The sequence below is a fragment of the Ruditapes philippinarum genome, unplaced genomic scaffold (assembly GCF_026571515.1).
Source record: "Ruditapes philippinarum isolate M1 unplaced genomic scaffold, ASM2657151v2 ctg492_1_1_1_1, whole genome shotgun sequence".
Taxonomy (NCBI): domain Eukaryota; kingdom Metazoa; phylum Mollusca; class Bivalvia; order Venerida; family Veneridae; genus Ruditapes; species Ruditapes philippinarum.
Window position 1 is genome coordinate 43,821 of NW_026855693.1, and position 72,089 is coordinate 115,909.

The 72,089-nt window shown below is 33.2% G+C and overlaps 4 protein-coding genes and 2 non-coding genes across 6 annotated transcripts; 4 read left to right on the plus strand and 2 right to left on the minus strand.

Moving 5' to 3' along the window:
* Window positions 1–7,729: 7,729 nt before the first annotated feature.
* On the minus strand, window positions 7,730–21,194 carry LOC132744120 (ATP synthase subunit O, mitochondrial-like). Its single transcript, XM_060732736.1, has 9 exons — window positions 21,177–21,194; window positions 19,862–20,005; window positions 15,875–15,919; window positions 15,151–15,261; window positions 13,660–13,732; window positions 12,909–12,968; window positions 10,554–10,666; window positions 9,837–9,923; window positions 7,730–7,949 (listed from the first exon to the last, which is right to left on the minus strand). Exons 1-9 carry the CDS (start codon window positions 21,192–21,194, stop codon window positions 7,836–7,838), a joined length of 765 nt encoding a protein of 254 aa, XP_060588719.1. The 3' UTR covers window positions 7,730–7,835.
* LOC132744124 (U6 spliceosomal RNA) lies at window positions 20,626–20,734 on the plus strand. Its single transcript, XR_009627655.1, has one exon. It is a non-coding gene; the product is annotated as a U6 spliceosomal RNA (small nuclear RNA).
* Window positions 21,195–21,240: 46 nt separating the features above from the next.
* Window positions 21,241–31,933, minus strand: LOC132744121 (uncharacterized). The gene is made up of 5 exons (XM_060732737.1): window positions 31,849–31,933; window positions 28,834–29,036; window positions 27,835–28,276; window positions 21,842–22,044; window positions 21,241–21,714 (listed from the first exon to the last, which is right to left on the minus strand). Exons 2-5 carry the CDS (start codon window positions 29,028–29,030, stop codon window positions 21,270–21,272), a joined length of 1,287 nt encoding a protein of 428 aa, XP_060588720.1. The 5' UTR covers window positions 29,031–29,036; window positions 31,849–31,933; the 3' UTR covers window positions 21,241–21,269.
* On the plus strand, window positions 27,439–27,545 carry LOC132744123 (U6 spliceosomal RNA). Its single transcript, XR_009627654.1, has one exon. It is a non-coding gene; the product is annotated as a U6 spliceosomal RNA (small nuclear RNA).
* A 3,828-nt stretch (window positions 31,934–35,761) lies between the features above and the next one.
* LOC132744116 (orexin receptor type 2-like) lies at window positions 35,762–38,044 on the plus strand. Its single transcript, XM_060732733.1, has one exon. It carries the CDS (start codon window positions 36,151–36,153, stop codon window positions 37,243–37,245), a length of 1,095 nt encoding a protein of 364 aa, XP_060588716.1. The 5' UTR covers window positions 35,762–36,150; the 3' UTR covers window positions 37,246–38,044.
* A 4,340-nt stretch (window positions 38,045–42,384) lies between these two features.
* Window positions 42,385–44,396, plus strand: LOC132744117 (trace amine-associated receptor 4-like). The gene has a single exon (XM_060732734.1). It carries the CDS (start codon window positions 42,663–42,665, stop codon window positions 43,776–43,778), a length of 1,116 nt encoding a protein of 371 aa, XP_060588717.1. The 5' UTR covers window positions 42,385–42,662; the 3' UTR covers window positions 43,779–44,396.
* The last annotated feature ends 27,693 nt before the right edge of the window (window positions 44,397–72,089 follow it).

Consider the following 72,089-nt stretch of genomic DNA (forward strand, 5'->3'; position numbering starts at 1 on the left):
TTAGTTATTGTCCGGAAACCATTTTATATTTTTAGTAACGGTGACCTTGACCTTGGCCCCAGGGGGTAGAGTTGCAATACAAACCAGGGTCTTCATATAAGCTTGCTGTACACCAAGTTTGATAACAATATCTCATTCCTAACTTTAGTTATTGTCCGGAAACCATTTTTCTATTTTTAGTAACGGTGACCTTGACCTTGGCCCCAGATGCAATACCAACCGGGGTCTTCATATAAGCTTGCTATATACCAAGTTTGATTACAATATCTCATTCCTAACTTAAGTTATTGTCCGGAAACCATTTTTCTATTTTTAGTAACGGTGACCTTGACCTTGGCCCTAGGGGGTCCAGATGCAATACCAACCGGGGTCTTAATATAAGCTTGCTCTATACCAAGTTTGATTACAATATCTCATTCCTAACTTTAGTTATTGTCCGGAAACCATTTTTCTATTTTTAGTAACGGTGACCTTGACCTTGGCCCCAGGGGGTCCAGATGCAATACCATCCGGGGTCTTCATATATGCTTGCTATATACCAAGTTTGATTACAATATCTCACTCCTAACTTTAGTTATTGTCCGGAAACCATTTTTCTATTTTTAGTAACGGTGACCTTGACCTTGGCCCCAGGGGGTCCAGATGCAAAACCAACCAGGGTCTTCATATAAGCTTGCTGTACACCAAGTTTGATTACAATATCTCATTTCTAACTTTAGTTATTGTCCGGAAACCATTTTTCTATTTTTAGTAACGGTGACCTTGACCTTGGCCCCAGGGGGTCCAGATGCAATACCAAACGGGGTCTTAATATAAGCTTGCTCTATATACCAAGTTTGATAACAATATCTCATTCCTAACTTTAGTTATTGTCCGGAAACCATTTTTCTATTTTTAGTAACGGTGACCTTGACCTTGGCCCAAGGGGGTCCAGATGCAATACCAACCGGGGTCTTCATATATGCTTGCTGTACACCAAGTTTTGATTACAATATCTCATTCCTAACTTTAGTTATTGTCCGGAAACCAATTTTCTATTTTTAGTAACGGTGACCTTGACCTTGGCCCCAGGGGGTCCAGGGGGTCTTCATATAAGCTTGCTGTACACCAAGTTTGATTACAATATCTCATTCCTAACTTTAGTTATTGTCCGGAAACCATTTTTCTATTTTTAGTAAAGATGACCTTGACCTTGGCCCCAGGGGGTCCAGATGCAATACCAACCGGGGTCTTCATATAAGCTTGCTATATACCAAGTATGATAACAATACCTCATTCCTAACTTTAGTTATTGTCCGGAAACCATTTTTCTATTTTTAGTAACGATGACCTTCACCTTGGCCCCAGGGGGTCCAAATGCAATACCAACTAGGGTTTCCACATAAGGTTGCTATATACCAAGTTTGATTAAAATACCTCGCTCCAAACTCTAGTTATCGTCTGGAAACCATGATGTGGACCGACCGACGGATGACCGACAAGCTGGCTCCTATCTCCTATATACCCCCCCCCCCTAAACTTCGTTTGTGGGGGGTATAAAAATCTAAATGTTATTTCTTAAAGGTACATTATGCCTCGAAATCCCCCATTTTTTAATAATTTTTTTTAGAAATTTAAAAAATTTTTTTAGTGGGTTTTTAAAAAAAATTAAGGGCATTTTAAAATGTTTAACAAAAAAAATTTAAAATTTCACTGAAGCTTATTTTAAAGTGTCCCTAAAGGGGAGTAAAAGTAACAAAGTAATTATTTTTAAATTTTTCCCTAAACATACTACTAAAATTTTACTGAATTTCCCAAAAAGCTATATTTTCAAAAAAAAAGCCCCCGGAAATATTTTTACTTTTTAAAAAAGAAGGACAAAAAAAGGGGTTTTAATATAAAAATTGGGACCCAATTTTTTGAGAAAATAAAAGGGCCCCTTTTAAAATAAGGTTTTCCATGGATTTTAAATTTTTTTTTTATCAAAGTTTTTCTGTTTTCTTTTTCATTTTCTTTTGAATAGTCCCCTTTATTTTTTAAATCCCTTAAGTGTCATAAGTATATATTTTTACTTTTAAAATAAAGCACAATTATACATAAATGTTAAAATAAACAAAAGGGTTCGGTCAAATCTTTTTATAACATTATCGAGGGCGACCCAAAAGTAAAATTGTATTCCCTCTCCGCTTTTGCACAAATGAAACATTAAACTTTAGGGAATTGATATCCAGTAGATAAGGAAATATTTTATGATTCGGTGTTGTAAATTAAATTACAAGCATTTGCAGACTGTTTAAGAATTATGTTTTGAAGTGTAATCTTTCTTTATTATTTTACATTGTTGTAAAAATATAGGCATTTGTTTTTCCTAATGTGTTTTATATCTATTTTAATAAACGTAATACAGAATACGAGTTTATTGTTTACTTTAACAATACTACGTTTTGTATAGTCATGAAGTTAATTTACTGACGCAATGCATTTTCATTTTTCAAGACTTATCTTACCTATGCTGAAAATAAAAAAATCTTGTTTCATACAGACACTTTGAAAAGTAGGTCAGTAGGTCAAAATATAGGTCGGCCAATATCAATGCACATGGACTTCAAGTGACCTACTTTCTTGCCTTTTTAAATTTGGACCATGTGTCAATGCACATGGTCCAAATTTAAAAAGGCAAGAAAGTAGGTCACTTGATCAAAATATAATTCAGCTCATAAAAAAGTTCAGCTCTACTCGTACATCTGAAACTCTGCACATGGTCCAAATTTCATTGCTGTACATTAAAGGAAAAGAATGTAGGTCACTTAGTCAAAGTATAGGTTGGCTGATACTAAAGTAAAACTGTACACATGGTTCAAATCTCATAGTTTTACATCTCTTTTGTCTACAGCAAAGGACAAAATAGTTAGTCACTTGGTCAAAAGCTAGGCCAGCTCATATAACATTTCCATTCTATATCTTAAACCGTACACATGGTCCAAATTTCGTATATCAAACAACAAAAAGGTAGGTTACATTGTCCACGGGGACAGGGCTCATTTTGACCCCCAAGGCTTCACTTTAGTCAATATTAATACAGACAATGTTACATGAAGCTTTCTGCATTATAGAAAAGCTTTTTTTAGTTTTTCTTTAATGTATATAACGAATACTTATGACCCAGAGGATTGGGCTTCTTTATCCCAGGGCCATAATTTTAATCAACTTGGTAAAGGTCCACTGCACAATGATTCATGCCAAGTATGTAATCTCTAGCCTTTATCATACAAGATGAGAAGGATTTTTTTTAAAAAAAAAAACCTTTTTACTATATGTACATAATGACAAGAGGGCCATGATGGCCCTGAGGTCGCTCACCTGTATATAGCCCCCACCCCCCCCCGGCCAATTTTTACCCAAGGGCTTTTATATGAACAGACTTGGTAGACACCCATAAGAAGATGTTTCATGCTAAAAATGTAAGTTCTAGCTCATTGGGTTTTTTAAAAGAAGATTTTTTAAGTTTTCACTATACACATATAGTTAAAAACAATGACACTCCTGGGGCAGGGCCAGTTTTGACCCCCGGGCTTTTATTTGAACAAACTGTGTAGATATTTACTTAAAGATGTTTCATGCTTAATATCTAAACTCTAGCTATTTGGGTTTTTTCAAAGAAGATTTTTAACTTTTTGCTATACACATATAAGGAAAATCAATGACCCCCGGGCGGGGCCAGTTTTGACCCCAGGGCTTTTATTTGAACATACTTGGTAGACACCCATTAGAACATGTTTCATGCTAAATATCTTAGCTCTAGCTCTTTGAGTTCTTTAAAAGAAGATTTTTTAAGTTTTTACTATATGCATATAGGGAAAATCAATGACCCCCCGGGGCCGGGCCAATTTTAACCCCAGGGCTTTTATTTGAACAAACTTGGTAGACACTCATTAGAAGATGTTTCATGTTAAATATCTTAGCTCTAGCTCTTTGGGTTCTTTAAAAGAAGATTTTTTAAGTTTTTACTATATGCATATAGGGAAAATCAATGACCCCATGGGGCGGGGCCAATTTTGACCCCAGGGCTTTTATTTGAACAAACTTGGTAGACATTCACTAGAAGATGTTTCATGCCAAATATCTAAGCTCTAGCTCTTACAGTTCTTTAAAAGAAGATTTTTTAAGTTTTTACTATATGCATATAGGGAAAATCAATGACACCCCGGGGCGGGGCCAATTTTGACCCCAGGGCTTTTATTTGATAAACTTGGTAGACACTCACTAGAAGATGTTTCATGCGAAATATCTTAGCTCTAGCTCTTTGGGTTCTTTAAAAAAAAAATTAAGTTTTTACTATATGCATATATGGAAAATCTATGACCCCCTGGGGCAGGGTCAATTTTGATCCCAGGGCTTTTATTTGAACAAACTTGGTAGACACTCACTAGAAGATGTTTCATGCCAAATATCTTAGCTCTAGCTCTTTGGGTTCTTTAGAAGAAGATTTTTTAAGTTTTTACTATATGCATATAGGGAAAATCTATGACCCCCTGGGGCAGGGCCAATTTTGACATCAGGGCTTTTATTTGAACAAACTTGGTAGACACTCATTAGAAGATGTTTCATGCTAAATATCTTAGCTCTAGCTCTTTGGGTTCTTTAAAAGAAGATTTTTTAAGTTTTTACTATATGCATATAGGGAAAATCAATGACCCCCCGGGGCGGGGCCAATTTTGACCCCAGGGCTTTTATTTGAACAAACTTGGTAGACACTCACTAGAAGATGTTTCATGCCAAATATCTTAGCTCTAGCTCTTTGGGTTCTTTAAAAGAAGATTTTTTAAGTTTTTACTATATGCATATAGGGAAAATCAATGACCCCCTGGGGCGGGGCCAATTTTGACCCCAGGGCTTTTATTTGAACAAACTTGGTAGACACTCATAAGAAGATGTTTCATGCCAAATATCTAAGCTCTAGCTCTCAGGGTTGTTTAAAAGAAGATATTTAAAGATTTTTCTTTCGGTTGCCATGGCAACCAGAGTTCTGCATGGAATTAAATTCTTTGAACAATTTTTAAAGGTGACCACCAAAGGAACATTCCTGTGAAGTTTGGATGAAATTGGCTCAGTGGTTTATGAGGAGATGTCATTTAAAGCAAAAGTTTACGGACGGACGGACGGACGCCGGACGAAAAGCGATCACAAAAGCTCAGCCTGTCACTTTGTGACAGGTGAGCTAAAAAACAAATGAAGGTAGATGTATCTTTCAATCTTCTTTGATGTTTTATTGTTTTTCAACTAGTAGTATGCTCTTTGTTTGAAAAATTCTATTCTTAAAGATAAATTAGGTCTCAAAAATAAACGCAAAAACTCTGTATTTGATTCCATAGTTGTTTATTACAGTTTCCATGTGCTCAATTATTGGCCAGGAGTATGTAGATGATCTAAAAAACTGAATGATGACCAAACAGACTTGTGCAGATTTTATTATTCTCTTTGGTATTGAGTTTTATTGTTGCACCAACGCAACACAGCTTTACTAGTGGATGAAGACCTCAGGTGCCCCTCTGTACATTATTTAAGGCAACAAGAGCTGTCGATAGGTCAGCAATGCTCGACTATTCTTAGTGCTTGATAGTAAAAATAGCCCTGATAATGTAAAGCTTTCAAAGTTAACAAAAGGGCAAAATTTTTCTTTTAATCTATGTTACAGTTATAGGCCTTAAAGAGAGTCCTATTATGCTCTCAAAGAAGAGCATAAAATTTCAACTTGTTTCAAAGCCAGAGGTCAATAGAATATGTAAATATCTGAGGTGGTATGCAAACTTAAATGTAAATTCTAAGTATCGCCTAAGTATGGACATCAATCAGAATCTGTTCACACTTGTCCAGAGCTTCATTGAAGCATCAAAGCGTTTCGATTCATAATTCCCGACTCAGCGTTTTAAACATCGTATTTCCATGACAAACTGTATGACACAACTTTTTTTTTTTTATTGTTATTATTATTTTTATTTTCTTCTCTCTTTTTTTTATTAAAAGGGAAAATGAATGAACAAAAAATCAAGTAAAACCTTCCGAAAAATTATAAATTTAGATCAATTTTGAACTTAAAAACATGCACTGATCATATAAAGTGAAATAACAAAGACGAAACTCCATCATGGAAAGGAATTAATATAAGTGTTATGCTTGTTTTCCAATCCATATATATTGTGATGTAAAAATGTTACATGCTTGTAAAAATTGATGAATAAAATATGTTTAAACTAAATTCTAAGTGGAAAAAGGGGCATTATTCTGCTAAATGCTTGATAGTTACCTCCTCCTGTCTACAGATTGGGGTCATGATGGTGCACAAGTGTGCAAAGTTTCAAAGCCATATGTCAATGGACTTTGAAAATATTTTAGGTATTACAAAATCTTTAACTTAAATTCTACATCGAAAAAAGGGGATAGTTCTGTCAAAATGCTTGATACAGTTACCTCCTCCTGTCTACAGATTGGGGTCATGATGGTAAACAAGTGTGCAATATTTCAAAGCCATATGTCAATGGACTTTGAAAATATTTGAGGTATTACAAAAACTTTAACGTAAGTGGTTACGCCGACGCCGAAGCTCGGGTGACTACAATAGCTCTACTTATTCTTATCGAATAGTTAAGCTAAAAAGGGCATCCAAGTAGATTAAGAACCACCGAAATTCTGTTAGCTAGCTGGATAGCTTTCACATGTAGAATACATCACAGCTTGTGTAGTTCGAACCTAAAGCCTTGAGAAGGCAGATAGGCATGTGGTTTAAAATAAACAACCTTGTCCACTTGGCAACAGACAGCCAACTCATGTAGCTAATACTGTCCAAAAAACAAGAAATCAACAAATTCATCATTTTAATTATAAATTTTATTCACACATGTCTGGAAATTTTTTTCGCATTTCTTACACTTCAAATAAACAACATTTCCAATATTTTTATTGATTATATGTGTTATCAAATTTACTCAAAAATTTATATTCTGCTCAACCAAAACAAGTACATTATATAACAAGAGCTGTCCGTAAGACAGCGCGCTCGACTTTTTTATTGCTTGCCAATAAAAAAAGTTTTTGCAGTAAAAGGCAATACAAGAATCTCTGTATTTTTAAAGTGAACAATGGCCATGAGCATTAAGATATTTAGTGAAGAATTATTTTACTGAATTGTGTGATACCCTTGAACACTGCAGCAAAGTTTGAAATGTTTAAGTCAAAAGAGGGCTGGTAAGAAAGAAAAAAAATTTTACCCATATTCAATGTATTTTCTAAGTCAAAAAGGGGCATAATTCTGTCAAAAACCTTGACAGAGTTATGTCCTCTTGTCTGTTGATGAAGGTCGTGATGGTAAACAAGTATGGTCAGTTTCAAAGCAATACCTCCAATGGTTTTGAAATAAAGTGAGGTGGTACAAAAAACTTAACCAAGCTCAATACACTTTCTAAGTCAAAAAAGGGCCATAATTCTGTCAAAAACCTTGACAGAGTTATGTACTCTTGTCTGTAGATGGAGGTTATGATGGTGAACAAGTATGGTAAGTTTCAAAGCCATACTTGTAATACTTCTGAAATAAAGTGGGGTGGTACGAAAAACTTAACCAAGGTGTGACGCCAACGCCGACGCCGACGCCGGGGCGAGTAGGATAGCTCCCCTTTTCATAGAAAAGTCGAGCTAAAAATATACATGTACAACCAACAGGCAAAATGTTTTTATCTGTCAAATGTTAAATTTGGTGAATAGTTTTCAGTGTTTTAAGGAGCAATTTTTATTTTTCAACACTATCTCTCGAGCACACTTCAAAATATCAAAATTACAATACGTTAGCACTATGGTCCCTGATTTTATACAGCTTCTTTCAAGAGTGACGTGTACTTTTTCATCTTGCTGGCTATGGACATATCGACAAATTTATCTCCTATATTAACAACCATGCCTCCAATAAGGGAAGGATCAACCTGAAATCACAATGAAAGCAGATTCAATCTGAAATCACCACAACAGTAGAATCAATTTGAATTCACCATTAAACTAGGATCAACCTGAAATCACAATAATAGCAGGAAAAACTTGAAATAACAATAATAGCTGGATCTACGTGAAGTCTTAAGTAAAGCTAGAACAACCTGCAATCAAAATAAAAGCTGGATCTAGGATCTACCTGAAATCATTATTATTCCATGAACAACCTGAAATCATAAAAATAGCTGGATCTACCTGAAATCATAATTTAGGTAGTACACCCCTAATGCACTATCTCCACTTTGAAGAGTATTCAAATAGGCTAGAATCACTGTAAAGTGTATTGAAACTGAGGGGCGTGGGTTCAAACCCCAGAAGGGGCAACTTTTCTTTCTTTTTAACATTTTTTATTAATCTCTCAGATCCCTCAATTAAAATGCAAGAAAAAATTTCTTTTTAATTATATAATTATTGAAGGTATTTATTTACTTAACTTTTTTTTCTTTCTATTTCCTTTTTAACATTATTTATGTATCTCTCAGGTCCCTTATGGAAGAAAAAAGTGTTTTATTGTAATTATATAATTATTGTAAGTATTTATTTGCTAAAAACGCCAAATTTAATTTGATCAGATATTTTCAAAGATTAATAAAAATAAAAACTATATGGGAAAAGTATTTCATATTTTGCATGATCAATCATTAACGAAAATTATGGCAAACTTTGAAAACAGCCCCTCATGGTAAATTTTAGGGATATTGTGCATTAGCCTTTTCATATAGGGAAATGGTCAAATAATAGTTTAAAGTGGGTGGGGTAGAGTAACATTTTGTAATCATTTTGCTTGTGTAATTTGTTATTATTTGTTTCTTCACAATAAGCAATAGGAAACATTTTTCATAATGATATTATAGATTATTTAGAGTTTCCTCATTTCTGAAAAAAAATAACATCTTATAGCAAAGTTTTAGTTAAAAAATATATCCATAACTCATAAACCACACAGTAAATTTTATTTAAATTTGCATACAGGTCACCTTTAAGGCATATAACTGTCCTAAGTTGTCAAATTTACAGTTCCTTACAGTGTCAATAAGCCATAGTCTACCTTAATAGTTAAACAAGAGCCCAGATATTGTAAAATTTGTAATTTAAAAAAATGGTCACAATACTGTCAGACACCAAAATAGGAGTCATGGGCCCTGGACACTGACTTCTAGGGCTGGGGCGAGTATCCGAGTACTCGGATAATCACGAATCAAAGTGAAAAATCGAGTTTGACTATTCGTAAGCCCAGAGATCGTGTATCGCGATCTAATTTTTTTATATACATTCACTGTTTCTCACACTCTTAAAATCGAGAAAATACGAGTTAAGTATAAATTATATGAAGTTTACCTAAAATACAGTTTGCTGGTTAAAGACCATGTACCATGATGCTGAGCTAGGAAGTAATTGGTTTCCAAAAGCAAAACAAAAATATTCATCCAAGGAATAAAAACATAATTCTATTTTATATTTTATATGTTTAATATTTATTATTGTTTTTTTTATTTTATTAAACATGTTTTTATAACTAATGTACATGTTTTCTGAAATACATGGGTGTCTTGATAACAAAAGATTTGTGGTTCGATTTGTGAATCGTAAGTGCTGAATCGTGGTTCGGATTGGATCGTCACTTATCCGACGATCCACACCCCTACTGACTTCTTATTATGCTGCCAAATAAATGTGTGAAGTTTCAACCTCATCCCTTTAGTAGTGTTGAATATACTAACTTTCACACAAAAACTTAACCAAAGTGTGACACCAACACCATGGCGAGTACAAAAGCTCTCCTTATTCTTCAAATAGTCGAGCCTAAAATCAAATATACTTACCAACATTTCAATTTCAAGTTTCTGTCCTTTCTTGGCAAAACCTTCCATGGCTGCTCTCAGTTCCTTTTCATCTGATGCAGACAAAGGCTAAAAAATAACAATATTACATGTTTATTTCATTTCAAAGTATAGGTTACAATTTTGATGCAGGAATAGGCCCTATCATACCAAGCAAGGGAAATGTCCGCCTTCGAAATATCTAACATAGGGCCACATTAGGCCAGCCTTAAACCCCCCCCCCCAACAACCCATGCCAGTTAGGGGTAGGTGGGTAGGTAGGTAGAAAAAAAATAATTTTGACTTCCAAACTGTTTTTACACTGGATATATTTAAGATAAATCTCTGAAATATGGATTTCAATAAAAACAAATGTGAGTTCAACAATTATTATAGACAATATAATAAGTATAAGAAATTATATTTTTACCCAGAGATAAAGAATTTTAAAATATTCACAACAATTTTAAGATCAGGCATTTTCTGTTAATTTTCATGCTGATAAATGTATAAAAAAACACATTTCAAATGATCCTACTGCAGAAATCTTTCCCATATAACTTAATAGGCAGGTACTCTTAAAAGGCCGCCATGTTTTTTATAGGGAACAATTTTAGGACTTTGTGAAGACTGACAATGCTGCCCTGATCACTAAAGTGTCCGTGCTTGCTTTGAACTACTGCAACACAAATCATGTAAGAATAAAAAATTTTACAGTACCTTGGCTGTGGTTACAGAACACACAATTTCCCCTCTATGCGCCCTCATCAGCATATGAAAAGCCGAGATTATACCTTTTGTCTTTGGAAGGCGACCATTTTCAGCCATAACACCTGTTAATCAAAAAGTCTTTTTTATAAACAACTTCATAGAGCTGTCATTGATTGAGCGGATGAAGCCCATTGCATATCAAAGATTAACAAGAAATGTTTGTGAAACACTTATCCCCCCTCTCGTCAGGCAGTATATATTATAAGCAGTGTACATGAAAATGAATTTTACCTTTTGAACTTAAGATAATATGTTGGATGTGCATAACAGGCATGGTATCATGTGTTTAGCAAATCTTATATCTAAATATGTGTCGTAACAGAATTTTACATTGGTTATGTTACATCTTCCCATAAGTTGTGATAATTGAGCAATTTAAAGGTTCTATTGCATCCGTAATAAAATCTCTCAAGAATTATTGCATAGAAAATGAACTGAAACTTCAAATTATTGGAAATTTTCTAAGGCAAAGGGGCTTAACTCTGTAATAAAATGCTTGATCTTACTTGAACTTTATATTTTTATAATTAATCTGCATACAAATTTTAATTTTATGTAGAAAATAAACAGAACTAATAGTGGACTGACACACTGACAGACCTGAAATCTGAACTATTATTTTTTCAAATCTGTATTAAAGATTATTGTTTGATAGAATAATTATCCATGTTACGGCAAAATCAATTCCATTATTGACCACTTCAGCATTTCACAAGATATTTTCCAGGAGCAAAACCAGGCAGTTATTATAGAAATTGTATATGGTATTTTTGTTGTATTAAAGTCATGCTGGCAATTGAGTTCTAAATGGGACATTATATTTATAATACGTCAAGCAACCAAATATGAGATAAGCAACCTTATGTTAGTTAGCTAATATTGTTATTATTTACACTGTTAACTCCGGCCAAAAAAATCATTTATAAACATTAATAAGACAAAATGGCAGCAAGTGTTCCTGGTTGGACAAAGTGTTATACCAGTTGCTTGTCCCATTATATCATGTCCCAGGTTCTAATAATTACTTTCAAATGTTGTCAAACGACCTCCTACGAAATAATGCTCAATGTTCATTTGAAATAATTATGTCATATGAGCCGCGCCATGACAAAACCAACAAAGTGCATTTGCGACCAGCATGGATCCAGACCAGTCTGCTAACAAACTCTATTACAAGTAGAGAAACTGACAGCGAACATCATGGATCCTGATCAGACTGGGCGGATGCTCAAGCTGGTCTGGATCCATGCTGGTCCCAACAGCACTATGTTGGTTTTGTCATGGCATGGAATGGCTCAATTATATTCTCATCACCAGAGGCGTTAAGCTACTTTCCCACACATTGTAGTTTGGGTGTTTTTGAAATAAAATGTCATCAAAAGATTAATTTCACCACAGGCTCGTACATTTATACTAATACAGGTCTTGTCCAATGAAACAAAACATTTCAGTAAAGTATGTGCAATGTTTATCCTGCTGTTATCTTAATCTGTTGCAATGTTTTATTTTGCATTTATTGACGTAAAGTATTAACACACCAATTAACTGGTTGTGCGCTTGGTCATTTTTTTTTATCCTGCAATTGATTGCTGCACAATGTATTACTATAAAAAGACACAAAAGAAGAATATATCTTGGCAATCCTGTTTAAACTGACATTAACATGTAAGTGACTGTTCTACCTGCATCAAGCTGCCCTACTTGCTACATGTTAACAGGTTGGATAAAAGGGGTGTTTAAATCTGTGTCAAGTGAAACATAACAACTGTTAATTCACTGTTTTCTCATAGGAACTTCAAATTTTAATTTTATGCATATTATATAAACTGTAAACAAGTATATTGTTTTGACGGTGATTTTCACCCCCATGCTTGAAAAACAAACTAAATTATTGGAAAACAGATGTTTACATGTGAAAATAGAATCCTGCATGTAAATTTTTTCTGTAATTATATCACAAAAATTTCTTCCAGTCTTCCTTACATTTACCAAATTTCTTTCTGCTAACGAATACTTTCTGCTAATGAATAATCACAGCTGAAATAGAATTCATTACCTGCGTCACAAGTGCTTTTTTAAAGCGATTCATCATCAAATACAGGCTGTTTCCAATATCCAAAACTGGAAATATTTTCCAGAAAAATGGGTCCATAGGAAGGGATTGCACTTAAACGTTTCCTCACATAAACATTTGTTCTTGTTAGTTAAACAAGTTTGAACACTTGAATAAGAGCAACTAAGTATGTTTTAAGTTACTTATCAACTAATTCCATTCAATGAATAAATAAGAAGCAACAAACTCACCCAAGAAGTTACTTGTAATATCGCTGTACTTCTGGGACTGGGCAAGCTTGATCATAGCCGCTGAAAGTAACACAAGTATATCCATGCTAAATTCATATAGAAAATCATCTATAATTAAAGCTGTACTTTTTTCGGATAAAAACCTTTATATCTATACCTGTAAAATGTGTAAGTATGACATCAAAAAGCCACTTTCCACTATTTTGACAGCTTACTGACAGTGCACCAGTACAAGGACAAATATACACTATATACCCTCATATAAGCCCCAAGAAGTAAGGGCATAAAAAAGCTCATTTATTTTACTGCTTTTTCAAAAATGCTCTTTTACTCTAGTTTTCATGTTTGTTAAATAACAGAGATATTCAATGTTACAACTTTTTCAATGATTGGCAATAAGGTTATGGAAACAATATAATTTCACTGTAAATAAAGTTTTTAAATAATTTTATTATAAGATATAGCTTTATAATATACCCAATGGCCATAAACATTCTCATTGTATGAAGACAAATCTACATTAAGTCTCAGTCACCTGGTCTCATTGACCAAAAACCTTCACTTTTGCAGGAAGCTTAAAAGCTGTCAAGATATCTTAACCCTTTTATGCCAGTAATACATGTAATTTTTTATAGCTTCAATCATATATTTTTATCCTGGAAAACATAAACTAATTAACTTATTTGAAGAACTATACTAGCAAAATATTAAATGTATAAAAAAAAACTTGACATATTAAAATTCCTTATACCCATCTTTGTCTGTCTCTGCTGGGATGGATCATAGATAAATTCCCTCACAGCATTTTCTTTGGCCATCAGTGCCTGTAATTAAATCAGGAAAGATGCTATGTTTATATTATACATATAACAAAACATTGTTCATCAGAATGTTTAAAATATACTATACAAGTGCTGTCACATTGCCCCCTACTTTATCATTGTATAAAAAAGTCATATTGGGACTATTTTAAGATCACAAAGAATTATTTCAAACAAAAATCCATTCTAGTGTTCAAGATCTAGGCCAGTAACTTCCTGCTCTTATGTTTCAACTGAGTATATTCACAATGAATACATGTTAGAGACAGACCTTAAAGTTCAAAACCATATTAAATCTTACAAAACATATACAGTCAAACTTGTATTAAGCGACCATGCGTGGGAAACACCCAAAACGGTCGCTTAATGAAACAGTCTCTCAAGACAAAGCATGATAAAAAGTCAAAATATATACATGACATCTTTCTTTTGCAGTGGGAATGTTTTTCAACTCCATAAATATAAATGTTTAATAATTAGAATGCTCCGATAATCTAAATGGATGCTAGATCTAATGTAAAAAAATAACTTTCTGATATTTATTGACAAATCAGTTTTGATCAATTACATACATGTTTGACATTTTTCCAGAATTTTTAAACTTCTCCATTGTTTTTCCTTGTCTCCAACACGAAAACCCTGATAAGTGAAGCTTTTTTCTGTTTTGCATTTTTCATTTGAAATAAACAAACTACATCTGATTGTAACGATTAATTTAATTGCTGATCAAGTTCAAGGTCAATGCAATGCAGTCTAAATATCAACATCTAAGCGTATACACCATCTCAGTAGGGGCGGAGCATTGCATTGTTTTACCGATATTATTGGATAATACACGACACACGTATATTTACCTTTATTTGCATACGCTAAAAAGGTTTGGCAAATAGAGTTTTTCACATATTTATGTATTGTGTTTTGATTATTGACACTTGTGACATTACGAGGTGGCGTTCTCTAAAAACACAATTACTTGACAGGTAAAAGTGGTCGTTTAATCTCAATTAGCTGACTTATTAGTGGTCATTGGTCGCGTTGAGCAAATGTCACTTAATACATTAAAGATATAGAGAGAAAATGAACGGGGGAATTGAAAGTGGCCGCATAAGACAAAAGTTGCTTAATACACGTGGTCGCATGGGCAAGTTAGACTGTATATTTATAATTACAGCGTGTTGTTTTTTTTAACAGCCAATATTTGCCAATACTTGTAAAATCTTATTTCATAAGTAACTAAACTTTAGCAATTAAATAGGGAAAAAAAATTAAATCAATTTTAACAATAACTACAATTTTGACAATTGTGAATGTGGCTCTATTTCAGCCTAAAAACTGTGTTGGAGAAAGAACACAGACATTTTTTTGTAATTCAGCATTAAAGGAGAAGAAAAAAAAACAATTAGGAACAACTAAAAACTTACCTTAAATGAATTGATTTCCTTATCAACAACATCTAGTTTGTTCTGTTTGGTAGCTGCTGAAAAGAGGGCTGAGGCATATCTTCCCTCAATACCATACAACTTCAAAGGCATCTGGAGAAAAAACAAAATTTAAAGTGGATTCAACACTAGACTATCATATTCTAGATGTTATAATATTTTCAAAGTTTTAAAGTGTTAAAGTGTTACTCTCCTGCGACACTGACAGGGCTGGCAAAATTGTATTTTGATTTTGTCCGTTTTACACGAGACATTTCTATACTTGTCTGTATGATGTAAAGTATAAAGTAGATTCTGGAAAAATGAGTACTCTTTTCTTCAATCTATCAGTGGCAGCCACGCTCGTGCAATTTTGTCTCACACATTTTTTTTCCAGAAATTGTACACATCACTAAGGGCCTCATAGCATTATAGTCACTGATCAGTAAGCCTGCATTTATTAACAAACCAAAGTCAAAGGGGCAAGGTCTGTTCAATGTTCAGCGCAGACTGGACGTCATTTTAATGTGTTTTGAGGTCCAAATTTCTGTGTGCTATTTCTTAAATCATTCCGCATTTTGCTGGAACATAATGGGATAAGCTGGAAATTATATTGTTTTAATCACAAAATAGTTGGTAAAATGTACTGAAAGTTGCTGGCAGTCAGCTACTTTTCTACAAAGACTCTTTAGAAAGTTCAACTTGCATTATTACCCATCTTACTTACATCGGCTAACTTGTTCCTGACAGCTGATGTTGAAAACTGACGGACCTAAAAATATAATAAAAAAGATTCACTGATATGTATATTATTTAATCAAAATAAAAAATAAATCAAAATGCACAGTATCTGACTTTCCTTTACATATTATGTCATTTATAAGTAATGATAATGGCCTAGGAAATAATTTTCTAGCCTAATTATTTAAAGTTTAGTAACAACTAGATAATATTGTTTTTCTTTTATAATTCATATTGATTTGTTTCCTTTCATAGATCTGCTATCTCTATACATGTATTTAAAATTATTTTTATAAACATGGTTGATTGGTTCAATTTATATTCTTAATTAGTTTTGTGTTTGGATAACTAAACAGTTATTATTACTGTTTTCTGATAGATCTTAAAAAAAAAAATAACAAAAAAAAAAGATGCCATTTTATTTCATATGACAAACATTTATGATTTACCAAAATATTCATTTAAAGGAATCATTTAATATTAATGAATTGATTTAAAATGCAATTAACCCAAGTTTAAGATTTTTTTTATGACTGTTTGATTTTGCTTGCAGACACATGCATTGTCACATGATATATAATATACATTGTTTGTTTAGACATGATAAAATAGCCATTTGATTTTAACATTGCATGTATTTCTTTCAATTTGACAAAAAAGTCAAGCACAAACTTCAATATGAAGGGGAGTATGTCACAGTATTTATAAGTTATATTTGTAAGTGTCCAGATAGCTTAGTCCAGAGACACACAGGTTTTTCCCCCAGGATTTTGGGAACATGACCCATACCTGGCATGGCATTGAGAATTTCAGCCATATTTTGTTAAAAATTGGGAAAATATGCACGACTGAAAATTTGCAAGGATTAAATGATTATAAACAATAACTGTCTACGATGGCATCTTCAATCATTTAAGCACTATAACAGTGAAGAAGCCCTTATTTTCAAAGATTTTAGAGTTTTCATTCAATATTTTTATTTTGTAACTATCAATTGGGAAATTATTTTCCTGTGGATTGGGAAAGTATTATACTATTTTCAAATGGGAATATGACAGAATATAGCCTATAAAACAAGCCAAAAGCATCCCTAACACAGTTAGGTATTCCGAGTGGAATTGAGTCCTGGTCAGGCTGAACATTTTACTCACGGTCACCATGTGACTAACATTTAATCGTTTGTGCATTTGAATGACACAGATTAAAAGAACAATCATATTCGAGGGAAGTCAAAATCAAAGCTATTTATCTACTCTTTACACGTCATAGTTTACATTAAGAAAATTGTTAACATTTTTCTTCTACCTTACATACAATCTTAATTAACACAGGCTTCGCAAAACTGCTGAAACATTTGCCTGACATTCGGTCAGACAAGCTTTCAAATCTTGTCTGACCGAAAGAACTTTTGTCTGACCGAATTTTTTTTCCAAATATATGTATATGGTAATACCTTTGTGTTTTTTTAAAGACATAGGAACTTTTAAAGATTTGCAACACAATTTTATTCTCTTAAATAAAACATCAGTTTATCCAGATTGATGGACTCTGTCTGGAAATTTAAACATTCATGATCAAAATCATCATCACCATATGATCTTTATAAAATTTATGACACAATGTACATTTCATTTTATTTTCTTCCTCGTTAAAAACCAACCACGAGCGGCCATTTTTCCATTTACCCACAAATTTTCTCGGCAGGCACCTGGACTCGTATTTCTTTTGTTTCGCTTTTTTCCTTCTTTAGATAATTTACGTTTTTTGCCTGGCGTAGCGCCAACGTAATAATTTAATAATGCAGTAACACTGACATTTTCTTCCGAGTACAAGATCATCGAAAGTTGTATGTATCTAGAATTTGATTGGACACTAAAAATGAAACGGCGAATCAAAACTCGTTTTACATTTTTTTTATTCAAGGGAGAAAACTCGGTCTTGATCGGTCTTGGATATATCCCGGTATTCGTACCGGACACAAGGTCCGGAACTCGGAAAAAAATATCGGACCGGCCTGATTTTTGTCGGACATGTCCGACGGTCCGGCAACTTTCGCGAAGCCTGTTAACATTTAAACTCAGACACTCCAACTTGTTAAAATCTTGCAAAACAACAGTGATTATTGGCCATTTAATTGATGGTTACCGTTGCAGAGCTCCAGATAATTTTTTTGGCCAAGGGGTTTTTACCCCTCAAAATTTAGAGTGAGGGGTAAAATGCAAATTCTGAAAAACTTAAGGGTAAAAATCTGTCAAAAAAGCATTTTGCATTTTTTATAAACAAATTAAACTTATTGTTGTGTTTGTTTGTTTATTTTCTTTTTTTAGAAAAACCTTTACAATTACAAACATAAACAAGATTTTTTTTATCTTTCCTTAAAAAAAATTATTTGTCTGAGAGAAAATTGTCCGTAACTGTAGACTGGGTACGAAAATATTGAGTACAAAACTGCAGGTGAATAACATGTTATTTTGTTCCAACAACTAAAGTTAAAGAAATTAAAATATATTTTTGGTTATATAGAGTATGTCAATAGATGCCTAAACTAACTTAATACTGTGTTAACTCCTACGATGATTATCTGGCACAAATTTCATCAATAATTTCACAGGTTGATAGATCTACGGGAGTTACCTCCCTTCTGTATTTCCTGCTACTTTCGTTTTTAACATACGTTGTTGACAACAGAATTTTTAGTTTTCAATGCAATAAAATGGAAATATATTGTATTTTATGCTCAAAACATTTTCTTTCTACATATCAAATGTTTACACTTCTATTCTTTTACGCATAAATTTTGACATACGAGCGTATTTTCATTTTGTTGTGCGTTACTGTGACGCACGAATTTTGAAAGTGATGCGTATTTTAGATTTTCTATGCGTATTTTACGCTTATACGCACGCTATCTGGAGCTCTGCCGTTGTCTACTGTTCTGCGAACGTAATCTTAGGAAACCAGAAGAGCGGAACAGTACAATTTAGCTTTTGTACTTTCGTTTTTGTCAAAATGGCCAATCAACACAGTTATTTTGCAAATTTAAACAAGTTGGAGTGTCCGAGTTTAAATGTAAGTTGATATATAAGGTAGAAGAAGAATGTTAACAATTTTCTAAATGCATGATGTGTAAAGAGTAGCAAAATAGCTTGTATTGTTACAGAACTCGACATTGTGGTTGTTCCACAGCGTGTCCTAGTAAAGCTCCATAGCGTTACGGCAACTAGGTGACCTTTTCGTAGTAATGGTATATAGGGAAAAAAAAGATTTCAATTTTTTTTTTCTTTCACTCAACCCAGAATAAATGGTTTTTTTTTAATTTCAATTTTTTTTATATGGGCACCAAGACAGGACAAAGACCTGTGAGCGTTACAGCGACTAGATGACCTTTTCGTGGTATAAGTATATATGAAAAAAATTATCAAAGAAATTATTGGGGCTTTTCCCCCGCTGTTTAATTATTTTTTTTGGGGGTGGGGGGGGGGGGGTTGTATGGGCACTGGACCTGTGTGCCTAATTTCATATTTAACATAAATATAAAAAACGGACAGCATATGCCCATGGGTTGAAATTCTCGGAATTTTAAACAGAAACATTCAAAATGAATTTTTACTATTTCAGGAAGCGGGGAGCAAATATTTTTTTTAAAAATGTTGATATCCTCCAAGTATAATGAGCACATACTGGTAAAGAGCATTCAACCTGTAAAATTTGACATGGTGGTTTACCAGCAAATTTGGTGCTTACAGATTTTATGAAAATAAAGAGGCCAAGACATCAGACTTTAAAAAATAACTTCTAACCCAAGTTTTGTCCTTGGATTCACCAATAAATCTGTCAATTTTCTTCTAGATTTCTACAGTAACATCATAAGTCTTTATTTGGTATACTACCTATAGTAAAAAGTGAAACAATACATGTGTAAACAGGTGGCCATAACTTAGTTTATTCGATAAAACATGATAAAAGCGTGTACCAATTGTCCGGCACCCCTGCAAGTTGCCATTTTGAAGGTCGAGCGGAAATGACGTAGGGTTTCTAAAGATGTGATAAATACTTGCACCGTACTAAAACGACAGTTACTAATCGACGGTTTCCGGCCTCCGGTCTCAAATAAGGCCTACTTCGAGCGAGAAAATCGCATGTCTATATATATTATTGATGTGAATAACGCATAAAGGAAAATATAAGAAAAAAATTTAAGTAGAATGAAATAAAAAAAACTGCTACATCAAATCATAGATACTGTTTTTATCCTGTTTTAACCTGACTGACATTCTTACCTTCTTCACAACAGTTTTGTCTGTCTTAAGGGCTTTTTAAATTAATTAAAAGGTGTTAGGTTTTTGCACTTTTTTCACTGTTGACAGGTTTTAACCTGAGTGAAGTGAGAAGCTTGGGTAGCCTATCACACTTTTCTTTTTACTCCCCGCCCGGAAAAACAAACACAGGCGCGTGCGCATGGCCCTAACGTTTCATACGTGTACGTATAGCCTTTATTGTAGAAGAAAATAAGAAGAATAAAAAGAAGAAGAAACAGAAGAAAAACAATAAGAAGAAGAATCAATACGTGTCTTCACTGGTTTTAACAATACAGTTCTATGATACTATTGTGTGTATTATGTTCATCAGAAAATATTAACATAATAATATATATAATCCAGGCCTGATAATGGCTGATTTAGTGTTTTTTGTCTCTGAAAATAGTCAAATCATCACAATCAATGTCCGGCTGACATTGTACCGAAATTGCTTCGACAGTACATATACTAAAATTGGAATGATAAAGAGAAATTAGCATAGCACCTGCGCAAGGATGAAACGAAAACAAGGGGAGCAGTGGCCTTGTGGCTAAGGTGTCTGCCTCTCAACCCAAAGATCATGGGTTCGAGCCCTACTCGGGTTACGACCATGTTTCTTCATATGACACCAGTACTGGTTGATTCCAGGAAGCGGACCCGAAAGTGATTAATATAAGTTGCAAGAACTTGTTAGCAATCGAGCTTAAATAAATATATTTAAACCAAACGGAAATGCGTGAAGCGTTCCATATGGTTCTTATTCAAATCTTATAATTGTTCATTATGGCATTTGGACAAAGGCAGACAATAGCATAGAATATGGAAAAAAGAACACTAGGGAATGTAATCATAGTCACATTGTGAACTAAGTTCAGTCTGCATGAAAATGTTTTGGACTAGGTTGAACTGATCCAAGGCAGGCTAGCTTTTTAACCATTCATTTTCGCGGCTAGGATTAAGCGGGGGTAAAAATGAACCTCTACGACATACACTTTTACATGCCAACATTCTATCACTTTTCGATATGATATCCGTCTTAGTTTTATTTCTTTTATTAGGGATAATTTTTGTAACAAAGTAATTTCAACCAACAATTTGATTAAGGTCTGCAACTACTCTCAACAGCACTCCAGAGAATGTGGACCAGCAGCAGTGAACCGACATATCAGTGCTGTAGGCAGCATGAACTTTGACCCACACGTTGTCACCACGGTGAAGGCGAACGATAACGAGGTTGCTTCCGGCGCCATTGAATTTTCCAGCGCCGGAGTAGATTTCTGCAATCTGGTTGCCATTAACGACTAACTCTGTTTCAATACTATTGTCGGCCTCTGAAAGAATGTTAACAAAAAACTGGTACGTTCCGTCAATTGGCACGTAGAACACGCCCGATGTGTTGTTGTAGTAGTTTCCAACGTTAGTCAACACACTTCTAAAGACAATTGGTTGATGCGCTGTCAAATTCTTCATATGCTGTGAAACCCGTGCCGTAAACGCGACTTCATTTTCTGGGAAGAAAGAGCTTTCTCTGAAATCACAACAAATGAAAAACTGATTAAGTTAAATCGAATTACAACATCTATAGAGTATGAATAAGGAGAAGAGTCGTTACAAATTGGGAAATTGAACCATTGTGAACCACTTTTCAGAAATACCTTTTAGAGTGTTGAAGATGTTGATTTAGAATAAGATTTTCATGATCCTTTGCTTTCAGTTCATGTTCCAGCTCTGTAACTTTACTTTTCAATGCTGATATTTCAGAGAGGACCATCGTCTGAAACGATGATTCTGTATCATCCGCACCGGAAGTTGCCATCAAAGTCAACACGACCAGATATACAAAAACCTTCATATTGATCTGTAAAATAAGATAAAATGAAATGGATATTCATATAGTTTCGAATTTTCGATATCTGTGATCACAATAATTTCATTGTACGATATGTTATACTTATTGCCGTTTATGCAAACACTTCTGTACAGTTTGACGACGGGACGCCACTTTTGCCTATTTTTTTGTAAAAAGTAATAGATAGGAAACTGCTCAAGTAACTGTAAAGATAAAATTTATATAAATTGGTGTTCTACATATGATAATATAACACATTTTTGTACTTGTTTTATCCAAAATTAGGCAAAACTGGTGTCCCCTCGTCAAACTTTACTGAAGTGTTTGCATAAATGGCAAATAATTACATCGTGTGCGTGTAATAAGTTAGAAGAGTACATATTAGGGCTCCAGTAGTCGGTAGGTGTTTCCCATAAAACATGAAAACATAAAACAAAATTCAGTCATAAACCTACCGACAACAGCAAACGGCCATTTTTTAACCACCGCTTCTGCGACAAATACTCCACCGCCGCTGCGATGGACCCACCGTTTCTGCGAAAGCTATTGCCAGTGTGTACATAATGTAAACGTATGGTCAACATTATATTAAAGTATGGCTGGAAAGAACGTTTGTTAGGGGTTACCAATCTAACTAAGGGCACATTTGTTACTACAAGGCTATACATGTACGTAAAAAGGTGTGCATGTATGTGAACAAATTGCTTATCACAAATAAAAAGACGGCACATTTGTAACTTAAATCAAATGATAAATGTAACAAACTTTGGTATGCATGTAAGTACTTTAAAACGACTTTAGAATGCCAATTTTAAAGAATTTTAAAGAATCAGCTCAATGTTATGTTTTTTTTACCCATTTAAAGTGTATAAAACTATTTAACTGATGCAAAATTCATTGTTTGGATTAAAAAAAAGAGAACTTCCAAAATACTTGTATGAAATAAAAATGGCAATAAAATGCCATAAAGGGAGTGGCGCATGCACACATTCATTGCTAAACGGAAAGCACCCTACTTAACATAGCAAAATAATATTTGTTCTGTTTACATACATAACTCATGTGTAATTAATAACAGAAACCTTTTTCGGGAATCAAACATATAATAATGAAACCAATATAATTTTACTGTTGATAGATTTTATATAAATATTTCAGATATAGCTTAATACCCTTAAAAGGTGAAAATAAATGGGCTATCGATTACTTTATTTCAAACGCATTTTTTCTGCATGAACTGTATTTGGCCCAACTGATGATGTTTTATTTTTATAAACCTTACTTGTTTTTTTTTTTCAATACCATGGAAATGGTGAACCAGAGCGATTGTTTTCTGACAATTCTTCAGAAAACATCTGCCTACAACGCAGAGGTCCACTTATAAAATTCTTTACTTAAAACTACCCAAAAGATCATGATACGGAATCAAGGTGTAATGGCTTATACAATTTAATTCATTTAGTTTCTTAATTTTTTATGGATAAAAGAATATTCAATTCTTTATTTTCTTGTATGAGATTTGTAGCGGTGGCATAGATGCACGTCTTTAGATACATTTATATACAGGAATATAGTTAGTTAAATTTAATTTAGCCATATTTTATTGCCTATATACATGCAAATATACACACAAAATAGAAAAATAAAAAAGCAAATGGGTTTGGCTACACGTTTTAACAACCTGAAAATAAGCCCTTCCCAGCTAAAAATTTACAAAACAAAATATGTATTTAATGAATGTCGAAATAGAATAGTTTACATGTATACAAAATTAATAACTTCGGTAGTTTATGGCAATCATTTTTTTGCGATAAGTAAATGTTAATGACTACCTAAATATTTAATGTTTGATGCACTCAGATCTGATACGGCCACCATCACCGATCCACGGCCCCCGTTGCCTCCCACACTCGCATTTAAAAGAACAATATATACAGGGTTTAATTCAGAAAATTTCAGTTGTAATGACAAAGGCAAAATTAAGATGTATTTAGTTACAAATGTCTGAAACTGCCTTTTTAGTTATATTTGTGGCCTATCGATTTTCTTTCCTTAATAATTACATTGAATCCCTTTAGTATTCATTATGTTTCCTTGTAGATATATTTATATGTCCTAGTTTCACTTGTAACCCTAGTAAGGCCTAGTTCTCTATCTCTGTGTTTTTACATTATATAGTTATCTCTAGATCACAGCCAGGACACGTCTACAAAAAACCCAAAAAAACAACAACAAAAACAAAAACATGAAGGAAAGAAAAGAAAAAGCAGAACCAATCTTAACGAATAACAACAATTATTCCGACATAAGCAATAAAAAAAACTTGAAAACAACAAAGAAAAATTATGGGGATAAACAGGGAAAACAGAGACAGCAGAAACAGAAACAAAACAGCACCACTTCAACCACCGCAACCATAATACTATCAAAAGAGCAAAATATTTTATACTTTACGGTACAGAACTCACGTTTGTCTATTTTCCTGTGCTCAAGCTTATCTTTTTATCAGCAGTTAATTACATGTAACAAGTATGTTCTTATCTACACTCTTGTTGAACTACATGCATATTAAAGGAAATATAATCATCTTCTGAAAGAAGGGATATCACTATTCCTTTACCATCTTTATTCCGTAAGAGTTAAATATCTTTGATCGCCTGCCTCTTCGGCTTTTTTTATTTCAGTTCGAAATTTTCTATGACCATATTATATTTTTATCATGTGAACTCTTGAGCTGGAACAGAAAACGTCTATGTTTCACAACATTTCAAAAATAATTTTCAAGACCTATTCTATTTTTTTCGAATAAGTGTTGACTCGGGAAATATAGTGTAGAAATACCTAATTGTTAAAGAAAAAAAAAAACGTTTTATTTTCGTTGATAAAAGACGAATAGAAAAATAGTTGAAATAGAAACTGCCGCGGGAATATTTCTTGGATGTTAAGTTCTCTGAAAATTTAATATTTCGTACATAAGTAGGTAACTTTAACAGAAAATATAACATTTTAACACACATCCTAGTTTCTAGAAATTAATCATTGTTCACAATGAAATTTATATATGTTATCCTCTTCAATCGCATAGAACTTTGCTTAGTGTCGCTCGTACTATAACAGGATAAAATCAGCCAATGAATTATCATTTCAGACACTTCCCCGTGTATACACTATCATATATACATGTACTTGTCTTATATGGGACGTGTGTGAAAAGTAATTGTTGAAATATTTCGGGCAGTTTGTGTTATATGGTAAGGTAGCACTCAACACTAGATTTCAAGTTTCTGCCAGCAATATGTCTGATATATCTGATCCCAAACTACACAACCTGGAAAAAGAAAACACATTTTGTTCAGAACATATATGTCATAACATTGCAAATCTGTAATGAAATCATCAAATGTGCGACAGTCAGGCAGTTAAAAAAATTCCAATTCATTCCGCAAACGCGAAAATTTTATAGTGGTCTGACACCCAAAACAACATATTTCGTCCCTCCGGCAAAAAATACCTGCACATATACGGGCTACAGAAACTCTGTCACTGCTTTAGCAACTCCCTATACATACAAAATATCACAAAGAAATAGGTGCTTGGCCTTGTAGATTTTTTGCTATTGCTGAAAGTTTGTACCCCCCCCCCACCCCTGTAAAATTACTTGTTTTCACCGAGCATGCTGTTTCAAAGCAATGTTTACAAACAATGGCGGCCTTGACATCTACAATTATGAACATTTGATTTCTAACCATGTTTTCGAATTTGCCAATGATCATATTACATGTCACAAAAACAAATTTCATGCTGAAAATACATTTTAAAGACAACCAGTCATTTAAATCCACAGTAGTCACTATATCCATGAAATCCTCTATGGCCATTCAAAGCTGTGGCATCATTTAGTGTGGTGTGCTGCCTAAGGGCTAGTGCCAGCGGTTTAAAGATATTGGAAAGAGTTTGCATCAAAGCCTACGTAATAATAGATGAGACATTTAAGTTGAACCGGTAACCTTTTAGCCTTTATCACCAATACCGAGTTAGGCCTGTCACAGGTGCACTATGACTTAATCGTGTACCGCAGATTTGAAGGTCAAATCTAGAGGTGCACCGATACGTTCACATGCATTGAAAACCGGCTTATTCGGCCCCGATTCGATTCCGATATCAAATATAACAATTTCGATTCGATTCATAGCCAAAATTAACACAGGAGCAATGCGACTTTTAGTCCCTCTCTAACTATAGTAAACCGCTTTATTACGCGAAATAAGATTGGTTAATTTAACTCGGTCATCCTATCAGTAAGCGCGTAATATATTTTTTTTCTCAAAGCAAATCATATTGGATTCAAACGTCAATGTAGAAAAAAATGAATCTAAAAATCCTCCTACACAACTTGGAAGGCTTCGGTTTCGCGAGGGTAAAGAATTAAACAAAGCAACATGTAAGATATGCTTTGCCGGCGTGTCATGTCCGAATTCGATAATTACAACCCAAAGAAGCATTCTGATGTTGATGTGTTTATAAAGCTAACTTTTTATTTAAGAAAATGTCAGATTTATAAGATTAGTAGTCACATTATTGTGATAGTTTGTTTGATTACGATTGTTTTCTAAATAATTTGAAATAAACCACGTTTTAATAGTTTCATCAACACTACTACTAATAATAAGGGGTAAAATAAGTTGAGAAAACTAAAATGAAGAACTAATAAAAAAATGTCAAGGGCCCTTGATTTTTACAGCAAATAAGCAGAATTGTCAACTATAGACTAAATAGTAATCACAGTGACACATGAACTGAATAAAAAAAATCGAATCAGGGTGTCTAGTTTAAAACATGCATCATGATGTGACATCAACGTGTTCAGAGTAAGTATACATCCCTGAAATATTTACCTTGGAATAATGAACACACTTTTGTTTAATAATTACACGTACGTTTTGTATGTATTATGTTATTAAATTTTTAAAAAAGAAAGAAATATACAGATCTCTCTCCCACCCCCACATTCCCGATTGCATACATCTCTAGAAACTATAATGGGAAGCCGTTTTACCAAGTATAATGTAAAAATAAGGTCATTGGAAACAAACATTCTGTTTATTTTTCTTCTCATAGTGAATGTTGATAGGGATACAATTATTCACTTTAGTATCTTACAGAGTCTTACTTTAATTATCTCTTGTCTTCTGTCGTTTGATTATCTTTCAAATAACCACATGGCGTGAATCAGCCACCATAGTGTATAACATAATTAAAGCTTTGTCAGCGAAAAGGTCGACACGTCCAATTGCAATCTTTCGGGTAAAAGCTGAACCAAAAAGATTGACCTTTATTTAGACAATTTTCTATTGTGACCAACATCACAAATCATTACAATCAATGCCAGGTTGGTATGGTACAGAAATTGCTTCTACAGTTCCTATACTAAAATTCGAACAATACACGGAAGATTAGCATGGCGCCTGCTCAAGGATGACGTGGAAATTCGTGAAGCGTTCCATATTTTTCATATTCCAATCTTATAATGGTTCATTATGTCATGTGGATAAAGGCAGACATAAGCATAGAATTAAGAATAAAAAAAGAACATTAGGGAAAGTAATCATTGTCACCTTAAACTGATCCAAGCCAGGCTGGGTTACTTACAATTCATTCGCTGCTAGGATTAATTGGGGGTAAAAATGAACCTCTGCGACATACACTTTTACATGCCAACATTCTATCACTTTTCGATATGGTATCCGTCTAAGTTTTATTTCTTTTATTAGGGATAATTTTCATAACAAATTGATTTCAACCAACAATTTGATTAAGATCTGCAACTACTCTCAACAGCACTCCAGAAAATGTGGACCAGCAGCAGTGAACAGACATATCAGAGCTAAAGCCATAGTGAACTTTGACCCACACTTTGTCACCACGGTGAAGGCGCACGATAACGAGGTTGCTTCCGGCACCATTGTATTTTCCAGCGCCTGAGTAGATTTCTGCAACCCCAGTGCCATTAACGACTAACTCTGTTTCAATAAAATTGTCGGCCTCGGAGAGAATGTTAACGAAAAACTGGTACGTTCCGTCAATTGGCACGTAGAACACGCCCGTCGTACTGTTGTAGTAGTTTCCAACGTTAGTCAATACACTGCCAAAGACAATTGGTTGATGCGCTGTCAAACTCGTCAAATGCTGTGAAACCCGAGCCGTAAACGCGACTTCATTTTCTGGGAAGAAAGAGCTTTCTCTGAAATCACGAAAAAACCGAGTAATTTAAATCGAATTAAAACATTTATAGAGTCTGAATAAGGAGAAAATTCGTTACAAATATTTATGCAGTTTATAGTACATGTATTGACAACTTTTGTATTACGCAAACATTTTTATGCAGTTAATAGAACGATAATTTGAAGGAGAAGTGCTAAGATGAATGTCACAAACTACTTTCTGAGAAATGTTTGGTATTACTTACTTAAGAAGTCAATTTTAACAGTATTGGACTGGCTAAGTAATACTTACACGATAATAAGAATAAGTTAAACGATTTGAACAGCTGAAAAGCAGCGACAGCTACTGTATCAGATAATAATGAAATGGTTGTTAATAGTATTTAACAAAACAAAAATCATCCTTTAATTACTTTTACTGTAGCCTACGCGCTTGGTCTAGAAGATTTCAGTAATTTAAGAGTAACCACAGTCGGTGACTCTTTTTCCTGAAGAAAATGAAATATTATCGCTACATTAGCTAAAATCCAATATATTGTTTAGATATTGAACCATTGTGAACCACTTTTAGATATACCTTTTAGAGTGTTGAAGATGCTTATTTAGAATAAGATTTTCACGTTCCTTTGCCTTCAGTTCATGTTCCAGCTCTGTAACTTTACTTTTCAATGCTGATATTTCAGACAGGACCATCGTCTGAAACGATGATTCTGTATCATCCGCACCGGAAGTTGCCATCAAAGTCAACACGACCAGATATACAAAAACCTTCATATTGATCTGTAAAATAAGTAAAATTGAAATGGATATTCTATTAGTTATCTGTGATCACAAAACGAATCGTATTTTCATTGTGGTCTTCTTGATAACTAGATGAACTTAAATATTTATGATCTACCGTCAAACAGTTTGAACTACTGTACGCGTTTTACGTCGATTTTCATTGGACAATCTTGGTACTGATACATGTATAGTATGATATGATATGATAATGTAATGTGATGTGATATGATGTGATGAGATGCGATGCGATACGATACGATACGATACGATACAATGCAATACAATATAATATATTTTATTTTCTCTCTCACATCGTTCGTCCGAAAATAGAATATTTCTTTTCTAAATATACCTTCTAAATAAACAACAACAGCCAATAAAGTGTACATATAGCATGGGCTGGCTACCATTTCGATTTATTTCCTTTAACATATAAGAACAAACCCATTGAAAAGAGTTCGGCAGTTAACAGCTGGTAATATAAATCACTATAATAGTCTATTAAATAAATAATTTAATAAACAAGTTCTCTGAATAATGTCTTGAAGTTCCATATTTATCGCCATCCCTTAAAGTTATATATTCCATCAGATTTATCACATAAACAAAAACACCAGAAAGCCAGAACACTGCGAGCCGGCTGCTCCGACCCAAACCTGAATATTTATCTTTTTAATCACCAATTTCTTCATTTTTTTTAATTTGAGGAGGACGGGGAAGTAGACGGTAGCCAAGGCTGCAGCAGTTGAGTGTACCTTTCACCCATGACCTTCTGAAAAACGTGTTATCAACCTTACTAATTATAATGTACATAGGTTTACAACTCCAAAACAAAACATTTAAACCACTGACTTATAATCATAATACATTTTTACGCCTCCAAACTAAACGTAGGACTCACTCAGTATAAATGAAAACGTCCAAAAACTAAAACAAAAAGGACCTATACTTAAATTTGGAAAAAATTTACTGAGCAATAATAACCTTTCCTTATAGTAGCTAACCTTGAAAGTGATTTCTCCCGCTAATTACCCACCAAAAGCACGTGCGTTATCTACCTTAAAAAGCTAAATACCGATAAGAAAGTAAAATAATATTGGGGGTACCAATCTAACTAAGGTCACAGGTGTTACTACAGGGGTATACATGCACCTAAAAGGTGTACAAAATTTAATGTTACTGCATGTATGTGAACAAAGTGCCGGCATATCACAAATATAAAAAGACGGCACATTGGTAACTAAAATCTAATGATAAATGTAATAGAACATTGGTATGCATGTAAGTTTAAAATGAAATTAGAATGATAATTTTAAAGACGTTTTCCCATCAACTCAATGTTATTTTACTTTTTTCACCCATTTAAAGGTGAAAATAAATGGGCTATCGATTACTTTGTTTCAAACGCATTTTTCTGCATGAACTGTATTTGGCCCAACTGATAATGCTTTTTAAACCTTACTTATTTGTTCAATACAAAGGGAATGGTGAACCAGGACGATGCCGTTTTCTGACAATTCTTCAGAAAACATGTGCCACGCCAAGGGAACTACTAGTAACCCACTACGCAGAGGTCCACTTATAAAATTCTTTACTTAAAACTACCCAAAACATAATGATAAAGAATCAAGGTGTAAAGGCTTATACAATTTAATTTATTTAGTTTCTTAATTTTTTATTGATAAAAGCGTATTCAAATCTTTATTTTCTTGTATGAGATTTGTAGCGGTGGAATAGATACACGTCTTTAGATACTTTCATGTAGGAGAACATAGTAAATTTTATTTAGTTTAACCATAATTATATCATTGAATATTTGCATGCAAATACACACACAAAATAGAACACAATAAAACACAAGCAGATGGGTAAGGCAACAAGTTCTTACAACATAACATAAAGCCCTCCCAAGTTGAGAAATTTACAAAACAAAATGTATTTAATGAACGCCAAAATAAAATAGTTTACATGTATTCAAAATTAATAACTTCAGTAGTTTATGGCAATTACGTTTTTACGATAAACTTGTATGTGTTAATGAATAACTAAATGAGCCGCGTCACGACAAAACCAACATAGTGGGTTTGCGACCAGCATGGATCCAGACCAGCCTGCGCATCCGCGTCCATGCTGTTCGCTTACCAACTCTATTGCAAGTGGAGAAACTGACAGCGAACAGCATGAATCCTGGTCAGACTGCGCGGATGCGCGGGCTGATCTGGATCCATGCTTGTCACAAACGCACTATGTTGGTTTTGTCGTGACGCGGCTCAAATATTTAATGTTTGATGTCCTCAGATCTAATCGACCCACGGCCCCGTTGCTCCACACACTCGCATTTAAAAGAACAATATCTACAGGGTTTAATTTAGAACATTTTTAGTTGTAATGACAAAGGCAAAATTAGTCTGTATATTTTTACAAACCTCTGAAACTGCCGTTTTAATTATATTTGTGACCTGTCGATTTTCTTTCCTTAATATTAACAATTAAATCCCATTAGCATAAATTATCTTATGTTTCCCTGTAGATATATTTATGTCCTAGTTTCATTTGTAACCCTAGTTAAGCCTAGTTCTTTATCCTATATAGTTATCTCTAGATCACAGCCAGGACACGTCTGCAAAAATAGAAAACTAAAAAAAAGAAGGAAAAAAAAAACATGAAAGAAAGAAAAGAGAAAGCAGAACCAATCATAACCAATAACAACAATAATTCTGAAATAAACAATAGAAAACTTGAAAACAACAACAAAAACTGTGGGGATAATCAAGGAAAACAAATAAAGCAAAAACGGTACAGAACTCACGCTTGTCTATTTTCCTGTATTTAAGCTTATCTTTTTATCAGTAGTTAATTACATGTTACAATTATGTTCTTATCTACACTCTTGTTGGTAAAGGAAATATATTACTCATCCTCTGAAAGAAGGGAGATCACTATTCCTTTCCCGTAAGAGTTAAATATCTTTGCACGCTTGCCTCTTCGGCTTTTTTTCGGTACCCTTTATTTTCGATAACCATAATATATTTTAAGCATATTATTTTAAGCATGTGAACTCTGGAACAGGGTTTGTTTAAAATGAACATTTGACTATAAATTCTGTGCATTTCATTTTATCATTTTAGTAGAATCTATTTATTTTAAAGGGTATTTTTTACGTTCCGTGCTGTCTCAGATAAGAATGCATATCAAAAGCAAATTTTTATGTTGATTTCCCAAAAATTGATAATGGACAGTTCCAAATCTATAATTTAGACACATCTATTTAAGGAATTTAAGTATTTATTTAGTTTTATGCGTTTTAATTAGCTTCCCTTACATATCTTAATTTTTGTGTTACATACACAGAAACAGAAAGTATGCATCTGAAAAATAACGTGTATCAAAAGGGACATTCAAGGCCATCTTGAATTACCTATGACATATTTTTATACACTTTCTTTAACTGGAACAGAAAATGTCTTGCTTTTACAACATTTTAAAAATAATTTTTAAATGCGTATATATATTTTTTTTTTAAAAAGTGTTGGCGCGCGGGAAATATTTTATTGAAATAAACAATTGTCAAAGAAAAAAAAACCGTTTTATTTTTGTTGATTTATAAACGACACGACTCGTGAGTAGTTCAAATAGAAACTGCTGTAGGAAGATTTCGTGGATGTTAAGATCTCTGAAAAACTTATTATGTCGTACATAAGTAGGTAGAACAAGCAGAAAATAAAACGTTTAAACACGCATCTTAGTTTCTCTAGATATTATCTTTGTTCACAAAGAAATGTTTATGTGGTATCCTCTTCAATCGCATAGTTGTTAAGTGTCGTTCATTCTATAATAGGTTTAAATAAGTATTGGTTTATGAATAAAAGGGTTTAAATTATTGGAAAGAGATTATATCAAAGCATTTACGTATTAATATTAAAGATATCTTAGCAATCGCAACTTCTCGGCCCTTTCCGTCACACTTCGGAAAAGAATTATAAATAATAGGTGGTGGTGGTGGTAGTTTTCACTCCGTATCACGACACTTAGCCACATTGAATTCTTCAGAGCACAGTTCAACCCCGCATCGTTCCTGGGCAGGCTGTCAAGCAGTTTACCAGTACAAGATGCCTTCACTTTTGCAAGGAACTGAAACTTCTGTATATATCAGAGCAGAGGTACAGTGCGAATTACCGTAGAAAGGATTTCATGATCAATCACGAGGAAAGTGACCTGCGCCGTCCGGGAATCGAACCCGGGTCGCCCGATTCACAGTCCAACGCTCTACCTATTGAGCTAACCGGACGGCTATTTTAAATAATAGCCGAGATGTTCCGATTGATTTGTTACAGTTGAACCCGTTATTATAAGCCTTTACCACCCATACTATGCTAGCCTTGCACTTTAATCTGTGCACTATGACTTAGTACAAAATAATTAGACGTGTTCCGCGGATTTGAAGTTTTATTTCACATTGTTCAAATCCACATTTTCCGACAAATGTAACGCTCTAAAAAAATGAACATGCGACTTTTTTTTTCAAATGGAGGACTACATTGTGACCAGGGTCTATACTGACAGTAGCATAATTTATGTATTTTGAAATCGAATTTCCTTAAATTTTAAATGGACTGTTCCAAATATAAAGCAAGACAATTTCATTAAAGAAATTTAGTAGGTTTAGAGATAAACGCTATCTTTATCGCGGCAATCCTCCATATTACTCGGCATTGGTAAGTAAGTCGTATCGTATCGTACAAAGCGTATTCGCATAATTATATAAGCTTTAATAATTTGAGTTATTACTTTAATACAAACATACAGGAATGTGCACTTGAGGGTCTTCCAACATCAGTAAGGCTGGAATGTGGCCACACGTCGTTTACAGAACTGGGGCGACGTAAAACCGAACAACAACAACAGCAACAACAACAACAGCAGCAACAACAACAACATCAACAGCAGCAGCAGCAGCAACAACAACATCAACAGCAACAACAGCAACAACAACAACAACAACAAGAAATATATGTACGACGATATAACGATGTATAGATAAACAGATAATGTTCTGTTTTGCGTGTCAATATCTATTCCACTTAATCAAAGACAGTAAAATTACCACTTCAAACTTTTAAGTACAGGAAGTTACAATAAACAGACAACAATTGTAAAGACAATGGTCTGGCGATAAAATTTCCTTTCTAAGTTAAATATAGAAATAGAATGGACCTTTATGTAACTTGTCATTTCCATATTTTTCCACCACAGTAATTGACGATGGGCATTGTTTTTCCTATAATTGTTTAGTCTAAGTTACATTTCAAGAAGAAATGATCCTTGGAATTCATTGACCGAATAATTAAAGACCCAAAGCACTGAAATTTTATTTCTTCATTTCTCAAAAACGTTTAATCTTTGGTTTTAATCATGGTTTTCAAAATATTACTCATTTTCCAAAGACCTTAACGATCTTTTTTTTACTGTTGATCTCTAAGCAACGTGTACTTAAAAGTATACAAAATACATTGTACTACTCTTTTTACATTATGCTCCTTTATTGGCATATAATTCCACGTTTAGCACTACTGTCTTCAGGTAACAAGCATCTAAAATTATTAAAGGTACATTAAAAAAACTCATGCTTGCCCTTGCTTAAGAAGTAATATTTTTTTACGTATCTGAGGCATAGTGTGCCTTTAAGTATAATAATTATGAACTTTTATATTCACTTCTGTCATTGTACTTGTTAAGGATAGACTACAATTTTGCGTTTGTTTATGATGCAAAATCAGCGAGAAAAGTAAATTATCATTCATCATGTAGAGAGTAAACTTACAAAAAAGTGACATAGTTCAACATTATCGCATAAATTATCGGTTTCTGCAAAAAAAGTAAAAAAAAAAAATCGCCCCAACAAGTGTTTTATATCCTCTTAACTACCTCGTTTCATATACTATAACTATTACATAATAATAATAATAATGATAATAATAATAATAATAATAATAATAATAATTGATGATAATAATGATAATAATAATAATAATAATACTAATAATAATAAAAGAAATTAATAATAATAATAATAATTAATAATAATAATAATAATAATAATAATATTATAATATTAATGATAATAATAATAATAAAAATAATGATAATAATAATAATAAGAACAAGCATTCCATGCATCATATGCACATGTATACATTTTTCTAAATTGGCTTGATTGAAATTAATGTTTGTAAATTTCTGGACAGACCGAAACTAGGGTTATTTGAAATTTATTCATTTCTATAACTTCCTGAACAGACATCAACATTAACCTTTTAATGAAACTACGCCCATCCAAGGGTTAAATAGTGAGTGAACAGGGGGAAGTCACAATAAGATTACCCTTTGCCATTGTTTCTTTCAATTTTGAAATTTACTTCCCATGAACGATAAATAACTCAGTGGCCCTAAGTACTTGTTATCCTGTGTAAAATAGGATATATACATAAGAGATGCTAATCTATGGATAAATATACATAAGTAATTAAATATATATACATGTATTAGTACATGACTGATAAAGACTTCGGTCACGTGACGCATTCAAATCAAGAACAAAAATTAATGACATTTATGATTTTTTTCGTTTAAATCTCATAACATTCTTCTGTACTTGTGTTTGTTTTTTTTTACTAAAACATTAAAAAAGAGAGATATTTTAATATTGACTTATTTTTTTTATATACCGTTTCACTTATAAAACTGTGATGTCATGGACAGAGCAATGGACATTTCTTTTCTTAACTGGTCAGCTCTTTCTTTATTTATAAAATAATTATAAACGTGACTGCAAGGACGTGCACATTCACATAACGTTTTTCTTTAGATTCATTTTAGTAACTTTACTTTGAATTGCTGATTTAATCTTAAGCACATATAGGAAATTAATTTCCGTAATAAATGACGTTTTACACGTGAAAGAGGAACATAAATATAACAGTTAATAGTTTAAAGTGTTTCCTTGTAAAGAGTTTCTTTGAAACTCAATCATATTTTCAGAGCTAACTTACATACAAAGTTGTGTATGTTATATGATTTAAGGATATATGAAAACATTGGATCCACCTAAAATATGAACGGATCGCTTACTATAGAACAACTAAATTCAGAGGAAGTGGGGAGGCTAGGGCCATTACTAGTTTTCCTCGGAATGGTTGTTTTCACGGGAATTCCAGGAAATATAACCGTGTGTGTAGTTTATTGGGCGAAATCAAAACAGTCTGGTTCACGATTTTTCATCTGGTGGCTTGCAGTTATTGATACCGTCAGTTGTTTTTTGATATGTTTAGAATTTGTGAACGTTGTTAATCAGTTTACCTACACCAACACGTGGTTATGTAAATTCACAATTTTCCTCACGATTTGGCCGGTTATAACGTCTGCTTTTGCATTGTGTTTAATAAGTTACGATCGTTTTCAAAGGGTATGTAAACATAATCAGGAGCAAATAAGCCAGCAGAAGGCAAAGTGTATGTGCTTAGTAACTGTTGCTGTTGCTTTAGCATTTTCATGGCCAGCACTTATTCTGTTTGGAACGTATATAGAGGAAATTTCAGACCAAAACTTAACCAGTAGTACGTGTACCATCCAGAACGAGTACCAAGGCACAACTTATGCCCTCCTTTACAACGGGTTCTTATGGATATTATTCTTTATCGTTTTATTCGTTCTTATCGTGTGTTACATCATAATTGGCAAGAAAATATACAAGCAGATGGGGCTGCGTCCTTCAAGGGTGTCGAATAGTGACGAACCTAAAGGACTAGACCCAGTTTCTCGCGATGACGTCAGCACGAACACGAGCTTGACTGTTCAAAACGTGTTTAGGGAAAATACTATTTCTCGGAATATGTCAACGCTTAGTAAACGTTCAACAATACGAGGACAGGCTAGAGCCCGAAAATCTGCATTTATGATGTTTTTGATCTCTGTTGTATTCGTGGTCAGTTTCCTTCCTTACCTAATTTTAAGAATGATTGGAGCCTTTGATGCGACATTTGTGCAGTCTATGTCGGATACCGGAAGAGCTTTTTATAAGTCTTTCCTACGCACTTATTTCTTAAACTGCGCCATCAATCCGTTTATCTACTGCGCATGTGCGACAACATTTAGACAGGAAGTGCGTGCACATTTTAGACGTATCGTCAGCAGGTTCAGATGGACATGAAAAGCGCTCATTTTATGACACCAGCTTGAAAGTTTGTGAAGATTTGATACCGAGTAATTTCTGCATAGCGTAATGATTCAGTCTTGTTTGAACTCATGATGTGACAGATCGGTAATAAACGTACCAATGGCATTAGATATTTCTTGATTAATATATTTGATATTATGTATGTCATTTTAAGTATATACGATAGATATATATGTTTCTTTTTGAAAAAAAAGTTCTTGATAACTTGACAGGTAATTAAATTTATTACTTTATTCAAATAAAGTTCCTTTAAGACAACAAGCACTAAGTTTAGAATTATTCTATTGTAATTTGAATTAATTGTTAAAAATGAAGAACAAAAACTGAAAAGTAATGAAAGTAAAACACTACTGCGTTTAAACTGCAATACAAGTGAAAATGTTATTGAAACGGAGTATCATTTTATTTCTTATGTTTTACGTGCTTGTCCGTATTACATTGAATCGTTCTTGGTCAAATATACAATTATTTAAACTGAATAATTCTAAACACAGTGCTTCACGGAAATTGTAAAAAAATACGTATATTTAGCCAGATTATCAGCTGGTAACCGGAAAAAAACATTATATCAGAATTTGTGTCATTCAAAATGAATACTTTTTAATAATCTAATTAATTAATTAATTAATTGACTTTGATCAATCATTTAATACTGCTTTCCTCTTATTTAGATAGATTGCATTTGTATATACATATAGTAAGCTTGTAAATGTTGTGTCATTCACTGTAATATAAATGCCATTATGTTTTTTTATGTTTATCTTTTTATTTGTTTATATGTTTATAATTATGTTTATGTTTTAAAATGTTGAAATTTTAGATTTTGTTTTTATTTTTGTTATGTGTTGAGTCACATCGATGCCATGCGACAAAGTTTCGGTGTGTATACTTAAGATTCTAGCTTTAAAAAAAAAATCAAATAAATATTTTTTTCTGTAAAATAATTCTGGATAGCCGTTGGGACCTTATTACTCGGCGATGGAGACCCCTTGCGTAAAACAACAACATGGTACATAATAAAGTCAAAGGGTTTCGGTTGCTTGGCGCAAGTTTAACCACAATATTCATGTACAGTAGGATAACTACTTAAGACCATTCCGGAATTAAGACCACCCCGATATTAAGACCATTTTTTTTAAAGAACGGAATTTTTTGCTCTTTATGATCCAGAATTAAGACCAGCCCGCTTATCAGCTATGAATACCACCTGTTTCAGTCCAACTTTTTAGAAAGTTGGTCACATTTATTTCTAGCAATACAAAGAAAGAATACCGCTATTTGAAGCATGTTAAGATTGGACCGGAAGCTATGAAAACCTTTCAATGCCCTTTCCTTATAAAACAATGTACTTTTAAATTAACAAATCAAGCAATAGACCTTTTTACGACGCGGCCCTTTGCTATGAAAAATCGATCGGAAATGTGTTGTCATATCGGAATATCTCGGATATTTGCAGAAGTAGCGATGATAAATTGATAAGTTGGTCACTTGTAGCATGTACCATCACTGACTTTTAGAAAATATGAAATTTTAATTTAGTATGGAAATTATGTCAATTCTAGATTCATAGAATTATAAGAGTGTACCACTTAAGAACAATGGTTACCGGAAATTATACTTTAGCAGGAAAGTTATTGTAAATATACATACACTTAAAATTCCCTCCTTAAATTACTCATCGGAAATTTATTTGGTCGTAAGCGAAATCAAATTACTAATTATTTGTATATTCAAGATGTTTGGCGTTTTTACTTCATAAACTTTTCAAATTTAATGATGTTAAGAATTATGGGCATTTTGAGACCCGTTCTTTATTTTAAGTCTTTGTGGTTCTTTTATTTGTAAGTAATTGCATTTTATAGTCTAAGTTTCATGCTTACGCACGTTCACCGACTTTACAGCTATTACCCCTGGTCATAACAAATCATTATATTAATATTATGTAGGTATCTAAAATAAATAAAGAATTAAAGCAGCATGCCTCAAGATGAGCGAAAATATTTCAATAAATTCAAAATTGAGAATGTACTAAGATTTTAGGAAAAAGAGAAAGATGCAAAATCCAAATAATAATATACATGTTATAAGCGATTAATAGTTAATTTTTCATTGTGTGCAACTATATTTCTATTTCTACTGCGTGACTAACGCAGTAATAGCAATTTTTGACATATTTTTGTAATTAACGTGGGATGTAAATGCTAATGTGTAAATTTCTTCCTTTTGGTTACTTTACAATGTTATTCTTTTAATTACATTTTACAAAATTTTCATGAAAATAAGCATTAATCTGGAGGCGTGCTGCTTAAAAAGATAATACAAGAATTATTATAATAATTATAATCTCATATATATATATATATATTCAAATGCATATCTAGTCAATCTGAACTTTTCTAACGCCGAATTACATTTTACATCCTTATTTAGAAAATAGATAACACTGTTTTAGAAAAATGCACATTTCGAGTTCAAATGCGTATAGGAAGCCGAAATTAGTGAATGATTAATTACAAAGCTTTTTGAATAATAAACCGTGCATATTTATACTTTAATATGAACAATGTTGATTATTAGTCGCCGGTAGAAACCGGCGACTATGTTTGTAACAGTTTAATATTATATCTATGGTAGGAGAAGGCATTAAAATCTGAAAATAAAAGCAAATCAATTACTGAACAATTAAGGACCACAATTATTTTTCAGAATCTTAAAAATTCAAAAATAAATTAACGTTGCTAAATGAAATAAAATATACAAATATTGACATCTTAAAAAGCAACATTACAATTTTCATAAAATGAATTAAAAACGTATCCCTATGGACCAGTCATTGAATGTAGGGATATTTTTACTTTTTTTAAAGTGTCAAGCGTTGCTATTTTATGATTGATAAATCATGCATGATATTTAAAATGACACATTTAAATTATCTGGTTGTTTTATATCTTATGACACCTATTATATTTCATTATTTTATCTAATTATAAACAGATTCTCCCTGTTCTATTGTAAGAATCACGTGACTACACGTTGTATGTTAGAGTTATAGAATCTATTAATAGTAACAGATTGCTGATAAGACATACTAGTTGGAAAACGGTATGGGGGCTAATTAGATGCAAATGTATAAATAGTTACAAAGTTATCTTTCATTAATCAGTTTCATATTTTATATCATTAGAAAGGATTAGAACATTAAAGAATTAAATAAATTTTCAAAACCTTTTCATTTTATCTTGGTAAAGGGTTAAATTTTGCCCTTTCTGTCAATGTTCAATAGTTTAGTTTAGGTTGAACATCACAAAATAGATTTATGCTAAAGAGGCACATTTATTGAAATAAATAGTGGTAATCGTCGTCTTCGTTATATTCCGTCGATTTCCGTCGCGCAGGTTACCAAAACGGTACGACACATAATAAAGAAAACTAATAAAATATCTTTTTGTTAATATTTTATCGAACTGAAAGGCAATTAAACGTTAACAATATATCGTATGTAACGACAGGAATATTGATTTCAACTAAATAGCTTATTTTTTTCGATAGCGCAAAAAATAGTTTCATGAAAATTGCAAAAGGGATTTTCAAAGATTCGAATTTGGCCTACTAGGTCACAACTTCGTCCTATACTTACCACATATTAATTAATTTAATATCGAGATCTATACTATCAATAAAATCTTTAGCATAAATCATAATAAGTTACGTAAACTAACGTACGAAATACTTGCTTAATAATCATAGCAGTTCCTTAACAATAAGCAAGTTTGCTTCATATATGATGTTTTATTGTGAATAAACAGTTACTCAACATAAATTGTACCTCTTTTCTTTATACCTGAACCATTAATTAAACTGATTTTTTTATATTTATGATAATACAGTCATTTTCTATCCGGCGACTTGATGCTTTAGCATCAATATCTCTACTTGTATAGTACAGGGATGATTTTTACAGGTACAAAATGTACTTCTTTCTTATATCATGACGTCAGTATATAACGTCGAATAAAGACCTCTGTCTGAATATATGAACAAATGAAGGCATATTTGCATCTAAATAATAGCGCATATTTTTTTCAAATGGAAATATATAGAGGAAAAAGTTTATATTATTTTTCTTACCGTCTGTTATGACGGAATAAAAAATAAATAAACTAAATAAAAGATAATAAGTAAATAAAAAATTCGGATGAACAAAGATTTCATGGGTTACTGGTAGTTGACGAAATCACGAGTAAATATAAACCGTATTTGTTTTATAGTTTGGGAACCTTTCTGTTACCTGGAGTGCTCTTATTAATAACCCACACTCCATAGAATACCCGTTGATTGGCTCATTTTTTTCCTTGGGTTTGCTCATTGTGACAGATACTATGGTGGCTTATTTGTGTCATTTGTGTTTTCGCCCAGCGACCCGACAAGCGAAAAGTCGAGCATTAACAAATTAGCGTTGACGCGGAGCGAGAATTAAGAAAACTATTTTATAAACTATAAAACTTCGCCCGGCGACCCGCTAATTAGTGTGTTTGCGCCCGGAAAAGGTCGAGAATCAACAACTTAAAATGGCGGGGTCGCGGAGCGAAAACAGGAATGGCACAAATCAGCCACCGTTCGAGGTTCTACAGTGTTACATTGTTTAAGCATTAAAGATTTCTTTGCATAATAATTATTATCTATAGTTTTGGACAGAAGCGAAGCAAATTTAATTCGGGGACGTTCAAGAAATAATAGTTCACCTCAAAACTTCCGACTCTAGTGTCATTCTTTATGTGTTTATCTGGTCCGTCATTTAAAAAAAAAGTTTATATGTCTTCCCCTTTCTAGAATTGTGCCTACTTTCATATTACTGAAACACATTGATAATTCATCTTCTTCATACAGCTACTATCAATAGAATAACTTTAAAATGAAAGTAAACTCCAATTCTATGAATTTATAGTACAACGTACACACACTTGTATTTATCTTTTGCCTGCGGACAACGTTCATTGACCCTTAATTGGAATCGTATTGTTGTTTCAGTAAACAATGGAGACAACTTCCGGCATGTGCGACAATGCTCGAGCAAAGGTTTTATTGATAGTAGGAACAATAAGGAAGATATTTACACACAATAGACGAATAAAAGATACGCGATATTTGGTATTAGTTTCAGTAACATAACCTAAGATGTACGCAATTGTAAACTGTAATCATTTTACCAACTAAGCCATTTTGATCTAAAGTCAAGATGGGAACGATGGTGTTAACAATTTAAGAAAGATTCACATAAAAATAACTGTTCTTCTGAAAAAAAGATAGAATCTAAACAGTGATTTTCATTTTTATATTTATTTTATAAATATAATTAAGTGATTCGGAATTTGTTGATTACAAGCTAGGAAATGAATAGATCTGTGACCATCGAAGAATTAAATGCAGAAGAAGTGAAGCTTCTGACGCCGTTGTTAGTGTTTCTCGGAATAATAGCTAGCACTGGAATTCCAGGAAACATAATCGTCTGCTTAGTTTATAGAGTGACGTCAAAGAATTCTGTTTCGCGCTTTTTCATTTGGTGGCTGGCAGTTATTGATATTATCAGTTGCTTTGTGCTATTTCTAGAAATTGTGAACGTTGTGAAGCAGTATACCTACACGAACACGTGGTTATGTAAATTCACAATTTTCTTCACCATTTGGCCGGTTATAACTTCCGGTTTTGGACTTTGTCTTATCAGTATTGACAGATTCCTAAGGGTATGTAAACCACTAAAGAAGCAAATCAGCCAAAAGAGGGCAAAGTTAATGTGTTTAGCGACTGTTTTTATTGCTTTAGCATTTTCATGGCCATCACTTATTCTGTTTGGAACGTATACAAAAGAATTTTCAGACCACAACTTAACCAGTAGCACGTGTACCATACAGAACGAGTACCAAGGCACAACTTACGCCCTTATTTACAATGGATTCTTGTGGATTCTGTTTGTTTCTGTTCTAATTTTCCTTGGTGTGTTTTACGCCATGATTGGCAAGAAAATCTTCACACAGCTGGGGCGGCGTATTTCAACGTCATCAATCTGTGATCAAAGCAAAGGAAATGACAACGTTTCCGGCGATGACGTCACAACGGATACAAGCTTTGTAGCCGTAAAATCAAGGCAGAACTTATTCAGGGAGCATAGTACCATTTCTCGAAAAATGTCAACAGTAAGCACTGGTACAAAATTACGGCTTACATCCCAAAGACAGGCTAAAGCAAGGAAATCTGCATTAGTTATGTTTTTGATTTCGTTTGTGTTCGTGGTCAGTTTTCTTCCGTACCTAATTCTAAGAATGAAAGAAGCCTTTGATGCGACATTTGTACAGTCAATGTCGAATATTGGAAGAGCTTGTTATAAGTTTTTCCTACGCACTTATTTCTTGAACTGTGCCATCAACCCGTTTATCTACTGCGCATTTGCGGCCACATTTAGACAAGAGGTGCGCGCTCATTTTAGACGTCTTTTTAGCAAATTAAGATAGATTTCTGACGTTATAAATATTTTAACATTTCGGAATCAAGTAATTGCATTTCATACTATCATTCTAATTTAATTTGAATGGCTATAACTAGGCATTATTCATTTTGTTACTTATTTCTTGAAACATCGTTCATTACAAAATTGCCTCCGTTTTTACAGTTATGCAATTCATATATTTGTCTCAAACGTGCAATGAAACTGTTGCATAACTGTTGCATAACATATCGGTTTGCAATAAAAATCGTAAACAACAATGAAATAGCTCTAAACAGAGAAATGCATATTAATGTATATTACAGTTAAGGCGCTTGTCAACACTTTATGCGGAAACTATCGGACATTAACGAAAGTACTACGACTATAAGACATGAATTCCGACAAGAACATTTTAACAAACAAGTAAACACCTACATTTGATTAACATATTTTAAAAGCATGTTTATGGTGGATTTTAATGCCAAATTGTGTTAGAATAAGGTGCCGCACGCGGACCCGAAAATATTAATATAGCCAGCAAAATCACTACTTCAACTAAACTAAACATGCGCTGCTTTTTTGATGACGAACCTCATTTGTCCGAATTTGTTGAATTAATACCGAAATAAAAGCTATTCTCTTTCTTGGTGTTCATGCGTAGTTCATTCCTCACTTATTTTCAGACCAGTTTGTAACAACATCATCCTTTACCAACGGTATATGTTCCGTACATAGTACATTATCTAGATAATGTAGTACAATGTATGCGCGGAATAGTTTGTTAGTTTGTTTGTTTGTTTGATTGGGTTTTGCGTCACACCGACACAGTATAGGTCATTTGGCGACGTTTCAATTTACTGGTGGAGGAAGACCTCAGGTGCCCTTCAGTGCATTATTTCAGACACGAACGGGCAGCGCGGAATAGTATACCGCACTTGATAATGTACTACAATCGCATTGTTCGGAACGTTTTCTTTGTTCTTTCTTACCATTATACTCGGTACACTTTCAATGAGCATTTGAAAACTGTATTGCTATATAAAAGTGAAGTTTTTTCATTGATTCATATAAGAAATGAAAAATCTCAACTAATATATATAACAGTTGAGATTTTTCAGCATCTTGTATATATCAGTTAAGATTTTTTTCACAGATTATAAATATCTGTAAAGTAGCTGCGTCACGACAAAACCAACATAATGGGTTTGCGACCAGCAGCTGGATCCATGCTAGTCGCAAACCCATTATGTTGGTTTTATCGTGACGCGGCTCATATGAAACTCGTTAGTAACGGGGGTACACTACTGGCTGGGGCGACATCTCGGGATGTTTCAGGATCTGCAAAAAGATCGTCTCGGTCTAACGGCCCCAGCCAGTGTTATATCCTCTCATAACTTTTACGTATAAATTATACGGAATATATACCGCCGGTAACCAACGATGACGTCATCTCTGACGTCACCAACAAAACTCAATAGGGAGATCTTCCTATTTTGTTATCAAGGGGTCGCTGATTCGATTATCGGACGAGGCGAAATTTACCTTGAAAACTGATCTCGGAGATTGAGTCTAATAGTACTTTGTTCAGAAATCATGTAGGATTAGCGGTCGGTCACTTGTGGAGGTGTTTGTAATTATTTGGTTGTTAAACAGTGGACCGACCGCGGAGGTATGACCTACATAATGTTAAAATTGGCAAAAAAAGGAAAGTGCATTATTTGTCTATTTGTCGTATAAAGGACTCCTGCCATGATTGTGATTCGTTCATTGTAGTGTTGCAATATTTGTCCTAATAATACAGTTTAATCTGGAATGCACTTTTTACTGTCCGGAAAAAACACGAATATGTGTCATTCAAAGTACGGAAAGGTTGAAAAACACTAGACGTGTTGGTGGTGCTCGTAAATAAAAGATGAACCATTATTCATAGCTTACAGCTTCCCTATAAATCATTAATGTGATCCCCGTTTGTTTGAAAGATATTTTTTATTCCAATATTGTCCACATTCTTGGCATGCAAGTTCATGTTAAGTATTTTTGTTAGTTCTTTGTTGTAAAAATCGTGTTACCATAGTTGTCATTATTTGCTTTTACGTGTGAACCTTAAATAAAATTTCTTCCGCCGTTATAATTAATTACCCTTGTTTTTAGCTGCGGCGATCTCTATGTCAACCTATTGCCGTCATTCGCAAATCATGTTTTGTTCTTTGACTTTTCAGCAGCATCGTTCTATAACAAATGACTCTGTAATTTTTATAAGCACATTCTTGATGTGAGATGCAAATACCCTACAGTTCTTTACGTAAAAGTAGGATAGTATTACTGATGTTACTCACAGAAATACAAACACTTAAAATGTCCAAATACAGTAAACTCAACTTATCGCGATATCGCTTAAAAATATACGGCTTATAACGATGACGATGCCGCATTTTCGACACAAAAGTCTTGTTTTCTTTATTGGATGTGTCCCGGATATAACGATATCCCGATATAACGATACAAATTTGGCGGTCTCCTGAATATCTTTATAAGCGGCGTTTACTGTATTTTGATATTTTCTAGTACATTTTCAGTCAAACCAACATTTTTACCCTTTACTATGAGTACATGTATAACTTCCAAGGGATACACATGTAAGGCAACATTAGATGCCACTCATGTGATGACTTCAAAAAACTTTATATTAGTATTTAATTGCTCGCTTCCTGATAAGTGTATTGCATTTAAACAAACTATGTCACAATGCCCGGATTGTATCCCCGGTATAGAAGTAATCTCACTATACTGTACACTCGTCTTGTCGAGGGGGTCACAGATACAAAAATCGTGTTAATGAATTTTTCGAACCCAAAACTAAGTGATAAATAGGCGGTGTTGGAGAGGGGGTGGTGGTTGTGCCACGTTGTTTCAATTTTTATGTATGGGATAAAGACACATGGAAGTGTTAATGATATAACTATCAAAATATAATCATTTAAGTCATTATTGTGTTAAAGTTTGAAGACTGAATGAATTGCTCGTAATATAAATTACACATAAAAACAGGAAATTATGTTGCACCTTCCCATTATGTTTGAAGTTGCATGAAATAATTATTTTTTCATCGCATTATGTAACAATATTTTCCTTTTTCCTTAATTGAAAAATATCAGTTATATATACATATAATTAATTTTAAAATTCATTTCCGCGAGAAATAAGAAATTCATTTCCGTGAGCAATAAGTAAGGTAAAATCTGAATAATGGATATAAAAAATACACAACGTTATTGCGTAGGTTTGCTTACAATAATGATAATATTAATAATAATAATAATAATAATAATAATTATATTAATGATGATGATGATGATGATGATGATATAATGATAATGATAATAATAATATTAATAATAATAATAATAATTATTATAATAATAATGATAATAATGATAATAATAATAATAATAATAATAATAATAATAATAATAATAATAAATTATTTTTATTATTATCATTATTATTAATAAATAACAAAACATTATGAACAATGTAAACATTTCCTTAAAAAATAAACATAATTAAAAGGCCTTCCAGAGGTTTTTGAAACTGGACTGGACTGGATTTTTAAAAAATAACATTTTATAGTCTTCCTATTATAAATAGGTAAATTTCATAAAAGGCGTGTTCTTTCCTTGTTCACAAAAGCTATGTTGTATGTAAAAATGTAATATTACTTGCGTAATATTAAAAAATGTACTTGCGTTTTATTAATATACATGTATTAACATAGTTTTACGTTAAAACGTCGCATTGATTTATTACATATAAAAGAAAACAATACCTTAACATGTTTTTTTCCCTATCATTTGTTATTATGGTCCTCAAAAATAATGGAAACAAGGCTAAATTTTAAATAATTACATGTAAATCCCGTACTCGTTTTAGTTAATATTTTTGCCAACAGCCAGTCGTGGACGACTGGAAAAAAACATGGAATTATACTTAAGGACAGTGAAAATGCACGGTCAAGATAATTGCATTTTAATAAGGAAAATATATTTCTTTTAAATATTTTTTCACAGTTTCATAAAACCGAATGCATTCCGGTCATTAAGATACCAAAGTTATGAAAAATGATTGCATTTTAATGAAGTTATTGCATAATAAAGACAGTACCCGGAAAATCAAAAGTAACACTTTTGGCTAATTGTGATAAGATCACAACAGAAGAACAGATTGAACCAATTCATGGTTACTTTTTGAAATGAAATTATTTATTTTTAATTATTAACTTGTTTTACACACCTTTCTAGAAATGTTAGACACAAATGAGCAATTAAAATCTTTATGAAAATGAATATTAAACTATGCTAATGGTCAGTTTTAGAAATCGTAAAAGCTCACATGGAAATTTAATATTCTCACTTTTCTTCTATAAAAGGTGATATTTTTCAAACTCTACTGAAGACTTGCTAGCAAATTGTATGCAATGGTTCTACAAAGAAACCTTTACCGCTGGGTAGATTTAGGACAGATTCAGTCAAACAAAGCACCAACCGTTTTAATGTCCATCGGTCTACAATTTATCGGCTTCACCAGCGTTTTTGCACTACACTACAGACCGAATGGCGTCAGATTCCACAGGTGACTATCGATCCGCACTGAAGATCTATGAGGCGACGATGTACATCTGCAAGAGACGCTGATGGAGGACATTGTCGTTTCTAAAGATCCCGACGGTGACATTACGAATAGACATTAATGAGTGACTTTGTTTTGGATTTTCATTTTGGTTTTTGCCTTTGTTAAGTTTGCATTACTGTGATGAAAAAAGTGTGATTTTGGGATTTTCACCTTAGGTTCTTCGATTTAATGGTGTACATTTGATTTCAAACATTTCTAATTATTTTCAGTTGTTAAATGTGTGTTTTATATTAAAGTAATGATATTATATCTAATTGAGTCGTTAGTGTTTTGTTTTCATGTAATAAAATGCATATAGTGCGGGCGTGCGTTTTCATTGTCCTTAAGTATATTTGTCCCGTTTTAGTTTCATAGTAATAACAATATTTTTACTGATATATTTAATGTTAACATAAGATACATTTTTTTAAATGCTATCGTTTTAGCTAACATTTTTCCCACCACCTTTTGGGGCCTCCATGCCGAGTGGTTACGGTCGCTACCACTACCCCTTTGAGTTCGTCTTCCCCTTTGAGTTCGAATCCCGTCATGTCCTTGGATTCTTTCAGATGTGGAAGCCACTCGGCTAGATTACGGAAAGTCAGTAGTTCTACTCAGGTGCCCGTTCGAGAGTGAAATACTACACGAAGGAACACCTGAGGTTTCCTTCCTCGATCAGTAAATCTGGAAAGTCACTATACGGCCTTTACAGTGTCGGTGCGACTAAATTTCCATTCAACATAAAACATTTTAACATTTTACACCATATCGAACAAAATTAGCCACTAATGCTCTCCCTTTTAGATGACAAGATGAGTTACCAATGTGAATTTTTGTCTGAAATGAATCAACTGGTAAATCAATAATTGGTAAAACAATAATATTTGCCTCGATCATATGAGCCGCGTCATGACAAAACCAACATAATGGGTTTGCGACCAGCGATCCGCGCAGTCTGATCAGGATCCATGCTGTTCGCTATCAGTTTCTCTACTTGTTATACGGTTTGTAAGCGAACAGCAAGGATCCTGATCAGACTGCGCGGATGCGCAGGCTGGTCTGGATCCATGCTGGTCGCAAACCTATTATGTTGGTTTTGTCGTGACGCGGCTCATATGTAACTCACTGAATCGTACTTGATGACCTCGGTCAAATGTCACTCCTTTTTTATTAATTACATAATTGCACACAGATAAACAAATGCAGGAAATGTAATTTTAAGATGATTTTTTTTAAACGACATGAAAGTGTTGTCAGTATATTCCAATTGAAAATACCTCAAAACGGAAGCAAATCACAATAACTCGGAGAATTATAATTTCCAAGAAAAAGACCTAAATATACTCATAGTACTTTGAATGTGAAACAGTGATTTTAAGTAGAATATGTACTTAATTCCTGACACGTGTTTTTAGTTTTGAGTACTTAATTATCTTAAATATACATTTTTATTACATAATCATCATAGAAACCATAAAATAGGCAATAAGAGGAAATATTAAATTTGTAAGGTAACACAACAAAATAAAATCTGTAGAATCCGTATATTGAGGTTGTGTTTAACGTTTACATAATCATAGTTTATTTTGTTACAAAACAGTCAACTATTCCTTATAATTTCATACCAGGTCATGTAAGGTCATATAAAAGTGTTTATGACACGCAGGCATTACAAACTTATAACCAGAATAAGATTTAATTTTAAAAATGAATAATTCTATAATTTTCACTATTGTAATTTATTGAACTCTTTTTCAATAACAAATTTACATGCAGTTTCAGAAGGTGAATACGTCGTGTTTTATTCAGAAGGTTTGAGGAACATAAATCGCGTTTAACTGTGACCGTGTGAGGAACATCAACACTGTTTAACTGAGACAGTGTGATGAATATCAACCGTGTTTTACCGTGACAGTGTGAGGAACATCAACCGTGGTTTACTATGACAGTGTGAGGAACATCAACCGTGTTTTACTATGACAGTGTGATGAATATCAACCGTGTTTTACCGTGACAGTGTGAGGAACATCAACCGTGTTTTAATGATACCGCGTGAGGAATATCAACCGTGTTTTACTGAGACAGTGTGAGGAACATCAACCGTGTTTTACTGTGACAGTGTGAGGAACATCAACCGTGTTTAACTGAGGCAATGTGAGGAACATCAACTGTTTTTTACTATGACAGTGTAATGAAAAACCACAGTGTTTTTCTGTGACAGTGTGAGGAACATCAACCGTGCTTTAAAGATACAGTGTGAGGAACATCAACCATGTTTTATCTGAGACAGTGTGAGGACATCAATCGTGTCCAGTAGGGACAACACACGAAGAGTACGAACAACATAGCACATAGTACTGACAACACAGCACATTGTACAGACAACACAGCACAGAGTGCAGACAACACAGTACAGAGTTAGGACAACACAGTACAGAGTACGGACAAAGCAACACAGAGTATGGACAACACAGCCAGCAAGAGTTCGAATAACACAGCACAAAGTACTGACAGCACAAAAGAGTATGGAGAACACAGTAAAGAGTACAGACAACACAGCACAGAGTACGAACAACACATCATATAGTAGAGGCAACGCAGAACAGAATACGGACAACACAACACAGAGTACGAACAACACAGTACAAAGTACTGACAACACAGAACATTGTACGGACAACACAGCACAAAGTGCGGATAACACAGTACAAAATACGGACAAGACAGAAAAAATACTTTGTTTTTTGAGGGAATATATGCAATATCCGAATTACCAACTACCTTCCAGTATGTAGTTTTGTATACAAGCGAAAAACCAACCGAGTCCCCTGGAGGACATAGGGAGACGGGGATTTTCAATGTTGAATAATACATCTATCTTGCTATATATCCTTCATATTTATTCTGGAAAAAAACACTTTCTGACATGCAAAGTTCGAGTTGACAACTACCTTCTGATAGGTAATTATGGATTTACGCGAATAACAAACAGTGTGCCTTGGTCGATGTATGATGAAGGGGTGTTACCATATTCTGGAAACACATATCTTGTTATATAACCGTAACATTTGTTAACCGTTAATATGCATGCAATATCCGATCTGGTATTCACGCGAATAACCAACTGTGTGCCTTGGTCGACGTGTGCGGGGTAATACCATTTGGTAGAATTCATCTAACGTGCCATATATATTTTTGTTTGTTTGTTGTTTTTTTTGCATATTTCGAAATTTATTTAATTGCTAATTTACGTGGATTGAGAGTGTTCTTTGCAATATGTAAATTAGTTTTTTTTCATAAAAATTAGTATGAGGCTGGAGTTTTGCAGCTTTAACATACTTTTTTCACCTAATTTCCACTAACAGTGTTATTTTTAACATGTGAAAATTAGATTAAAAAGCCTTGTCTCAAACCATCATTTATCATAAACAGCAAGTATTAATTTCGCTTACTTACTGTCAATAGTAGAACTGCGATTCTATTTAACGAAACATGTTTTTCTCTGGAATGTTTTTTTTTATTGCCTGTCAACAGTCTTACTTATTTTCTTTTTACTACTTATTTATGTAAAGTCCTTTATTATAACCCCTCGAGCAAGGATACGAATGTCAGCCATTGTAAAACACTTTAAAGCTAACAGATATATTTACTAATAAGGTGTGAAAATTAAATTGCATTTCTCAATTTCATGTTTACTAATGCGATAATGTATAAAGGGACTTCCAAAATAGTTATAAATCAGAGCGGACGCTGTGGTGCAGTGGTAACACTGTCTGACTACAAATCTGGGGGTTGCGAGTTCGATCCCCCGCTACTCCACTAAAATACTAACAATATTTCTACTTCACTAAAAACTAACAATCTTTCGTATATTAATTAATAAAAATATAATCACACACTACTGAAATGTTAACAAACATGACACTTTACATACAACACGAACTCAAAAGACATAACTCACATACTGACATACAGGACACTACTGCAACACTGACATACAGGACACTACTGCAACACTGACACACAGGACACTACTGCATCACTGACATACAGGACACTACTGCAACACTGACACACAGGACACTACTGCAACACGAACATATACAGGACACTACTGCAACACTGACACACAGGACACTACTGCAACACTGACGCACAGGACACTACTGCAACACTGACGCACAGGACACTACTGCAACACTGACATGACACTACTGCAACACTGACGCACTACTGCAACATGGACACTACTGCAACACTGACGCACAGGACACTACTGCAACACTTACATACAGGACACTACTGCAACACTGACACACAGGACACTACTGCAACACTGACGCACAGGACACTACTGCAACACGAACATACAGGACACTACTGCAACACTGACACACAGGACACTACTGCAACACTGACAACACACAGAACACTGACACACAGGACACTACTGCAACACTGACGCACAGGACACTGACACACAGGACACTACTGCAACACTGACACACAGAACACTGACACATAGGACACTACTGCATCACTGACACACAGAACACTGACGCACAGGACATAAGAAGGACACTGACACACAGGACAATACTGACACACAGGACATTAGAAGGACACTGACACACAGGACAATACTGACACACAAGACAATACTGACATACAGGACACACTGCTACATTGTACACTACTGACACATTACACTACTGCAATACTTACTGACACACTGACATACAGGACACACTGAAACATATGACAGTACTGGTACACTGACATACAAGATATTACTGCAAAACTGACACACAGGACATTACTGCAACACTGACAAACTGACACAAAGAACACTACTGCAACACTGACACCAATGACACTACTACTGACACAAAGGACACTACTTAAACACTGTAACACAGGACACTAGTCAAACACTGAAACACAGGTCTACTCATACCCTGATACGTAGGACATTATTAAAAACACTTTGTATCATAGTTTGGAGACCTTTCTGTTGAAAATGTGTCAGGGTTAAATCGTATACATATACATGCACAGTGCGTTAACTGGAGTGCGGGTATTAGTTACATGTACCCGCACTTCAGAGCATGCCCATTGATTGGCTCATTTTTGCTGGGGTTGGCATATTGTGACGCAGTGAAAGTGAAATCGACACGTGTTTTTATGTTTGACTATGATACAAAAGAGAAAGAACACCAAAACACTCGGTAATCTGATTAATACTCGGGGGGCTACGCCCCCTCGTACAAATCAGATAACCTCGTGTTTCGGTGCTCTTTCTATTACATAATACATAGGACACTACTCAAACACTGACCTGCCACAGAGGACACTACATAAAACCTGCCAAACAGGGCTCATCTCAAAGACTGATCTGACACACAGGGCACTCCTCACACACTGTCCACATACTGACACCTAGAACACTACTGATATAGTAAACATGACTCACAGACCGTGCATCCACTATGTTCGAACATATCATACAGAAAAAAGGAGGGAACCAAGTTGGTTATTCGCGCGAATCCCCAACTACCAACCAGAACTTGGTAATCCGAACTTAGCATGTTTTCCCTCAAAACAGAAGGTATTTGTAGGTATAAATGCAACAGATATATAGCAAGATAGATGTGTTCTTCATTATGTTATCACCTTGTTTTCATGCGTCTCCATAAAGGGGAATCATTTGGTTATTCGCGTGTATCCCCAACTATCACTCAAAAGGTAGTTGGTTATTTGAACATTACATGTATTCCTAAGCAAACAAAAGAGCAGAAAATAATATTTCAGAATAAAAGTAACAAATATATGACAAGATGGATTGATTCTACCAAATGGTATCTCCCTGGCTCCCTACGTCGACCAAAGGATCCAGATGGTGCTTCGCGTGAATCAACAACTACCTTCTGGTAATTCTAACTTTGCATGTTTTCCCCATTAAAAAGTAATTTCCCGAAATAAATGTAACGGATTTATAACACATGGAAACACAGTCTCCTTATGGCCACCAGTGGACTTGGTTGGTTATTCACGCGAATCTCCAACTACCAACCAGAAGGTGGTTGGTATTTCGGAATAAACATAACGGATATATAACTAGAAAGATCTTTTCTTCAACAAGATACACCTTGTCTCCTTAATATGTCAAACAGGGATCTCAGTTGCTTATTCTCACATATACCCAACAACCTACTAAATCGAACTTTTAAGGTTTTACCATCAAACAGAAAGTACTTTAAATTTCTGGAATTCACGGGGGAATAAACCCAAATAAAAATCCCCGGTTTAACGTGGGGGGATAAACAATTTGGAGAATTTATCCATCTTTTTCCAAATTTTTATTTTTAAGGGTTTGAAATACTAACAACCTGCCGGAGTAGTTGGGGGTTTCATAAAAAAACGGGGTGGGGGCCCCCCCTTTATTCTTGATTAGATTTTTTATGATAAAGTTTAAAACCTCTGTTAACTCAAAAAAGCGATTACCCGGGGCTTTTTAAATTTTTCTTAAAAAAGGGGTTTATCTGTGAAACCCCAATCAAATTTTTGGGATAAAAATTTTTTTAATATGGGATTAATGGGGGGAAAAAACTTAGAATTTTAAATCAATTTTTTCAAATTTTTAAGTTTGTTTGTTTAAAAAATTGGGAAATACATTTTCCCCGAGTTTTTCAATTTTTAAAGGTTGGGTAAAGGGCAAAGGGCCAAAAAAAATTCGCCGCCATGTTTGCACTATTTTTGGAAGACCTAGAAATTACTTTTTTTACAAAACTCGGTCGATTGTGGATTTGAAATATATTTGAAATATGTATAGTAATATTGTTATTCGCTGACGATATGGTAATAATTGGTAACTCGCAAGAGGATTTACAGCAAAGATTAAACTCTTTATTTGAATACTGTAATCTATGGGGCCTAAGAGGTAAATACCGCCAAAACTAAAATAGTTGTTTTTCGGAATAGAGGACCAGTATTCCTCATGAACGTTGGTTTTATAATAATGAAGCTTTGGAAATTGTTGACGATTTTAATTATTTAGGGGTAGTATTTAATTACACTGGGTCCTTTGTACTTCACAATCAATATCTTATAGGTAAAGCTTTGAAAGCAATGAATGTTTTAATATGTAATATTAACAAGTATGAAATATCCCTTCTGTTTCCTTTTACAATTATTTGATGCTTTTGTCGGCTCTATCATAAATTTATTGCTTGTCCAGTCTGGGGATTTACAAAATCTAAAGATATAGAGAGATTACACTTGAAATTTTGCAAGTTAATTCTTGGTGTGAAAATAAGCTCTTGTAATGCAGCAATTTATGGTGAGCTTGGAAGATACCCACTTTAAATGTTAATCGATATGTTCACATAATAAAATATTGGTTTAAAGTAATACATTCAAGCAATATCATTGTTAAATGTGTGTATATAAAATACATTAAATCAGTGTAAAAAAGGAGTGAAAAACTGGGCATCATAAAGTAAAAGGAATTTTAGATGAATTTGGTTTTTTTTTTCTGAGGTGTGGAATTGTCCTGAACTTTATAATCCAAAAGAATTTGTTAATATTTTTTAAAACAAAGAGTCATTGAATGTTTTTAAACAAAAATGGTTTTCAGATATTGTTAATAATAACGTTTTAAATACATTGTATAGACATATCAAGGATAATTTTTCTATGGAATGCTTTTTTTAGAAAAAAGGTATGAAATCAAAAAATTAAACCTCTCAGAATATCTGCGCTAATTTAAGAATAAAATTTTGGAAGTAGGGTAAAACGACTTGAAAAAGAGCGTATGTAATTTGTAATACAAAATATTGAAAAAATTTCCTTTTAACTTTTGAAATTTTAAAAAATAAAAAAATATTTTTATTTTTTTATAAATATGTTAATTTTTTTTTTAAGTAATTTTTAATTAAAATAAATTGAATTAAAAAAGGTTATTTATTAATTTATTTTATAAAATATTTTTTTTTAAATAATGTTCATTTAAATTGAAATCTTTTAATTATATCATTGTTTATTTTTATTTTGATTTTTGATATTTTTATTAACAGATACTGTATTGTATAAAGTTACGAAATAAAAAATTTTTCTGTTCTGTTTTTTATGTTAAAAAATTTTTAAAATGGTGATTGTGGATTTAATTACCAAGGACCAGCTGTTTAATGTTTGGGAATTACCAAACTACAAGCTTTAGAGGGTAGTTGGTTATTCGAACATTCAACTACTAATCACATACTAAAGTGACGCTTCATCAAAACTGAATCAAAAGGGGTTTACTAAATTTCATCTCAACATGACCTGTTTCCGATATTTTTGGATGGGGTGCGTTTGAGTTTTGCACTGCGACGCAAAATTACACGAAACTGACGTCCAAATGACAAGGGTGCTTGAAACAAACTTTGTAGTTTTTATATGGGCTAATATATAGAGAATACCATGCTAGTGTCTGATATTATAAAATTTATCGGCAAGGCTAAGAAAAAAAAATGAAGGGCGAGGCTCTGCCGAGCTTTTCATTTTTTTTCGTGCCGAGCCTGATAAATTTTATAATATTAGACACTTGTTTGGTATTCTATTTATCATGTTTTCAATTTCAATTGTTGTTTTGATTTTTTTTATTTTAATTGAAGCAAAACCTATCCAGAACCTCTTCGTGTTCAGACGGCGCGCAATAATATTGTGAAATGTCAAATCAAAAAGAAATAGTCCCGAATGTTTTAGTTAATTGTAAGTGACGCGTTCATATTCAAAATTTCTATTCGATTCAAAGTTTATCAGTTAAATATTTCCAACCCAGTGGCAGGAAAATATATTCCATTCTTTTTATTTCATTTCGCAAATTTCGCATATTTTTGATGAGGTGTCTGATAAAGCTTGGGGTGACTGATAAAGCTAGGTTTATCAGGCATGCACTTTATCAACAGGAATCAATGTAATGACATGATAAATTGGATTATGTGACTAGCGCCTGTGCATCTGCATAATCGATTGGTTGGTAGACTAGTCAATTATATTTATCTACTAACATATTTTTCCCTTAAAGCAGCTGACCTCCAGAAGATAGCAGAAAAACTGCCGTATTGCTAATATTTCAAAATCCCCCTCAAAATCATTAATATATAGTTATAAGAAATCGAAATGACACTTCAAAATGTTTATATTTTAACATTATTGCTCTGAAAACAAACATTTCGCTTTTCTACTATCGGGAAATACCTTCTTTTAATATACCACGGAATCCTTACATCCGGGTTTTTTTTCTAGTATCACGTAATCGTACAGGACAATATATCTCGACATGTGCTCCGGGCCGCACGAAATCCGGAATTTTATCAAACATACAGGGATACCAATAACAGCTTTTGTTTTTATATTCATAGTAATTCATGGCACTAAAAATTGTAATTGATTAGATCTAATTATTTCATATATATGACGACCAATTCATCGATTTAACATTTAGCTTGAAATATGATAGGGGCCTACTCAAAATGACGAAAATTGATAAACGATCCCGGGTATACCGGATATCCGGATTTTTTCGCACTACTTTTGTGACACGTGACCATGTTAAATGAATTATCTTCTCCTATTTATATTGGCTACTGCGTTAGTAACGTAGTAGATTAAGGAAAAGAAAACCCGATATATTAACGCTTTTGTCAAAATTCTTTCTTGATTTAAGGTGACAGTAATGATGGATTTAAACAGTAAACCTAACTAGATCAGTATTTACTGTTTACTTGAAATTTTATTTCATTTTTTACATTTTACCATCTGGAGGTCAGTGGCTTTAAAATTTATACAGCAGAATATAAAAATGACTAAAATTACTCATCTTTGCATTAGAAATGCTGTAATTGAAGTCTTCTAGATCTTTCAACGAAAATACAATAAACGTGACGTCACCTGAAGTGCATAACATTAAAGTATGGTGTAATTTAAGAGACACATTTTAATATTGATTTTTTTCTAAACTTTACGATCGATTTTTCAGGATTCTGCAAGGAGATTTTTGAGGACTTTTTTTCTCAAAATGTACATAATGTTTATTATTTCTTTAATCGTGAAAACATTTGTGAAGGAATTAGTTTAACCATATTTTTTATTATGACTTGTCTATAGTAATATTGATGTCTTTTCCAAGAAGGACAAAGAAGTTCTATTTTACAATATTAATATAGGGTCCCTTTAACTTGTTGTTTTTTTTTCTTTACTTTAGAATGGTTAGAACTATCCCTTACATTCTATTTTAGAATGGTAAAAACTATTTTTTACATTTTTTTTTGTAGATGACCAATACAATTCTCCGATTTCATTATGTTATTTTAAAATGACCAAAAACAATATTCTGCTTTTATTCAGTCCTTCCCTGTTAATTTTACAAGAAGTTAAACTGAAATCAGACGGAAGTCGTCCGAAAAAGAAAACAACAACACAAAAAACAACACTAAATTACAATAAAGGACAAAATATCAAACACATTTGTTGATAGTATGTAACTTATGTAATTTGGTACTTGCAGGAATTGAGATTCTTTTGAACTGTTATTAAAAACTCATTTGGTGTTAACAAATTCAAAAATTTATTACCATTTAATAAGTAAACGTTCGATGATCTATCTAAGGTAAGTGTTCCACTATCTTAGTATAATCAAATGATTAAACACGTATTAATGCGTGATTTCCTTAAAGTAATATCCCTGCGGTCCTTCCTTTGAAGTGATATTACACTTAAGATTTCTTACATCTTTACATTTAGCCAATTAAACTAACAATGTATGCATTTGGTTCACCTTAAAAAAATAACAGAACATCCTGCAACAACAAGATAGTTATCCAGTACGTATGAAATGAAATATAACTTCTGATTAATAGTATACGAGAATATTAAATAATATATTTGAAAAAATTAAATATATAAGATTTTAAATCAGAGTATCAAAATTTCATAACAATATAATAACTACCTAGGTGCAAACATTTTCAATTTACGAAGTATGCATTTGTCAAATTAATGTTTTATATAACTTGCCCTTTATTTCAGTAAGTGTGGATCAAATGTTTCGTAAATTATCATTTTTTTCAGGTCGAATATTCAATGGTATTGATGGTTTGGCTAAACATATTTATCTTTATATCAAGTTACTATACTACACCACATACAGAAAATATATTCAATATCATAATTAACTGCATTGAACTGAAAGCTAAAAGCTTATTGTAATTCTCTGTCATCGGTACATATTTTAGCGATTTAGATAATTTAATAAATTGCTACATCCAAGATTAAATATGTTAACATTATTATAAAAATAAGACAAAAAATATAAGCCATGGTCTGTTTAAATTGAAAGATCTCGTTAAAACAGAAAGACAATCGAGATAGAAACACACAGGGAAATGTTAAGAAATTTGCATCAGGAAAGAAATCAGAGGATCAAAGAAAATATGAGAAAATAAAAGCTATATAATTGGGTGGGCTGAAGAATTGTACATGCATGGAGAAAATGGACTTTTTCACAAAGACAATGCCATTGCTAATTGGAAAAAACAGGTGATCTAAGATAGACCATTGGAATATACTGTATGTATGTTGAGTGAGAGTTTTTGTTCTACGAAATAAAGAAAGTTCAAGAGAATAAAGCATGTCTGATAAAACATGGTTGATGGCCCTAACACCATCCATAGAAAATAGGGCACCGACATACCGGTATAACAACGATTTTATGAAAATAGATCATAAGATGGATTTCCCTTACATTGCCTCAATGAAATAATGTAGATATTCCTTTTCCCATATCAATTACGCACGACTGATGTTCAATACATCGCATTAATAAAAGCGGCAAATGTCCAACATAGCGTCTCAATAAAAAGGGATCATGTTCCTTACACTGTCTCAATAAAACACGGTTGTTGTACCACATAATGTCAAAATTATTTCACAACTGATAAGCCTTACACCATCGGAATTAACACGACTGGTGTTCCTCCCAGCATCTCAATAAACACAGTTGATGTTCCTTACACTGTCTCAGTTAAAACGGCTGATGTACCTCACAATGTCTCAGTTAAACACGGTTGATGTTACCCTAACACTGCCACATTAAACAAGACTGTGTTCCACACACTATCTCAGTTCAAAACGGCTGATGTTCCACACACTGTCTCAGATAAAAACGGCTGATGTTCCACACACTGTCTCAGATAAAAAACGGCTGTTGTTCCACACACTGTCTCAGTAAAACACGGCTGATGTTCCTCACACTGTCTTAGTGAAAAACGCCTGACGTTCCTCAAACTATCTCAGTTAAACACGGTTGACGTTACTCACATTGTTTCAATTAAACACAGTTGATGTTCCTTACACTGTCTCAGTTAAAACGGCTGATGTACCTCACAATGTCTCAGTTAAACACGGTTGATGTACCCTACACTGCCTCAGTTAAACAAGACTGATGTTCCACACACTATCTCAGTTCAAAACGGCTGATGTTCCACACACTGTCTCAGATAAAAACGGCTGATGTTCCACACACTGTCTCTGATAAAAATGGCTGATGTTCCACACACTGTCTCAGTAAAACACGGCTGATGTTCCTCAAACTATCTCAGTTAAACACGGTTGACGTTACTCACATTGTTTCAATTAAACACGGTTGATGTTCCTTACACTGTCTCAATTATACACTGCTAATGTTCCTCACACTGTCACAATTACTCACGGTTATTTAATTTGTTAGAAAGGACAAAAATCGTTTCTGAGACATAATGTATTTTTAGATGCTTACCGTTGTCAATTAAAGAAAGTTATTCAGTGCTCTTTAAAGAATTATTCTCCCAGAACCAAATGCTTCTGATCATAAACTATTGATTTAAAAACTGTGTTTTTGTTTCTATTTATATATAAAATTTAATTTAGTAAATCCGAGGTGAGCAATTAATAATGCTGAAAATCCCATTTTATTCTTTTAAAGGTACTAATGTTATCATTTTAAATAGCTGAATTACCATATTCAATTACGGATTCCATTTTAAAATATGTTAGTGAAAGAAACTACATTAAAGGCATTAACGCACCCCTTTGTATATTTCTTATTTCTTAAAGGCCCATTATGCTATATACATGCTTTTATTTATTTCCTCAAAAGTTTTTTTTATTTGGTGCACTTTTCTAGTTTTTCACAAAAAAAAAAAAAAAAAAAGTACTGATTTTCCAAAGACCTTAACCATCTTTTTCATATGTGCTCTCTAAGCAACTTGCTTGCGCAGTTAATTAAAGTGATTAAGTATTTTGCATGGAAGTCAAAATACTTCTTTGCTAACATTTTGCTACATATTGGACAAATAATTTCACAAAAGAATAAGCGCTACTTTCTTTATGTAATAAGCATCTAAAATCAATCCTCTATCATTATTAACTAAACACCATAAAACTCATGCTTAACCTTGTTCATTTTCATACGTTACTGAGGCATAATGTGCCTTTAAGCATTTTTTTAAGCATTGTATAGTAAGATACAAATATACTTGAAAATGAGAGATATTGAATTAGTTGCAGCAGGTGATGTTTCAATGTTAAACACCCTACACATAAATATTCTTATCATTTGTTTTCATTTAATTGTTTTCATTGCTACATGTCTTTCGGGAATTTCATTTTCGACACATCTATCCCTGAAAATAGAATACCTATTACGATTTTGTCTGGTAGAGAAAATAGTCTGGCATTTAATTTGTCAATTAAACCATTCAAATGTTATATTGTCCCAGGAGATGAATTTATCTTTAAAAAATACATCAAACAAACAGAAAGGTACAAAAAGTCCGAATAGATAAATAACCGTTTGCATATTTTTAGAAGTACGCTACAGTCATTGAAATAATTATTTCTATCAACATCCCAATTTATTTCGTTTATATACAAATGTCAAACATAGGCAAAACAATGTAGGCGTACTTTGTGATTAATTGCACAGTTGTACGTATACGTGTTTACAAATCAAACCAGAATTTGTATCCTTTTTAATCCTTTACACAGTGGTCAATACGCTAGAGTCTGACCAGTGCAAAAGTTAATGCTGTTTTGACGTACGGTTTCTAAGGCCATTAAAACCCTAGAGCAGAATCATTTTTACTCCAAGGCAACATATATTAAGATATTTTGTTCAATGCAGTTTGGAATGAGAAATTATTTATTGTCAATTAAAATAGATTGATTACTTGTTTTTTTGTTTGGTTTTACGGTGCAACAACACAGTTTAGGTTATATGGCGCCGAAACTGGAAATATGATTTTGGCTAACCCTTTAAAGCCACAGCAGGGGTCAAACCACCACAAAATATGATCTCCTATGATCTTAGATATTGTTATATTATTTGATAGTGTTACGTAAAGTATATGCTTTTATCTAATTAGGGCAGTATTTTATAGCATCTTGAAATGGACATAGATAAGGGATGATTATCACTTTCCGACCCGTCTACGAGTCTACATGACGCGTATAATGTCTTAAGCACACATGATAGATCTAATAGAAGCACTATTAGTTTCTTTGATATTTCTGTCTTTGCGATTCCTTTCTCTAGTAACTTATACAGATTTGACAATTAGTATTATCATCTATTGATATATTTGGTTACACAACACAAGGAATAGAGTCTGAACATAAATACACATGTCCAAAATACACACACACACACAAAAGATAATTTGACAATATCGATGTTACAGAGATGTAGACAATAATTAAAATAGTTGCTTTGAATTTTTTTCGGACATTATTGTTTTATCATCACATATATCGTGTGATGTATAGAAAATACAAAAACAAATGATTATACTAGTCTAGCTATAGTCTAATTATAATGTCAAATATTTTGGCAACAGAATAAAGATTATCATTATTTGCCTGCAATGTACATGTATATGTTTTCTGTTTTCTGGTGAAAATAAAGTCATTTTTGTACTGTAGAAATGCAAAACTCGTATTCAATAGATCTTATTCATCGACTAGCGCGTAATTTATGTCAAACATAGTGACTGACTATTTGAATGTGTGTATTGCATTCATACATTACGACGTGTCCAGATTCCAGAAGTTCGGGGGAATAAACCTGATATGTTCATTTTCTGTGCAACACCACTTGCCTCTCACCACTATGGGTTCGAAAGCCGACAGGGACTTTGGATTCTTCATTTGAGGAAGCTATCTAGATAGCTTACGGAACGTCGGTGGTTTTACTCAGGTGCCCGTTCGTGCCTGAAATAATGCACGGAACGCACCTGAGATCTTCCTCCATCATATATGACCTATAATGTGACGGTGTGACGTACAACCCAAACAAACAAACAAACAAATATCTCTGCAACATGTAAATGCACTGAAATTGTAAATTACATGAAACTACAGATTATTGCACAAATAAGAGTAAATGTTTCTAAAACTGGCCAGAATCATGTTTTTTCTTTCATAATCGATAATGCGACCATTATAATAACTTATTCAGGTGGTAGCTTGCGCGCGATCCGCGACGTCGCGTGTAAAATAACAATAACTAGGTAATTATTTTGGTTTCAGTGAAATCTTTATAATATATTTAACTGAAAATGTTTAATTAATGGGAAATAACATGCCTGTGTATTCCTTTAGGATACATGGCTCTCATTAATTGCATAAGTTGTATTATCATTTGATCGGAAATTAACATGCAGATCTTTACAAAAGTACTTATTGAATGTAGTACTTGTAAAAAAGTCAAAATGTAAACCTTAGAGTTTGCACAATATAACAAAATTAAGAATGTAATATCCCAGTTTGATTGCCCCCTTTCATGGACGGTTTTCAGAAATGCAAGCTACATGTACTGAACATGCCTCTTGAACCTGTCAATTTTTGAGAATGAAAATTGTTTGATTTGGAAGTGACAACTAAATATGTGTCCATAAACGTAACGAACAAGCGACTTTTTTCTCATCTTCATTATGCCATAGAGAGCGAGCCAGAGCAGGGGGTGTTTTCTACGGGATCTCGACCTCTTCCTGACCTGCTTATTACAGTTATTGTCAGTAAATTTATATAATTTCACGTGAGCGTTATGTAAATTATGTAAAAAAATATATATATCGTATTTCTGTTATGTTAAAGTGTACGTGTACTTATATATATATAAGTGCGGAGAAGTATTTGTGAGACCTCGCTTTTTGATGGTACAAATAACTGTTATCCAGGCACGAAAATATATATTATTTATGCATCAAGTATTGTTATTACCTTTTTTTCTAAGATTAATCATCACTCCACATTGTAATTATAAACATCTTAATGACTTTCAAAACATGTAGGAAAATTTTACCCTTATAAAAGAGCAAATACTTCCTGACTAGTATCATACGAGTTGCATTTTTTTTCCGGGAACACCCGTTATAAAGGAACAAGCCTATATTTTTTCTCTCATTATATATAATTTGGAATTTTTCTTTGTTTACTTATAAATTTGAATACCGCAATCACTTTTCAATTACCAATAATTATAAAACTTCGGTTTTAAGTTACACTTTAATGTATCTATAAAATTGCAACATTTTGACTTAAGTTGTGCGTGAGGACCCCAGTTACCGTCTTGTACATCATTTCGTGTACGGGTCGGAACCGCAAATTACAAAACTTTGTAGCTTAAATGTGAATTGGAAACATAACTATACCTAATTTATTCTTATTATTTGAAAAAAAAATATTTGCAACATTTTATCAACTATTTCTAGTTATATGATGTTGTTACTATAATTATGGACAATATGTTTAATGAATGTACTGTTATAAATTTTCAGGGCAGTTCTTGTTATTATGTACTTCTCAGAAAATATGTTATACGATCATTTCACAAATAAAACATGGCCTTTAGGGCAATATGCAAGTTTACGGACTGATTGGTCAGACTGAGGAAGGTATATGGCCTGAAGCGCAGCTGAGGGACATATACCTAACCAGTCCGTAAACTTGCATTTTGCTCGAAAGACCATGTTTTATTTGTTATATTATACCGAATCTATTAGTAAATCCTTTCATCCCTTTGTTGCTATCATTTTTACTATAATTTGCTGTTACATAATAATTTATTTGTTCAGTGTGTGAAATATCTCAAATCCTAGTCGGAATTTTTATTATTATTTTCAAGCGATACAGCAAATAAATTCACGCTCTTCTTTTGTCATTCAATTTTTGTTAATCACATTAAACAGGCCAAAAAACGAACTTTTAGATTTTCACAAACTGTATAAATAAAAATTAAAAATTTATAATCAATTTAAAGACATATCATGACTTTTGATCAACATGTAATAAATTTATGTGAAACAAAACAATAAATTTAGTAAAAAGAATAATTTAACAACAAAATAAAATATTATACCTCATTTGCATACGCCCTTCTATATTTAGTATGACGTCAAACAGTCCATATAAGAATTATGGACCGCCCCCGGTCTACAGGTATGCGGTTTATGGACCGGATGACGTCATATTAAATATAGAAGGGCGTATGAAAAATGAGGTATAATATAACTTTTTATTTACCTTATGCGACAAGATGCGAGGATAGCTTGATGCTAAAAAATAGTGATCGCATCTCTTTCCGCAAAGACACAAGCGACTGGAATGGAGCAAATGTTGGCATATTGCATAAATGCAATGAAACAAGATTTCGCAAACAAGAAGTACATTTTTGTAATGAATTGAATGTAACGAAGTTTTTAAAAAAAGTGCATAAGTTATTTATAAACTTTTTATTGAATTATGTAAATTTATATCACAACTGAAACCGCCTTCGTAATCGCTTTAAATATACAACTTATATTCTAACATGGACTTTTAAGTGGTATTACTTAATAATACAAATTGAATATTACACTATTTGATACCAATTGTGTTGATATTAAAATCTTATTGCGATATTTTGTCATTTTAGTACTTTTGTAATACCAAAAGGTCAAGCATATGGTAAAAAAATGATTACACACATGTTTTTACTTTTTAATAATATTCATAATCATATACATTCATTTTAATACAAGTGCCTGTCTTAATGTCAGTAACACTATAACACTTTGTTTAGTCAATCAATACTTTACATGTCTGACTGACAATACGCATGCACTTGTGCTACTTATAAAAACAAATTTTATAAAGCTCAACAATTGGGGTCCATCCATCCATCCATCCATCCATCTACCCACTCACCCCAACCTTCCATCCATCCAATATGCTGCATCGAAACTGTTGAAAAGCATAACATAAGTTAACCATTCATTCGTATGTAACAACAATTCGTAATTAGAATTATAGTAATTAGTAAGATATCCCATATCATTTTATGTTTTCCTTTATACACAGACAGCTATGAAAAGTTGAAAGTATAATTGACGTAGGTATTGAAACACATTGCTGCATAGGCGTTTCTATTTTGATGTTCTCACAAAAGCTAATGAAGGGATATTAAAATAAGTTTGTATTTTATTGTCAATGTCTTAATAGTTTCGGTTTTTGGATCCGAGCCACTATGATTTAGTTTTAAAATGTAAACATGTTCTTCATATTTATGACAAAAAACAACAAAACAAACAAGATCAATAAGGAAGGGCGGCATTCAATGAACAATCTCAACAAAGGTCCGCTGGCAAGGAGCCCAGTGGGGCACCAAACAGGACTGGGCACACGGTCAATTCTTGATGTAATTTTTAAAACAAAAAAGCCTATCTGATGTATAATTATGTCGTACAAATTCAAAGGGGGTCCCAAAACATGTGATATCATTTTTCCCCATATATTATTTCTCAAATGATTTGTTTCAAGTTAAGATATACATTTTAATATACTACTAATTAAATAAAATAAAAAGTGAAGTTATTTAATTGAACTAATATAAACTATAGTAATAGAATACTTTGCAAGCTAATTAAAAGCAATAGCTTTTATAAATCGCATAAACAAAGGAATTTATTACACAGTATATTATGCAAGGAATTATTTTGGGATACGAAATTTCAAAATAAAATAAACATAATCCTTTGCGCTTTTTTCTTTAAACATGATAAAAGTTAATAAGCCTCTTATAACCAAGTAATTTTAATCTGATATTTATGATTTTTTTAACCATTTGCATACTAGCTTAAAAAATGTCGTCATCCAAAAAGTTGGTCTTCTTCATAATTATTTGAGTTTAGAACGTTAAGAGAAAATGTGAGCTGAATGCCGAACGGCCTTGAACTTGACCAAACGGCTTAATATTATGTATTTTGCGTCTAGTACTCAACTGTTTCCTAAAGCTTATAATCATGATATTTGAAAATACATTGAACGAAAAGAAACTTTTTTGTATTTACGTTGAAGAAGAGAAAAATAGCTATAACCAGATGTGAAGAAACAGAGAAAAACAGAATCTATAAAACACGCCCAAAAAGGCAAGACTAAAAATGTTGTAATCTTGGTTTCATGGACGGTAGTGGTATTTTACCGTCCTCGCTATCCTAGCATGGGCTAAAGCAGGATTTGATATTTAAACATGAAAAAGTGAACTTATGAATAAATTATGATCCACAAATGGGTTCATATGACGGCAAACATCGAAAACAAGTCTTGGAAAGTCAGATAGAACATGAAATTATGCTAAATTGCTATCATGGATAAAGACTGTATCTTTGTGACGTCACCACAGTATCCGTATCCATTTCATAAAATGTATGTCCACGATTAAAAGTTTCCTTTCAAATACTGAAATATTCAATTTTTAATGACAAACAATTACAATATTACTTGTCTGACAATTCTAATTTACAAAACATTACATTTGTAAGAGGAAATAAAATGAAGTAAAAAGGTAAATTACAAAGTACTAGAAAAGAAAATTAATATTAGCATTCCATCCACGCAATTCTAGATTTATAAATACCTAACGCCTACACCGGAAGTCAGGATTCATGTCTGCCACTAATATTACAAAGAATCATTGGCATGGAACTCTTTATCTTGACAAAAGACTAATCTTGCAAGAATAAATTGTGTTAAAACACTCGACAATGAATAAACCGAATCGAAAAGGGCCATTTGCAAATTATTTTATTATTATAATTCATATTAGCTTTTTCAATAACTTCACGTGTATCCATTTTTAAATTAGTAGTATAAAAAGATGTATATCTTAATTGGCAAGAGATCATTTGAAAAAGATCTGTGGGAAAAAAATGGTATCACGTGTTTTAGGACCTCTTTTGAATTTGTATAACATATATACATGTACAGCAAACAGGCTTTTTTGTTTTAATTTTTGTTTGTTGGTGGACCTTTGTTTATTGAATACCGCCCCTTCTTATGGCACAGATCCAAAAATGATATGCTCATAGAAAATAATTATGTTTACATATTTCAATGCGTTCATTGTTTTGTCAGTTTTTTTTTGATGATTTCAGAAATAGATATATACCCTGGTGCCAAACCCCTGACATGTGTCCATAGATCATGATAGAGTTCTATTTTAGGAAAGTGGATAAGTCCCAAATGACCAGAAACTATTAAGACATTGACAATAAAATACATAATTATTTCAATATCCATCTCATTTGCTTATGTGAGAATATCGAAATGGAAACTGCAAAGCAGCACCGTTTTTCAATACCTACGTCAATTATAAAAGATGTAGAACGCGTTTAATTATTCATAGCCGTCTGTGAATAAAAGAAAAAAAGTAAACTGACAAGGGATATCTTACTTATGACTGTAATTCTAATTACGAATTGACACTGAAATCGAAACATCAAATAGCGATGGTAATACTGATATTAGATACAAATGAATGTCAGTCTATTCATGCAGGTGTTGTGACTTTCAACAATTTTGGTTGATGGATGGATGGATGGAGGGAGGCAAGGATGGATGGATAGTTCTGTTTCCATATTTTTCGTTGAGTATTTTAAAATTTGTTTTTATAAGTAGAACATGCGCATGTATATCGTCAATCAGACATTTACAGAATGTATTAAGTAGACAAGGAGTACACTTTCTTAAAGAATTACACACATTAAGACGGCACCTTTTGTTAATCTATTATTTATGTGGGTAATGATTTTCTACTATATTTTTTAACTTTGACCTTACAGACATTACACATTGACAAACTATCTCAAAAACATCTAATCTTTATCTTATATCTAGATTTCAATATGCATTCATTTTATTAAATATTTTCAGTTAAATATGATAAAAAATGTTACTAAAACGCATAATGCATAATACTGATGATGATCCATTATCCCGTAAAAAGTTGCCCCGTACTTCACTTCAGTGTTGTTATATTTTTCTGGTCCTTCGGGATCATTGATGCCAGCACTATTAAGTGTTGAGAATTGAGTACCGCTCAAGCCGGTGCTAGGGGGCGTGAGGGATGTTGCACTTATTCATTATCCCTCATGTACAGACTCAAACAAACCGAGTCTGCAATTCTCTTGTAATTTTGTTGTGATTAATGCTTCCGAGGGATCCCTTTGTTTCCAGATTTTTATACTTCCCAACAGCAGGTGTAAAGTGCCGTGTGGCAGCCGTAAAAAGTTGCCCCGTACTTCACTTTAGTGTTGTTATATTTTTCTGGTCCTTCGGGATCATTGATGCCAGCACTAATAAGTGTTGAGAATTGAGTACCGCTCAAGCCGGTGCTAGGGGGCGTGAGGGATGTTGCACTTATTCATTATCCCTCATGTACAGACTCAATCAAACCGAGTCTGCAATTCTCTTGTAATTTTGTTGTGATTAATGCTTCCGAGGGATCACTTTGTTTCTAGATTTTTATAACGGTCGCATTATCGATTATGAATCAGACTAAAATTTTATGAACTTTTACATTTTATTGTGTAATTATCTGCAATGTATTGTGTTGTAAAATTTTAGTGCATTTACATAGAGGACATGACATGTTTGACAGATACAAAAATAAATACATCCGGGTTATTCCCTCAAAGTTCTGGACACGTCATGTTTGACATATAATGAGTGCTAGTCGATGAATACAATCACAGGACCCCGAAATTCTATCCAAAACAGAAAAATAACGATTTAAAAAAAAATCCCCTATATATACTATAAAAAAACACAAGGAAGGCAACAAAAAGTTCCCCACCCACCGCTACATTTACAAGGAATATTCGTAAACACGCCCGGGTTTTACTTCCGAGCACACCAAATCAATAAAACACATTAAAATCTATCAGAAACACTGCTTACTCTTATCAACTATCCAACTTTTACGCCAACTAAATGAATTTATCACTGCTCTTCTCCAATCATCGGTTCCATTGCCACTTCGGTACCGCACTGAATAATATAATCCGATAAAGTCCGTCATACCGTTATTGACCGGTTTTCGTAGACAGCATACACGTTCCCATGATGGCACATGCCGACGCGAGTTCTCTTGCCCTGCAGGGGCATAGTTTTATCATGACAGGATCATGTGGCACTGGTAAAACATACACTTTAAGGTAAGTCATTGTTCATATAAAATATAATTCATTTCAATTCGATTCGATTACCAATCTTCGCAAAAATAATTTGCAAATTCACCAGGGTAAATTCCGTTGTCCAGATGTAGAAAATGTTTAAAGTCCCATTATGTCTCAGTAATGCTTTTATTTTTATTTCTCAAAAGCTTTTTATTTTTGGCGTCCTTTTATAGTTTCCAAAAAAGTTACTCATTAGTCAATTACCCGAACCCATCTTTTGCTTCTGTTGTGTGTGTGTGTGTGTGTATTTGCGTTTATTTATATTCGCCACCGGATGCCCGTATGGGTATGGGCGAGTCCTTCAGAAGAGTATTAGTCATTTTTTGGAGAATAGTGCAATTACAGATACAGAAAGATGCCCCAATTCCATAAACTTCTCCTGGTTCTTTAGTGTGCCAAGTGTTTAAGCACCCATACACGGGATCTCGATTTAAAGTCTCATCCGAAAGACTGATTAGTAATTTCAGATGGCCAGCACGGGAATCGAACACACGATGTCGAGATTACAAGTCTTGCGCTCTAACAGATTGAGCTATGCGAGTTGTTGCCTTTTGGCACAGATATATATATATATACAACGGATAGGAAGCTCAGAAAATAGACGATAGTCAGATTCAGACCCACAATCCTTTGCGCGCTTCGGTGATCCCCGCTAGTCTCCGATTTTCGACCTCTCGTTAAACTTCGGCGATATCCGTGAATTATTGTTAACATTGCTGACTTGGAGAAATATTTTTGTGAAACAAATGTGTATTGTCCGTTTTAGAATGAATAACTTTTGCTTCTTATCAGTACTCTGAGAAGAAAATTTTTCGTCTTTTTTGCCGATGTACCTCCGGGAATTCAATATGGCGGTAGTTTGGCTATTTTTACTCAGGATGCATCAAATCTCGGAAAATCCCGCGACATATGATAACTTGCGTAAACACAATTCCGTCACAGTTTCTTCTCCATCTATATTTAGCTCCATGTTTTGGTAATTAGTACAGCTTTACTGATTTAATATTTCGTATGGAAGTCAAAATACTACTTTGTTTACATTTTGCTACTTTTAAGACGAATTTTTTCCCAACACCCCAGGTATAATATATTTTCCT

Excerpts from the sequence above, each read along its gene's own strand:
- LOC132744121 (XM_060732737.1), bottom strand. The coding sequence starts at position 29,030 with ATGAAGGTTTTTGTATATCTGGTCGTGTTGACTTTGATGGCAACTTCC. Across the intron at positions 28,277-28,833 it reads CATCTTCAACACTCTAAAAG|AGAAAGCTCTTTCTTCCCAG; the intron begins GTATATCTAAAA and ends TCGTGATTTCAG. Across the intron at positions 22,045-27,834 it reads ATCTTAATCAAATTGTTGGT|ATCAATATGAAGGTTTTTGT; the intron begins TGAAATCAATTT and ends CTTATTTTACAG.
- LOC132744117 (XM_060732734.1), top strand. The coding sequence starts at position 42,663 with ATGAATAGATCTGTGACCATCGAAGAATTAAATGCAGAAGAAGTGAAG.
- LOC132744120 (XM_060732736.1), bottom strand. Across the intron at positions 10,667-12,908 it reads TATTACAAGTAACTTCTTGG|GTGTTATGGCTGAAAATGGT; the intron begins GTGAGTTTGTTG and ends TTTGATTAACAG. Across the intron at positions 9,924-10,553 it reads GTTCTGTAACCACAGCCAAG|CCTTTGTCTGCATCAGATGA; the intron begins GTACTGTAAAAT and ends GTTATTTTTTAG.
- LOC132744116 (XM_060732733.1), top strand. The coding sequence starts at position 36,151 with ATGAACGGATCGCTTACTATAGAACAACTAAATTCAGAGGAAGTGGGG.